General features: G+C 36.3%; 7 protein-coding genes across 7 annotated transcripts; 2 read left to right on the plus strand and 5 right to left on the minus strand.

Moving 5' to 3' along the window:
- The first annotated feature begins 1,763 nt into the window (after positions 1 to 1,763).
- Positions 1,764 to 4,775, plus strand: LOC141652502 (actin-depolymerizing factor-like). Its single transcript, XM_074460008.1, has 3 exons — positions 1,764 to 2,035; positions 3,458 to 3,723; positions 4,410 to 4,775. The coding sequence occupies exons 1-3, from the start codon at positions 2,021 to 2,023 to the stop codon at positions 4,558 to 4,560; spliced, it is 432 nt and encodes a 143-aa protein (XP_074316109.1). The 5' UTR covers positions 1,764 to 2,020; the 3' UTR covers positions 4,561 to 4,775.
- Positions 4,776 to 6,507: 1,732 nt separating this feature from the next.
- On the minus strand, positions 6,508 to 7,832 carry LOC141652499 (ethylene-response factor C3-like). The gene has a single exon (XM_074460006.1). The coding sequence runs from the start codon at positions 7,596 to 7,598 to the stop codon at positions 6,798 to 6,800; it is 801 nt and encodes a 266-aa protein (XP_074316107.1). The 5' UTR covers positions 7,599 to 7,832; the 3' UTR covers positions 6,508 to 6,797.
- A 16,851-nt stretch (positions 7,833 to 24,683) lies between these two features.
- LOC141653874 (ethylene-responsive transcription factor ERF098-like) lies at positions 24,684 to 25,076 on the plus strand. Its single transcript, XM_074461741.1, has one exon. The coding sequence runs from the start codon at positions 24,684 to 24,686 to the stop codon at positions 25,074 to 25,076; it is 393 nt and encodes a 130-aa protein (XP_074317842.1).
- A 976-nt stretch (positions 25,077 to 26,052) lies between these two features.
- On the minus strand, positions 26,053 to 27,289 carry LOC141653875 (hyoscyamine 6-dioxygenase-like). Its single transcript, XM_074461742.1, has 2 exons — positions 27,026 to 27,289; positions 26,053 to 26,274 (listed from the first exon to the last, which is right to left on the minus strand). Exons 1-2 carry the CDS (start codon positions 27,287 to 27,289, stop codon positions 26,053 to 26,055), a joined length of 486 nt encoding a protein of 161 aa, XP_074317843.1.
- A 6,067-nt stretch (positions 27,290 to 33,356) lies between these two features.
- On the minus strand, positions 33,357 to 40,453 carry LOC141653876 (uncharacterized). The gene is made up of 6 exons (XM_074461743.1): positions 39,234 to 40,453; positions 38,924 to 39,132; positions 38,696 to 38,822; positions 38,478 to 38,607; positions 38,213 to 38,370; positions 33,357 to 33,371 (listed from the first exon to the last, which is right to left on the minus strand). Exons 1-6 carry the CDS (start codon positions 39,327 to 39,329, stop codon positions 33,357 to 33,359), a joined length of 735 nt encoding a protein of 244 aa, XP_074317844.1. The 5' UTR covers positions 39,330 to 40,453.
- A 7,834-nt stretch (positions 40,454 to 48,287) lies between these two features.
- On the minus strand, positions 48,288 to 48,989 carry LOC141653877 (uncharacterized). The gene has a single exon (XM_074461744.1). It carries the CDS (start codon positions 48,987 to 48,989, stop codon positions 48,288 to 48,290), a length of 702 nt encoding a protein of 233 aa, XP_074317845.1.
- A 6,882-nt stretch (positions 48,990 to 55,871) lies between these two features.
- Positions 55,872 to 59,918, minus strand: LOC141653879 (flavanone 3-dioxygenase 2-like). Its single transcript, XM_074461745.1, has 5 exons — positions 59,840 to 59,918; positions 59,085 to 59,185; positions 57,892 to 58,145; positions 56,435 to 56,753; positions 55,872 to 56,126 (listed from the first exon to the last, which is right to left on the minus strand). The coding sequence occupies exons 1-5, from the start codon at positions 59,916 to 59,918 to the stop codon at positions 55,872 to 55,874; spliced, it is 1,008 nt and encodes a 335-aa protein (XP_074317846.1).
- Between the last annotated feature and the right edge of the window lie 6,662 nt (positions 59,919 to 66,580).

Here is a 66,580-nt window from a genome sequence, read left to right on the forward strand (position 1 = left end):
TTATTTAATTTAATAATGGAACAATTATTTTGGGATAAATTTTGACGGAAAAAAAAAAAGGAAACGATAAAATTGGGATGGAGGGATCATTTAGCCACAAATACTCGTGTAAGGTGATTTTACGCAAATTTATCGTGAATCGAGATTTTTCAGTAACCACTTTAACTAACTAATAAATTTGTATTTAAATCCGTTTTACACTTATATCAATATCAAACCGTCTCATACAAAACTAACCCCCATTTAGTTTGTTATGTCTACCATGCATGATGCATGGCAATTGACAGTAAGTGGCATGAGGCCAACATTGGCAAGTATTGCCTTCCGCATCATAGCAAGTAAACCCAGCCCAAAAGTTGAATTGGGCTATTATTAAAGTTATAATAGCGGGCTATCACAAGCCTATACTTATTAGAATAAATGGGCCAGTATGTATATTGTCCTCTATGATATTGAATTCATCACGTGAAGTGAAATTCATATACCGTTAAGCCGACATTAAGGTCATGTGCTTTTGGAATGAGATTGGTTGAATTGAACTGATCTGAAAGTATTTGAATTAAACTGAACTTATATGCATTACAAAATTGAACTAAAACTGAATTAAATCGACCTAAACTGAAATTAAGTCCAAAAGAAGACGGTTTAAGTTGGAAAATAAAATATATGCCATTTTATTTTTCACAAAAACTTTCACTCAAGCTATGATCAACTTTACACTCTTTTAAAACCAATTCATTTAACTGTGAATTCAGTTTATAACTATAAATACCACCCTTATACAACCAAAGTTTACTTCCTTTTACTCTATATATTCTACTTCAAAAAAGTAGTTTAATAAATTTATATTCTTATCCAGGAGGTACGAGTTTTTCTCCCTTTTAGTCTGTATAATTTTCTTATAACTCAAATTAAACAGTGCTTTGAAACTATGAAAGTGATAAAAAGATAAGCTTACTCTCATATAAACCGACTTCAAAGCGTCTTGCTTGTGACGGGCTAATTCCGTCACAAACTGAAGACCTCTCACAAAAAGGGAGAGGGGACAAGATGGGGCACCCCCATGTGCTTCCTCACTCACCTCTCATGGGTATTTTGTGAGAGAAAATGATATCCGTCACAAGCTTGTGATGGATATCGCCGTCTTCAATGAGATTTTGTGAACAGACTTAAACGTAAATTCAACAATAATTAACTACCCTTTTGCTAGTTTCACATCAACTCAATTACTTTTAGATTACGACAGGCCGAAGCGACATTTTTGCTAGTTTACGATGATATTTTTAGATTCCTGACTCTTAAACAAGTGGTCAGGGGTTCGATTCCTGACTCTTGCAAATGAAAAAGCCAAACTTGGGAGGGGTCAACCCATTAAATTGCCTTCAGTACCCCGAAGGAGATTGTCCCAGCTGTCGGTAGGGGATACTCCTGGTCAACACAAAAAAAAAATGATATTTTTAGATTAAGCTGTTTATTTGAGTCTGTTTTATTTACATATACTAATAGAAAGTTTAATAGACTGGCTCATACAATAGCTCATGCTATGCCATGGTCTATAGGTAGGCATTTTTGGACGGATGATTTACCACTGTCTTTTGTTGATGTTGCGTCTCAGGATTTATTAAGTAATATATGATTAACCGTTGAGGTTGTTTCAAAAAAGAAAAAAAATTACTTTTGTGAAAATTGATTAAATTTTCTTATTAAAAAAAATATTTTTATTTTTTTAAGTCAAATCTTGAGGCCCACAATTGAAAGTCAATAGAGACAAACTACCCAATATTCTTGCTTCTCCAACTTTGCCACCCCCTAGATAGTAGATACCAAGTAAACACCACCACCACCCCCCAAAGAGAACAAAGGAACCAACCTTTTTCTACTCAATTTTTGAGAGCACACCACCCAAAATTCCCAAATTCTTTTCTTATCTTTCCTTTTCCCCTTCCAATCCTCCAATCCTTCCAAAACCCCATTAAAATTCTTAAATCCCATCTTAAAAATCCAAGTTTGTTCATCATCCATGTCTTTCAAAAGGGTATACTTCTTTTTTCTCTTTTATTTATTTATCTATTTATGCTATTTTTCCTTTGCTATTAGTTCAAGTTTCATACTTTTTCAGTTGATGTCCGTCCCGATCATTTGTTTATTATTTTTTAAATTTTTTGCATTTTAATCAAAGGTAAACAAATGATTGAGACGGGGTGAGTATGATCATTATTAATACCCTAATCATCATGATTTTGTCTTGGTTTTAACTTGGTAGATATGAGATTTAGTTAATTGTTGGTATGGAGTAGCTCTCTATGTCAGAAAGATTATATCTTTGTTTTTATATTCGCTACCCAATCATTTGTTTAGCTTTGAATAAAATACATCTGACAAAGTATAAAAGAATGTAAACAAATGACTGAGACAGAGCGAATAAGTTTTTGGTGTTCTCTTAACACCTTATGGAAGTTCAGAAGCCAAATTGACCTTATTGATTAACTGTAGTAATCTTTTTGAAGACCGTCATCCCGTGTACAACGGCCTTAGTACCTTCTACACCTGCGGATTTAGTGATAACAATATGATGAGTGCACAAGTATAGAAAGGCTGTTGTACAACGGCCTTAGTACCTTCTACACCTGCTGGCTGCTGATTGAGTGATAACAATGTAATGGGTGCACAAGTATAGAAAGGCTGTTGTACTGTGCGTAGCCGTTTTAGTGGATAATTTGTGGAAAAGAGTGTACCTTACATTGTCATTTACATCGTCTCCATTTAGAGATTGACTGTGAAGGTAGTATTATAATCCTAAAGTTTGTTGATCGTCTCCATTTAGAGTCGTGCATTGTGAAGACTAGGTATGCAGTAAGTTGTGTAATACTGTAATGTACACATGGGTCTTAGACCCTTAGTGCTATGAGCCAATTGCTGAGTAAAGGCTATTGTTTTATTTTGAAGGCTCGCCTCTATTTTTATAGGATAGTCGGGTATCCTTGGCTTCTATGAGCAAGTAATGGAATCGTCACTGCACTATGGCAGGTGACTGTAAATATCAATCTATGATCTATCCCTTGCTTTAAAAGGCTACTGTTTATCTTTAAAACTCGCCTTTACAATGTTAGTGCATCATGGCCGGTGGTGGGTGACTATTAACATTGTTCTATCCCTCGCTTCTATGAGCAAGTAATTGAATTGTTCAGTGTTTTGTCTCGTTGTTATCTGTTATCTGGTTTGAGGGTTGAGGTTTGAGGATTTGACAGAATTCTTGAATGAGTCGCAATCCTACTAGTTTTTAGCCTCGTCTTATTTGTATGTTACTAGAGTAAGTGTTAATTTCTGAAACATACAACTAATAAGTGTTGAATTTAAGTGTAATGAGTAATTCGTGGGTTAATGGAGCTGCCTTACAGAATGGGTTAAGCCAGTCTGATCAAGTTTCTCTTCCTTTTGTTTTTCCAACCAAATGCAGTCGAATTCTTTGTCGGGAATATACATTTCGGATCACAGCAAAGATGCTTTTCTTGAGCTAAAGAGGAAGAAAGGTCATCGCTACGTGGTATTTAAGATTGATGAGAAGAAAAAGGAGGTTGTGGTTGAGAAGACTGGCACTCCAGGCGAGAGCTATGATGATTTTGTTGCAGCATTGCCAGGAAACGACTGTCGGTTTGCAGTCTATGACTATGATTTTGTGACCTATGACAATTGTCAAAAGAGCAAAATATTTTTCATTGCATGGTTAGCTCCCTTTTGCAACTCCTCTTTTCTTGCTTCTGGTAATGGTTTTGTTTCAGATGTAACATGGTCTCATGTAAGACAAGTTTTCCGCGTACAAATTGTTGAAATCCACAAAACCGTCAAGTTCAGTCAATTTAATCTAAGCAAGTCATTGTGTGGTGTTGAATATAGATTATAACCCAAAAGATTTTGTTGAATACGAGTTTTGGGTTTTATGTAAAATTCTCTTCTGATTGTCTGACCTAACTAATTCTTGACTCGGTTTTTGTAAGTTGTAAAGAATAAATCTTTACACTTTTTAAGCAGTGAGAAATTTTACAAGGAGTAGTTAATCTCCGACTGTTCTTCTAGCGGTCTAGGATTATTAGTATGCAAATATGTTCGAGACAAACTATTTGGCACTTGAACATCATAAATCTGTGATCCTGTTATCATATCGTGTTTATCTTTTCTCTATTATGGTTAAATGGTTATAACCAAAATTCTTTCGTGAGAGTTAGAGACGGTTCTACACAAATTACGAAGTCGGATGGTCTTACAAAATTTCCTGGTGCATTGTGTCTGCTGAAAAAACGATGAATAATTTACTGCGACTTACTGGTTTCAGTAAGATGAGAGAATGGGACTGTGTGAGACTGTGAGGTTCCAAATCCGAACATTAATGACAATCTGTGTCGATTTTGCAGGTCACCATCCACCTCACGTATTCGTTCAAAGATGCTATACGCCACATCAAAAGAGAACTTCAAGCACGACTTAGATGGAGTTCACTATGAGATTCAGGCTACTGACCCTTCTGAAATGGATCTTGAAGTTATAAAAGATCGCGCACATTAAGTAATTTTATTTATCTAAAATTACTGTTTTATTGGATGAAATCGATTGAAACGGTTTACTAAAAATACACAGAGCTCTTTTAGCTGGATTAGGTCTTGGCTTGTTGAGCTTAAACCCTGCCTGTATGTCTCCTCCTATTGCCGTACTGTGACAAATATATTCCTTACTATTACGCAAATGCGTATATTTGCGACTTTTACCCCGTGTTATTCCTAATTACTGCTTTGTTGTCAAATTGGCAGCAACTTTTCTCGATTTAACTTTACTAAGTCGTAATAGTCTGCCTCAAAGTGTGAAATATTGTATCTACGTGAGCTGGAAAATAACCAAGCGTAATGCAAAATGTGTCGTCTCTGAATGAGACGATAAAGGTTCTGAAGGTTACTCACTTGCTATCGCCAATTTTAAGGCTGCATCAGCCGTACGTAGTCGCGTTCATATAGCGCAAATGCCTAATACACGGGGGCGACTTCTTTCCTCCAATTTCCGGAGGGTAACCTTTACCGATTTGTCCGGAGATTGACCTTAACTAGATGTCTCGAGTTTTTATCGCTGTAAAACCGTGTTAAAACTCGGGACGTAAAATTTTGCCACATTTATAATCCTACTCTACATCACCTGATTCACCTCAGGTCCTCAGTTCTAAATTAATTTGAGTAGGGGAAGGAACATGAGTTTACGTCATGGTCTCTAATGGGCCTAAAATTAAATGCTTTTGGGCTTATTCAGTTCTTTGTAGTTAATGAAACCATTCAAAAATGGCCCATTAAACTCCACAACATGTACCGAAGCGGTTTTAGTCTAGTGGTTAAATAAAGGGGTATAACGGACAACTGGTCCGAGGTACGAACCCCCCACCTGATATTGTACTGGCCTCGTGGCTCATTCTCACTATCATTATCACCATTATTTGATCGCTTTGTTCCTTAATTCGGCCTATTAAACTTGCAGGCGTGATTTAAAAAAAAAAAACTCGAATTTCTTTGAACTTTTACTTAACAAAAACACTATAAAAAGAAAAGGTAATCCAATTTAGGCCCTGTTTTTTGGGACTTAAAGTCACTTAATTTAAGTTCACTTCAGATTCTATAAGTTCAGTTCAGTTCAGTTCAGATCCTATAAGTTCAGTTCAGTTCAGATTAGATTTTATAAGTTCAGTTCAGATCATATAAGTTCAGTTCAGATCCTATAAGTTCAGTTCAGATCATATACTTCACTTAATTTAAGTTCAGTTCAGATCCTATAAGTTGATTCGATTCGATTCGAGATCCTATAAGTTGATTCGAGATCCTATAAATGATTCGATTTGATTCTATAAGTTGATTGATTCAGATCTTATAAGTTGATTCGATTCGATTCGAGATCCTATAAATTGATTGATTCAGATCGATTAGTTTGATCAAAAAAACAGAAATTTTATTTGATAAAATTTGTGAGTTACAAGATAGTGTACTTCTATAGTTCTATACTTCTATGCATAGTTATATATGTGGACTGTGTTTGAACTCACTATATCGTTAAATAGTTATCGTCATGATTGATTTTGGCCTTCTGGTTTTTCTTCAATCGACTTTAACAGATAAACTAGTTAGCATCATTCATTAGAAAAGGATTGACCCGCCTATATGTCCTCAAATTTATTAATGTGGGCTACATTCTCAAAGATTTTTATAGTAATCTTTGTCTTTGTTATAGAGGACATTAAAATTCCTACAAAGAGGTAGTCTTTTTGGTGTAGGATACTTTCCTTAAAAACAAAACATCCAAGCCATGTGTTTATTAATTATCATATGTGTAATACGAGTATTTTAATAAAACGTAAACAATTAGCTGAATACGAGGAAATACGAGCGAGTATTTGCATTTGCTCTTCAAAGACAAGTATTAAACAACAAGATTTCACCAAATTTGGCTAATGCAAGAGTGTCTATTCCTACACCGCGAAAATAATACTATAACATAGCGAATTTTCAAAATATATAAATAAATCCGCACTGATTAATACTCCTTACAACTATATTTTCGCCACCGACAAACATCCATATTTACAAATTTAAAAGAAAAAAACAATACCAAGGGGACAAAATAATCACACTCTAGCCTTAAACGGGACCCAAAAAATGGGAGGTAAAAAAAAAAGGTATTCAAGTGTTTGTCGTAATATCACAACAAAATTTACTTTCACTAGTTACTAATTTACCACTACTCTGTTTTTCCCCTGTTTTTTTTTTTATTTATTAAGAACAACTCAATAATTGCTCTAAGAAATCAGCTCCCAAATCTTCAAACACCACCATACTTGCATTTGTTGTAGAATTATTACAAGATTTAGTATCAATTTTCTCTCTTCTTCCTCGTTTTCGACCGTTGTTGTCCTCCATTGATTTCCTTCTTAACAAATGCTTCCTTTTCAATGCTATAACAGGGGAAGTAGTAGATGAAAATTCATGATCAATTTCTCCATTTTGAGGGTTCATCTTGTTTAATGATTCTTTCACTATATCCACAGGGAAATTGAGAACTGCCATGTTCCCTCTCATTGCGAAGGCGGCTTGATCATATGCTAAAGCTGCTTCCTCAGCACTGTCAAAGGTACCTAGCCATACTCGGACTCCATTTCTAGTAGAGTCTCGAATTTCTGCGGCGTAGGTCCCCCAGGGGCGTTTCCTTACGCCCCTGTAGCTCTTCCTCTCCTGCTGTTCAGGAGAGGAAGAGTTGGTAGACACAGGGGACCAGGGTTCAGGTTTTGGCTGAACCCTGGTACCCTGTGCTGTTTCCTTTTCCTGCTCTGATAATATGTGAAAAAGAGCTATTTCATCTGAATCATCAAAGTTAAATGGGAGCTGGGAAAGGGAAACAGAGTTATACTGGGACCAGAACTCCTCCCAAGGGAACGATTTTGGTGACTCCCCAGAGGATTCAGACTCTGAGGAAGTCGACTGTGGGGGCAGATAGTGGTGGTGGTGGTGGTTGTAGTTTTGAAATGAGTTGAAGGAGAATATTGAGGAAGTTGTTGATGAAGAGGATGTAGTATCCATTTTGAAGTTTGTGTTTGAGTTGAGATAATTGAGTTACAAATTGGAAAATAGATGCATATCTACCTAATTTATACCCTTTTTTCAAAAGTTATGGAATAATACCACTTGCATTAACAAAAAACAACACTTCAAAAGATGCAACTTGTTACAAAGAGTGCAAGACTATTATTATTAGAAGAATACAAAGGTTATAGTGCTTAGATTGATAGTGATATAAATGGTGAAAATGACATGTTTTAAGATTTTGGACCAAGGAGGATGTTTTTGCATTATTTAGTAATACTATATTGGTTTGATGGGATTTAGTAACTATATTTTATGTGATCCTTTTGGTCATTGTTGTTGATGTTTTAGGAGACTTGACTTTCTTCTTAGACAATTGTTAGGCTTAGAATGAAGATGAATTTAAACACGTGAGTCAAATACTTGGTCCGGCGGCGTGGTCAAGGTGAAAATTGCATGGTTGGTGATAATTTTCTCTTAATTTTGTTGATTTTGTTCAAAATTTCATGCAAAAAATTTGGACTAAATGACTAGATTCATTGTGTTGGTAACTCATTTGCCTTATGTGTCTTAGGTTCTATTGCTTTTTTTAACTTTTTTAGAAAGTGTTAATTATTAGTAGTACGGTTTATCAGAAGTCAAAAATCATAACCACAAAGAAAATATAGAAAGACAGTATGATATTCAGGTTAAGTTACTTTCTGTAAAAAGTAAATTATCCGTTTTTCTATAACATGTTACAGATTTTTTTATATATTTTGTACTCTCAATACTCGTTTAGTTATTCCTGATTGAGTTAATATTAACTTTTAGTTAGTGGAGAAGTATATCAAAAGACAAAATGTCGATAACATATGAGTTCTAACACAAATTAACTCTCGTTTAAGACTGAAATATCTATGCTAAACTTAAAACGATGTGACAACAATTGTATATCTAGGGACCGACAAAAAAATTTGTCCCAACTATATAAATGAATTGCTATTTAACCCATTTAATTTAAAACCGGTTATATTTATTTTAAGATAGACCAGCTCGAGATCTAAACATGCAAGATAAATTAATCTCTACCAAGCAAAATAGATAGCAATACATCACAAGAAGCTACGCACGAGTGATGACCTTGTTAGTTTCTAGAAGAGATTTTTGGTTAGATGCTAATATGATGTTCACGTGAGAGTGGTAATAATCAATAAAATCCCTATCGAGCATATAATAATATTGTACTATATATATAATTAAGCTATTTCCTTGGACCTTCCTCAGACTGTGATTTCCTAGTCCATTGCATTTAGACATTACTCCTCTTTAAGTGCGCATAAAATAGTTGAAATAGACTTATTTTAACAATTATTCTATTAATATTCACTTTTCTACTAACATTTATCCAATTTTCTATGGGATTTCTTGTAGGCAAAATCTTGATTTTATTGTTACTAGGTTCGAGCATTAGGGTAGAACACTATTCATAAAAGTGGTTCCGAAATTGAACATCATACCATGAAAGCCTAAAGCTTAGATTCAATTTGAGTATGGGGATAAATGCCCTGTTATTTTGGACTTAAAGTCACTTAATTTAAAGTTTACTTTAGATCCTATAAGTTCAGTTCGGTTCAGTTCAGTTCAGATCCTATAATTTCAGTTCAGTTCAGATCCTTTAAATTAAGTTCAGTTTAGTTTAGATCTTATAAATTCAGTTCAGTTCAGTTCAGAACCTAAGTTCAGTTTAGTTTAGATCCTATAAGTTCAGTTTAGTTCAGTTCATATCCTATAAGTTAAGTTCAGTTCAGATCAGATCAATTTTAGTCCAAAAAAACAAGACCAAAGTCGTTATAAGTAGTTCAATTCAATTGAAATACCTAGAACTAGTTTTAAACCCGTGCAAAATTGCACGGGTATGTATTTGGGCCGGTATTAATGTTTTTGGATGAATTTTTTTTATTTGCATTTCTATTGTAATTATATAGTTGGTCTAAATCAGCGATCTACATAACCTCTAATGTAACCCTAACTTCCCCACTATTGCCATTAAGCCACAACTCCACTCCTTCCAAACTGTTGTAACTGTTGCCATCACTTAATTAACTGCACATGCCATTATGTCAGCATAACTGATTCTCTGATTTCATGCAGTTTATGATTTGAAGTTTGACGGTTCAAATGTATTTAACATGACGATATTAATGTTGCCTATAAAACGTACTTGTCGAAGTAGAAATTACTCGGTAGCCTATAATTGTCATCTTCCGAGTTTCGAGTGCGCGATTGATAGTAAAGTTGCCATAATTTTTGCTCCAAATAAATAAATCCTCGGTGATGAACGGCTTTCTGTACAAATCTGAAAGGATTATTTAAAAAAAACATATGTTAACGTTTTACAATTGTGTCATTATCGTGTTATATTTTAAAAAATTGTTTTTTAGAACAATTGTGAAGCATTTGTCTTATAATTTTTTAAAATTGGTAAATTTAAATATTTCAATAAATTTATAAATTTATTTTGTTTTTTTAACTAAATAAAATATTTAATTTAGCTTTAAATGCTTGTTGGAGTGAAAATTTACTATGTAGCCTATCATTGTCAGTTTGTCACCTAGCATTTTCGGTGTGCGCGGCTGATAGAAAAGTTGCCGAGTTTTTTACTTTAAGTAAATACTCCGTCAGGATTATTTTATTTTTAAAAATATGTCGTACTATCTAGTTTTAAAAATTATGCATGTTATGTAATTTATTCGCATTATATGTAATTCATTCCCGTACTTAAATGTAATTTCTTCTCATAATTATGTAATATTATTATGTAATTTTTTTATTAATTATGTAATTCTTTCCGATTATTTGTAATTAATTTCATTTATTCCGATTTTTAATGCATTTCGCTTATATGCAATTAATTTCATTTATTCCAGTTGTATAAAATTATTTCATAGAAATTTTTTTAGGACGGAAAATGTCGCATGTTTGTCTTGCCGGACGATTAAAAGAACTAATTTCTTTGCACACCAACGGGTCCCACCATAACCTAAATTTCCAAAAAAAAAAAAAAAAAAAAAGTTGTACAAATGACGTGGCGCATCCTGCATTCAGTATTGTCTTCTGAATTAATAAAGATAAGATTATATTTTTCAAGCAAGTCGAATTCAATTTCTATTTTTTCAGTGACATTTGGTTCAATACTTCCATAAATTTACACTCTATAAACACCACAGAAGATTATAAGAGTGAACTCGATTTTATCTCAATCATTTGTTAATTTTATTTGTATTTGTTTAGTTTGCTTTCTTTTCTTCCACTAAAACTTGTGAGATACTTCGTACAATTTTTCAATAAATTATTAAGAGACCAGACTTTCGTACCACTTTATTTATATTTCATGACCCTTTTGTTGTTGGTCGTGACATAATAATTTCATATCTATTTACATAATAAATGTACCCATTTTATCTTTTGTCATAATTTGTACCTATTTTATTACCTTTAGTACCACTTTTTCTTAAAATTGTAAAATAGTCTTTCAATAAATTTAAGATGCCTTAAAATTAATAAATTCCTTAAAATTGATAAATTTCTGTCATCTATTTATATAAAGTAATATTTAATCTATTCTAAATTTAAGACAGATAGCTCATAAAACGGTCTTAGAGAAAACAACCTAAAAAAAATACTAGCAAAAGAAGAAAAACTGAAGAAGAAACATCGTGGAAGATCACTATCCCCTTATCCAACCCAAGGTGACAATATCATTTGACGTCATTTTAATTAATTTCTGTGGTCAATAAAGTAATAGTTTTCCTAAAGATTAATTAAGTAATAGGAGTATAAATTAGTCTAAGACAAACACTATCCGTCTTAGACATTAAAAGTGTCAAATGTACTAATGTAGTTATGTGGGCTGAATTAGACAAAAGTAGAATGAATTGAAAAAGATAAAAAATTTGTCTTACATATCCATGTAAGGTGAGACTTAATCCGTCTTATTCTTAAGACATATAATACCGTCTTAAATAAGAATCCCCCCTATACTAAAAGAATAAGAAAATTGACGCCTAAATGCTTTTAGCTAGAAATTGGGCCTAACTTTAGCTAGATATTTATTGGACCTAATACATGGCCTTTATGTGTCACAATATCTTATCAAACACCACAACTTTTATAATTGCACCAAATGTATTTTATTCATTATTATCTCATTAGTCAAATATATGTATCTTAAATGTTGTAAATATTATATTAAAACGTATGCAAATTTTACTCATGCTATTAAAATCAGTGTGTGCTTTTCACTTTTTTATTCTTTAAATTTTTTACTCCGTTTAAATTGTTGCTCCGTATATTGTAACAAAAATTACATAAATATTTATATGCTTCAAATGCGTAAAAATAAGCATAAATTTTTGTAATTAAACTAACAATCATATTTTTTTTAATCATAAATTTATTCGGAGTAAAAATGTAAAATTCGTTATATTTTAATTCTTAGAATTTTTACTCATTAATAATTGTAGATAATTAAAAATAAAATTCAAAGTTCATCTATATATTATTATTAGCTCTAATTGTTAAGCTCTTTACACATGACAATCTAAAATACCGTACATTCGCACGGGCTCAACACTAGTTAATAATAAGAAATTTTAAAATTAAATTTCAAATTGAGTTAAACATCAGTTGTATAATTGTTATTTTCTTTAATATTTTTATCTAAAAATCGCGCATTAACGCGAGATCTATACTAGTAGTTGATTAAGTAATTAATGAAATAATTATAGATTTGACCAAGGTTTAATGGCTTGTTAGTTGGCAGATGAGATCTATCTAATGATCGGCATATGCGTCCAAAACTAAGGCGACTGAATAACGACAAATATAGTTGGACCAATTATATTTAATTTAATTTATGACATATAATAAACAATGATAATTTATTGGGCCCTATACGTCAGCATATGTATCCCACCACCTTTTTTTGTTTATTTTATTGGAAACTCTTTTATCGCCATTTTGGGCCTTTGGACCCATTTATGTTTTATCTTATTTTTTAGAAATAATACTCCCTAATTGGTACGGCTATGGCATAATATACAATTTATGGACTATACAACCAGATGTATATGTTGTACGGTGTAGAACCTGAGCTTTGTGTCAAAGTATCCGAGCTTTATATTAAAGAATATGAGCTTTATTAGAAAGTATTGAGTTCATTCATTTACACATTAAAAACATGAAATTTAAATTAGTTCAGGAAAAATTACAAGTAAGCTCGAATTCTTATACTTGGATGTACCATGCTTATGGTACAACTGGATGTATAATCCTATTTGTTCATAATATAATCGCAGAATCTCATTTCAGACGGTATATGCGGACTTATGTAACCACATGGTACATTTTTAGTTTTTTTTTTCGACAATAATAAACTGATATAAATAAAGAATAATTGGTCTCCCTTGTGACGGGTCACTATTTGTGGCGGATATTTTGTGAGTTAAAATGGTAACAAAATGAGTTAGTGGAAAAAGGGGACCACATGAATAGTGTTGCAGAGAGTGAAAAAGTGGGTACTTTGTGAGGTAAAATGGTATCCGTCACTCCAGAGTGACGGATATGTCATGTCTACAATGAGATACTTTAAAAACCGAAGAAGCGATAAACGAAGTTGATGATACAATACGATATTTAGTTTAATACACCTTTACTCTAATTCTCATCTTTTAAGGTTCATTATCATCCAAGTTTAGTGACAATAAATATACCAAAATTATTGAAATCAGATGAATTTGTATTTATCTTTATTTTTAGAAATAATACTTCCTAATTGGTACGACATATGAAAAATGTAATTTTGATATACAATACACTAGTTTTTTTTTTTTTTTTTTTTTTTTGTTAAAATACAAAGAGATTGCTCAAGCTATGGACTGCGCTATAGCATGAGCAATCCTATTAAGACGACGTGGACAATGACTCAATGAGAAACAGTGACATAAACAAACAAGAGACATAATAGAACTTAAAACTGATGATGCGTCATGATTAACGTCGCCACACCCATTAAGATGGAGAACAAGGTTCAGGCAATCAGAAGTAGCATCGATGTGCCGATGTCCTTGAGCAATAGCCTCGTCACACGCATACTTAAGAGCCATAGCTTCAGCCTGAAAAGACGATTGAGCCCAAAAGGAGGATCGACCCATATGAATTATATCCCCACGATCATTCTGAAATAACCATCCAGCCGTCGCTTGAAGAGTAGGCTTCCATGAAGCATCACATTTAATACGGATATGAGTAGAGCAGATCTTTTGGCCAATAATACAGAGAGGAAAATGATTACGAAGAAGGTAAGAATCTTCCACAACATCAAGGCTAATTGGACTTGAATATTATTATTTGCATCTATGGTTATGACATTAAAGAGGCTGTAATAATCAATACACTAGTTAACTATGATTAGATTGAGCCAAATCCGTGATGTAGTTTTACGTCCAAATTCCAATACACGAGGCAATATATTTTTGAATTGGAGAGTCCGAGTTCAAATTAACTATAAGCAGAAGTGAATTTAGCTTCATATTACTTTTAGGAAAATGAATTAGCGTCACCCGGTGGCGCTCAATCTCGGCGCCACCCTTTCACTCACCTGCAATAAATGGGGACCCACAAAATAATGGATACATCCCATAGAATAAGTGGAGACTCCAATAATAAGAGGTGCATGTGAGAGAGTGGCGCCGAAATTGGGCACCACCCGATGACGCCATCATATCATTATCCTTACTTTTATTTGTTCATTTAAAAAGTTGTATTGAGACTTGAGCAACCATCAACTCTTTTCTTAACCTCCCAACGTACCGATAATAGTTAAAGAATCATTTCAAGCCACGGTTTAAACTAACAATTGCAATCCAATAACTAGTTTTCATACCTCAAAGCACCCCCTAAAGTGAAACCTGTAGGCTACGCAAAGTTGGGGGCTTAAAGCGTAGATAGTGCACATATCTCACCATATTTGAGTGAAAAGTCCACATGTTTGAGAATATGAGCCTACTAATTAGATAATTGGGAGTTCAAGATCATTGATAGCTCTAATATCGTGATAGAGAATTGTCTTAGTCTAAAAGCTTAAACGATTGGTTGAAACCCAAAAATTTGCTCTTTCATCTTAATACTAATTTGAAATTCAAAGGCATTTTAGCAGCTACATCCTTAGAATTTTTAAAACTGGAAATTAAAGTTGATAATATGTGTTATTAACTTAATTCTTAGTACCTATCAAAGTCCATGGAAAATTTCAAATATTATCAACAATGAGAATTTAAAACTTCATTTCTTTGAGAAACCTTCCTCATTTTTTTTTTTTTTCGAAAAAGTGATAATTAATATTAGTTCTGCAGGACTACTGAAGTTATTGATTTTATTGCCTCTGTTTGACACCCAAGTCCAACTCTTTTGAGGTGGTTTGAAAATTGATGACTTAAACTTAACTTAACTTCCATCTCTTCCGAGATTGTCCAGTAGCTTCAAAACTTTGGATGGGATCGCAACTTGGTATTCGGAGTTTAGTGGGGAATAGTGTTTCTATTCAAGTGTGGATTATGAATTGGATTTCAGTTTTTGTCAATTCTGATCAGCCTCTTATTCCAATCTCCTTTTTCATCAGTACGCTATGGCGAATTTGGTGTATTAGAAAAGCCCCCCAGATATTCATGCCCTTTAGGACATATAAATCTTTCCGCTTATTATAGCGACGTAACACCAGGCCAGAGGGCAGGTTCACGTTAATAGTTATTTGGTGTATTAGGTTGTGTCTAATCTTATATCCCACTACCTTAATCTCTCACACCTCATCCTTTTATGATATCTAAATACTTACTTTTAATGTTTAATGTTTATGTGTCAAATAAAAAGATAGTAAGACACAAAATAGAACATGGAAGTGAAACGAAAATCCAAACTCGAGATTAACAGACTAACAAGTATAATTTTATTACCTAAAATAAAGAACATATGTAGCCGACGATGCTATGTCTAGCCGACGATGCTATGTCCATAATATAGAGCGAATTAATTGGTCACTATCACTCTATTTATTAATGTGTTATATTTATTATTGTGAGTTGTGACTACTTCGTATTATATATCAACTCTTGTATGTAGTTTAGGTGATTAGGTCGACTAGTATACAGTGCTGTTTGAAGTACCAATCTGTAAATGATTGATGCACATCTCCTACACTATTTTTTTTTTTTTTTTGGATATTCAACAATACCTTAAGACTAAGTTTATACGGGTCTTAACATGAGTCTTAAACTCGGATTTAATAGTCTTAAGCTAAGACAAGTAATAAATAAATGAATAAAACTTTGTTGGGTTTTAACTTGAGTCTTGGAAATCAAGACCCGTTTTTAAGATCGATGAATATTATTTTATGAGGTGAAATGTGGGTCGTATATATTGTAGACTTGTAGTGGATATTTTTTTATTAGTCTTGATATTTTTTGCGTGTTTTAAGGGATAAAGTGGAAAATTATAAAAGTAAAAAATAAAATATCAAACCTTAAGATTTGTATTTGAGTATGGCCGGTAAGAGCGGGATAAATTTAGGCTTAGGATATAGCTTGATTCATAGGCTGACCTACTCGTTTCCATTCCTAACAGGGGCGAACTAGTAATGACATAAGGCAAACCACAAAAGATTTCGAAAATTTTAACTAAAAATTTCGAAATTTCCAATATTCAGTGAGAGCGAACGCCCTTGCTAACTCCCTAAATGCGCCACTGCTAACGTTAAGTACCCATATAAAAGTTAAAACTTCCATTAGCAATGCACTAATCAAACATTGATGTATCAGTTATTCAGTTGGGCTAGTTATAGTCATTGTACAGTAATAACTTTACTATATTTAACAAGGACATGACATTACAAATATAGTAAAGTTATGGGCCATCTTTCACACTCCAAAAAGGGAATTTGTATAGTAGTTCGTCGTATTCTTGTAAACAGAGCCCACCAATTTGGATTTACAATTATAGACAGTTCCAAATAAACCAGCTCAAGCCCAAATACGCAAGTCCTACATCATTATTACTAGAGTTGGCAAGTCAGACCCGATTCGAGTTCGAGCAAAGACAGAACACCGATAATATTGCAACGCGGTTTTGACCCGACCAAATGACAACCCGTAACCCGTAATCCTACACGGCGACACGACGACACGGCCTTATGATCAGTAACCCAAACCCGAACCAGGCCTGATCCGATATTGACTTAATTAAATTAGTGACCCGACAATTATTAATCTTAATATTGATCAAAATGAAAGTGATTTAGTATTGAAATTTAATTGTTTTTTTTTTGGGTACATAAAACTAAATTTAATTGTAAAATAACTCTCTATTGAAATAATGTGATAGACTATAGAGTAATCGGTCCCGACTCCCGATAACGACTCGGCCCGGCCCAATACATCATATGACCCGAAATGACCAAACCCAATAACAACTCGACTCAAAAGAATAGACTGACCAGATATAACCCGAACCAATTTGGCCCGACTCAAATCCAATCCGACTGATCTAAATCAAAGATCACAAAATCTCATTATAGACGGCAACTATCCGTATATAACTAAAGACGGGCCAAGTAACATACCACATTACGCATAAGACAAACAACAACTTGCGTGGTGGGGCCCCAAAATATCACCACTTTAAAGGTATTTGACCCGTCTCTTGCTATAGACGGATATATCCGTCTATAGCAAGACTTACTGATCAAAGATAACTAAATGATTGGAACTGAGAGAGCAGCAAATTGCTACGCAACTTGCAACTGTCCAAGTAGTACTGTGAAAAGAAATATGATTATGAATGCTGGTGTTTCATTGATGTCAAACGTAAACCAAGCTAGGTTAAATACTATACAATGTAATCTCCATATTATCTACTTACCTAAACTACCTCCTAAATATCCTCCTATTAGTTATCACATAATCTTCCATATCCTAAACTAATACAATTACATATCACAACAATATTCACAAGATAACCAAAAGATATGATCTTATTCTTGACACTCCCCCTCAAGTTGGAGCTCTAGGAACACCAAGACCCAACTTGTATTGTAGATGATCAAATGTCTCCCCTCCGAGTGCCTTTGTGAATAAGTCCGCGATCTGCTCTTTACTTCTCACGTGTGATGTCTTAATTTCCTTCGAAACAATGTGTTGTCGAATGAAATGACAATCGACCTCGATGTGCTTCGTTCTATCGTGGAACACGGGATTTTTTGCTATGTGAATTGCAGCTTGATTGTCGCAATACAAATCCATCTCATTGACATGAAACACTCCTAAAGAAGCAAGGAAAGATTTAACCCATATCAACTCACTCGTTGCGGCTGCCATGGCCCTATACTCTGCCTCCGCTGTGGATTTAGCTACCGTAACTTGTTTCTTTGCCCTCCACGATATGGGTGACTGCCCTAAGGAAACAAAATAGCCACTTATCGACCTCCGCGTCAATGGACAACTCGCATAGTCGGAATCGCAATAGCCCTTAAGTCGCATATCCGTTCCTTTCTTCATCGTTATCCCCTTGCTGGGATTTCGTTTTATATATCTTACGACTCTTAAGGCAGCTTCCCAATGCTCTTTCCTCGGCTCATTGACAAATTGCGAAAGTACATGCACCGTGTACACCAAATCCGGTCTCGTGATTGTCAGATACACCAATTTCCCAACTAGACGACGATATTTCATGATGTCTTTCAAAACATATCCTTTAGCTAAAGATAAATTGTGTCGTTGTCTAATGGGTGTGTATACCGTTTTCGCTCCCTTCATTCCTGTCTCTTCTATTATACTTAGTGCATACTTTCTTTGATTCAAAAACAATCCCTCCTTGCCATGAGCCACTTCAATTCCTAGAAAGTATTTTAACTTTCCCAAATCCTTAATTCCAAAACTCTTATTCAAAAAAGTTTTAAATTGTTTACATGCTTCTTTATCGTTACTCACCACTATCATGTCATCGACGTAAACGAGTACTCCAATGAATATGCCATCTCGATTTAAAGTAAATAGAGAATAGTCCGCCATAGATTGTGTGAACCCATAATTCTTTAACGAGTATGCTAATTTTGCAAACCAATTACGTGAAGCTTGTTTCAAACCGTAAATTGATTTAAGTAATTTGCATACCTTTCTTTCTTCTCCCTTTTCGAATCCTTGGGGAATTCTCATATATACTTCTTCTTCGAGATCTCCGTGTAAGAAGGCGTTGTTCACATCCAATTGCTCAATAAACCAACCCTTCGACACTGCCACGGCTAACATGCATCTTACACTCGTCATCTTCGCCACTGGTGCATAAGTTTCATGAAAATCAACTCCTTCTATTTGTGTGAAACCTTGTGCTACCAACCGAGCTTTATAACGTTCAACACTTCCGTCAGCTTTGTATTTGATTTTGTATACCCATTTGCATCCTATGGGTTTCTTTCCTTCTGGTAATGTCACAATCTTCCATGTTTCATTTTTCTCCAATGCCTCGACTTCCTTACTCATAGCTTCTCTCCACCTCTGATCTTTCGCTGCTTCTTGATAATTAATCGGCTCTTTTTCTTTATCAATGGCAGCTAGAAAAACTTTGTGAGACATAGAAAAACAATTATCTGTAACATAATTATCTAGAGGATAGCGAGTACCTGACCGGGAAGACTTTGATGGAGCGAAATGAGCATTAGAATTCGGGGTAATTATTCTTGTCGATTTACAATAATAGTCCTTCTTCCATGCGGGTTCAAATCGTTCTCTTGCTCCTCGACCCATCACCTGCTCCTCTGTTTGTGTGTTCGATGCTGGGGCTTCGTTCTCTCCTTCCTCACTGACACCCTCTGCATCTGATTCAGACCTCTCATCCTCACCGCACTCCCCACTTTCTGACTCAACACTCCCCCTCACAACAGGACCAGGTTCCGTGTTACTGTTGTGAGCATGTGGCTGGTTATTATGGCTATGTAATGTGGGTTCAAGTTGTGGTGAGGATTCTTCATAAAATTTCACGTCACGGGAAACAAAAACTCGTCTTTCTCGTAAATCATAAACCTTCCACCCTTTCTTGCTATGTGGGTACCCGATAAACACACACCGTATGCCTCGTTCACTGAATTTGTCACGGGTACGATCTTTATTATGCACATAACATAAACATCCTAAGACTCGTAAATTGTCGAGGTTAGGTCGTTTTTTATATATGACTTCATATGGGGTCTTTCCATTTAGCAAAAGAGTGGGTGTTCGGTTTATTAAATACGCAGCAGTGGTAACACATTCTCCCCAAAATTGCAAGGGTAGATTTCCCTCAAAACGCAAGGCCCTTGCCTTTTCTAGTATGTGTCGATGTTTTCTCTCGACCCTTCCATTTTGTTGGGGTGTACCTACGTTACTAGTGCGAAATAATATGCCATTTTCCTCATAATAATTTCGCATCGACCCAGCTAATAACTCCGTCCCATTATCACTTTGTATTATTTTCACACTTGCTTCGAATTGAGTTTTCACCATTTGACAAAAAATTTTCATGTATTCCCCGGCTTCACTCTTGTCTTTCATTAAATAGACCCATACTCCCCGACTATGGTCATCGACTATGGTAAGAAAATAGTGAGCGCGAGTCAAACTGGGTTCTTTGTAAGGTCCCCAAAGGTCACAGTGAATAAGGCCAAATAAAACATCACATCTACTATTATTAATTTTGAAAGAGGTTCGGGATTGTTTTGCCCGGCAACAAGAATCACACAAATCATCAGAATTCCAAAACAAAGTTTGTCCAACTAAATTCGAAAAATGCGAAAAAATATTCTTCGAAGGATGTCCTACCCTTCGATGCCATAACCTGCTTTCTTTATCTGCCGTGGTGCTTCCAGCAATCTCCTCCTTTCCCGGCTGATAATAATACACCCCTCTTCTATGCTCACCTCGTCCAATCATCGTCTTCGTATTCCGGTCCTGCATTTCACAATAATCCGGATAAAAAGTTATTAGACAGTTGTTTTCATGAATTAGTTGTTGGACTGAAATGAGATCACAGGTGAGTGAGGGCACAAACAACACATCTTTCAACACAAAATTTTTACTCAATCGAACTTCGCCATGGACTGTGGCCTCGACACGCCTACCATCAGGTAGACTGACCGTGGAATACTCCTCTTCCCAAACGTTTTTCAAGCATTCTCGTCGTCCTGTCATATGGTGGGATGCTCCACTATCGATTAACCATTCAAAGTTTTTAGTTAATTTCATACCTTGAATCTTATCATTGCCATCAGGACTGGTTTTTACCAAAATCTTCAACCTGTCGATTTCTTCCGCCGTGAATGGAACATTTGAGTTCCCCTGTTCCTCTGTTTTAGCATTCCCTGTCACGGCATTGGCTTGGTGATGTCCACGGCCCCTTCCTCTGCCACGACTACCATTGCCACGGCCTCTCCTGCCTCGTCCACGTTCTCGTGCCTTGACCTCTTCATAGCCATGCTTATCATAACAGTTGTCTTCCGTATGATAATACTTCCCGCAGTACGTGCATCGTGGTGGTGGCGGTCTGTCAGGTTCTTCTTCATCATCTCTAAAATTCTTTCCTCTTTCTTTTCCACCATTGTTCCTCATAGCCATTGCAGCGTCAAATCGTTCCTCTTTCACCTGGGTAAGAGACGCATGACGCTCTTCCCTTAATACTAAAGCATAGGCTCGATTTAACTGAGCAATTGGCTCTTCCATGAGCAAATTTGTTCTGATTTGGCCATATAATTTTGCATCAAGCCCCATCAGAAATTGGTGCACCTTTTCTTCTTCCTTTTCCTTTGCTATGGATGCGCTGCTTGCTCCGCAATTCTGAGTCCTTTATTTTTCTTTGTATTTGGCTAATTCGTCCCAAATGATTTTTAGTCTAGTATAATACTCGACTACCGTCTCCTTGCCTTGCTTGCATTCATTTAACTCGCCTTTGAGTTGGTGAACCACGGGAGCATTCCCGGTAGAGTATCGTCCCCTCAACTCTTCCCAAATTTCGTTAATTGGTTGAGTAAATGTGATACTCGGATGTAGTTTTGGATCTATCACATTTCGAAGCCATGCTCGCAACATTGCGTTGCATTGACGCCATGCTACCGCTTCTAAATCATCCTCGTCTCCATTTGCTTGATGGTTTCTTTCTTGTCCCCTCAATGAAACCCAACTTATTCTTCGCATCCAATCCGTTCTTTCTGACCTCGGCCCCACATATCGTAGTTTGTTCCGTCAAAAATTATTTGAGTGACGTTCAAACTTGGGCTGTCGGATGGATGAAGATACAACGGAGACGCCATGGGAATTGTCTTTGGACCACTCCCTCCTCCTTTCAATTTATCACCAGACATTCTGAAAAACGATTGTGTTTAATTTTTCGGAATAGTTTTGTGGATCTTTTTGGCTCGAGATACCATGTGAAAAGAAATATGATTATGAATGCTGGTGTTTCATTGATGTCAAACGTAAACCAAGCTAGGTTAAATACTATACAATGTAATCTCCATATTATCTACTTACCTAAACTACCTCCTAAATATCCTCCTATTAGTTATCACATAATCTTCCATATCCTAAACTAATACAATTACATATCACAACAATATTCACAAGATAACCAAAAGATATGATCTTATTCTTGACAAGTACCAATGTTGTGCACTTGTGCATGGAGAAATAATAACGTGAATGCCGTAGCTAGTAGGGAGTAATATATAAACGAATATTGTTTTTGGGTTCCAATTAAGATAGAAAACTTGTGTAATTGAATTTTAATCGAATTTTACAATAAGGTTGTAACTCATAATTGTGACGTCACTAACTACGTAGCTGGTTTACATGTTGACTTATTCTCTTTTATTTGTTTTTGTAGGTTACATTATTAGATAAGTATATAGTCCAACTATTTGGCCTTAGCTTGCTAGCTATTTTGTATTTATTGGAGTAGGGAAATGTATTTAATTTGGCTAATATTATTAACCAATATTTCGTAAACATGACGGGCCTGTTGCTTAAGCAAATTTATATTTTTGATGGAACTTTCTAATACAGTCTCTAATAAATTAGTTGTAAATTAGTTGGTTTTCGAGAGACGGACATAGAATAGTTATTGAGAGCTGTAATACAATTTAAATTAAAACTGGTACAAAGAGTATTAAATTATGTACATACTCTTATTACGCATGACTAGTGTACTAATAAAAATAGATACAATTTTCGATGAAATTGGTCAATTGTTAAGAATTCTATACCAGATGGAAGTGTCATACTCCTTACGTCTAAGTGAATAGTTTACATTTGCTTTCTTTGGTGAGGAAGAAATAAAGTAAATGTAAACTATTAACTGAGACGGAGAGATTATATATATTAATATACGATCAGGAATAAAAAGGCGACAAATGACACATAAAAGGGAAAAAAATAATTTTTTCTCAATAATCTATTAAGAGATGGTATCTCCAAAGTCATTGTACTAATCAATAGACAATAGCTAGCCCATTTCTTTGATCACATTTTATTATTCGGTTAGCCGGTTAATTTACGTAAAATCGTTGTACAACTTAGTCATTATTATCAGGGTAAATAACATAGAATGAATTTTATGTTATCGTACGTCCAATGATCTTATTTGAATTCTTAGGATAATAATCCTCAAATATATATATTTGCTGAATAAAGAGTATTCATAGTATTATTTCAAAAAAAAAAAAAGATTATTCATATTATTTTTCAAAACCGTTGACCACATTAATAAAATAAAGAAGTTGAATTCATCAAAAATATTTAAATTTGACCATCGAAATATTCGAAACTTGCAAAACCTTAAGAAGAAGAAGCAGAGGAGGATCCATGCACGTGAAGCAACCATGGTGTCATGCATGCATGTGGTGACGTGGCCATCTTATATGGCCCTACTCTTCTCTTTCTCAATAAGTCAAAAGGTCAAACTTTATTATTAAAGAATTAACAAGTAAAATACAAGGGCAAACTTGTCAATTTAGATCTATGACCAGCAACATTGTAGTAAACTATGATTCGGTCATATATGAGGTATCCGTCCCGTTTGATTTTACAATTAATGTATGTCCCAACTAAATGATCATGATGGTCTAATCATTTAAAGTTTGAGCTTATTTAATAAAGAACGAATAATAAATCTCGCACCGTAAATTGTAATCCTTTGCCAAACTTAACCACATATATAATGTTGTTGTTGTTGATGATGAAAACGCGAGCGAGATAAATGTGACCTAGTAATATTAGTATATTACTAATATATGAGTAAAGACTTTCTCTATTTTGATCATTATTTCCTATTAGATTTTTTAGTTGTCTTCAATAAAACCGTCTAAATGAGTGAAATAGAGTTGAAGGAGTGTTCTCTAATAACTAAATATTATGTCCTCTCTTCGTCCCAATTTATTTGTTTACCTTCTATATTTTTTATAAGAAATATTTTAATTAAAGGTAAATAAATGATTAAAATCGAGTGAGAATTAGTTTTGCTGTTAATTGATAAATGAACACTCCATAATTTCAACACCCTACATCTCGATCATTTGTTTACCTTTACTTTTGGCACAAAAATCAAGGAAAGACGAGGAGGCAGTTTATTAGATGACAAGTGGACCAAATCGAGTGTGAAAGATCAAACTGTCTATCAAATACAATTCTTAAATAGAAAGGTAAACAATTGAACAATTGACTGAGATATTTCGAAATAAATAGATGAACAAATAATCGTTACGGAGGGAGAATATTTTAGTTATAGATTTCTCGTTCTCCAAGGTGTTGAATGTAAATTCCACCTTTAGACATCTTTAAATAGCATCCGTCACCTTGGACCGTCTTCATTATTTTCAAGCCAGCCATGACAAGCAACATTGACCGCACCATATAATTTAATAGTATCTCCCTCCATATAAATACACCTCTCTATCTTCCACATAATATGCACACTCCCAATTTTATCCTAAGCTTAATAAACATATAAAAGAACAATATAAATTATATATCAATGGAAGGTAGTGACAATAACATTAGACAAAAACAATCAAATTCAAAGTATAGAGGCGTCCGACGACGGCCATGGGGAAAGTACGCAGCTGAAATTCGCGATCCAAAGAGAAATGGAGCTCGATTATGGCTAGGGACATTTGATACAGCTGAAGAGGCAGCTCGAGCATATGATCGAGCTGCCTTCAGCATAAGAGGTCACCTAGCCATATTAAATTTTCCTAATGAACAACAATATCAAATGGGTGATAGTTCAAGTAGAGAAAATGGAACATCTTCTAGAGAACAAGAAGATCAAAGGGAAGTAATTGAGTTTGAGTATGTGGATGATAATGTGTTAGAAGAGCTTCTTGATGTACAACATGATATGGGATCATATAATAATCACTTTTGAATTAAATTAATTAATTACCTTGTTTCTAGCATGTATTTTCACTTAATAAATTGTATGGACTATGAAGTATCACGTTTATTTGTTTTTTCTCCTACATCATGTTTTGTTGATCTTATTATAATGCCAAGATATTTGAATTGAGTTCCTTGGAAAATCTATCCCATCTTATAATAGGGGCGCTCACCCCTTCGGACATGGTGAAATTCATAATTTTTTCGAGTTTACATTATACCAATATTCGTTCGTCCCTTTAAAAGTTTCAGCCCCAAGTTATAACTTTTGGCTCCGTTGTTGTTGTTGTTGTTGTTGTTATTATTATTATAATTATTATTATTATTAAACTTTTTTATTAACTTTTTTGTTTTGCAAGAAAATATACCTTATTTATTCATCCATTAAGGGAGAAAACAAAAGAGGTGAGTCTTACAAGAATATCCACTAAACATAAAAAATATGAAGAGTTAAGACTCTGTTTAGCACGACACTTCAGATAGCTTATTTGGCCAAAATTTCAGTTACCTGATTTTTTTTGCGAGTGCTTGACAAATAACTTATTTGGTCAAATAAGCTACCTAAATGAAATGCTACCTAGAGTAGCGTTTGAAATTTAAGGTACCTGAAATAAATTATCTTACATTTATTACCCTTCAATCTATAATGGAGTATTAAATAACTATCATATACTTTTACGCTATTTTACCAAAACCAGCTACTTTTTCAACTAATTTGTCAAACATTTTTTTATACTCCGTAATCAACTATCTTATCGGCTTCTACTTTTCAGTTACTTTTTTAAATTTCAGTAAGTTTTTCATTTTTCAATTAGCTTTTCACTTAGTTTTAACAAACAAGCCTTAAACTATTAATATTATTAGTTTTACGAAAGACTGGTCTCAATAATTTATTAAAAGACCGTCTCTCTCAAGTTTTAGTGAAGCTCTAAATGCTTAATACTCATAATAATACACATGACATTTTACTCTTTCACACCCGTGAAAGCAGCTACAACGGCTTTGATTAGATCTCCAAATTGAACCGGCTCACAAATTGGAGGATTTCCAGAGCTCAAAAGGGCCTTAGCCGGTCCTACTGTCCGATCTTTCTTCGGTTCATTGAAAAAGCCGAGAGTTGTCCGATCTTTGGTTGCGTTTGTTACTACTCTATGCTTCGCACTCTTAAGCTTTCCATTGCTGACAACCTGAAATGTCGAAAATAAAATGTGGTCTCCTAGTCGGTTTAATGGTATTCAATAAAATTTAAACAATACAAAGATAATGTCGGGATTCAACTTCATTCAGCTCACATACGTCTCCATAACAATAAAAATAAAATACTTATTTGAATGTCAAACAAGAAAACAATTACTAGTTATAAACTCTAACATATTGACTCTAGAAAGTCAAACGAAAAAGTCTTTGTGAAATGAAGGTATATGTAAGGCTATGTTTGGCAAGGCATTTTAGGTACCTGATTTGACCAAGCAATCTGATTTGACTAATATTTCAGGTAGTTGTTTTACCTAGTGTTGTTTGGTAAAGTCATTTCAGGTACCTGAAATGACTTTTCAGGTACCTGAAATGACTTTTCAGGTACCTGAAATGACTTTTCAGGTACCTGAAATGAAAAGCTACTCTAGGTAGCATTTTAAAGTTTCAGGTAGCTGAAATGTTCTACTTTACATATTTACCCTTTATTTAAATTAATTTATTATAATTATTAGTGTCCTTTTATATCATTTTACAAAAAAATCGATTCTTTTCGAGTTAGTTTTTACCAAACACTTTACAATTAATCACCACGTACCTTATCGGTTTTCAATTTTAATTAGCTTTTTAGACCTTTTTAATTTCAATCACCTTATAAGGTTTAGTCGACCTTTTCGGTTTAGTCTTTTCGATCAGTTTTACCAAACAGAGCCTAACATCACAAATTCTCACTTTAGACAGTACCTGAAGTAGGCTTCCAACAATGACGACAAATGCATTCGGATTGGGCTCAATAAGAGTCCAATTGCCATCGTTATTAAAAAATTGAAGTCCCTCGACCTGGTCTTGATGAAGTATAGTCATAAGGCCAGGATCATTATGTTCCCCAGCTCCCCATGTTAAGGTTGGATCCGGGCAAGCTGGGTAATGGTTAACCGATAAATTACCCTCTTCACAAAGTCCTTTGTCGAAATATCCTTGTTCGAGACCTAGTCCTTCGCTAATCATATTGAAAATCCTTGATGCTAGTAATCTTTGATTTGCAATGTAGTTTCCAACAATGTCCCTGAAAATTGTTTTGTTTTGTTACGAGTATATTAAGACAAATATATCCAGATATATCCTTCTTAAGAGATACTTATTGATGAGTGTAAGATTTACAAATTGTCTTATAATAAAATCATGAATAGAAAATAAAATTTCAATTTTATTTCCTACATTTTCGGATTTACAATTATAATATTGATACAACTACATGCTCATCAGGTCCCTGACTACATTTATTTGTATTTGATTAAAACGTTACTGCCAAATAATAAAATTCAAAGTGAAATTTCGATAAGATTATGAAACAATACCGGTACCGGAGAGGCTTGGAGGGCCATTGTTGCAAGGAGTCTTCCATAGGAGATGTACAAAAATGTTTAATAACATCTCTCCAATAATGAAATGCTTCTTTATCATATGAAAGACTACTTGTGATATTAGGCCGTGTAGGCCTCCTCCGTATTCCGTCTTCCTTGTATTTACCATTTCATAGTTTTCCGTCAATGGTATTTACCAATTCTTTGTATTAGCCAATTCATTGTATTTGGCTAAGTAGGTTCTTTGTATCCAATTATTGTATTCCGTTCTCATTGTACTATATATTGCTGAAAAGCTGATGAAATAAGACAACACAATTACATATTTTCCTATACCTAGTTTATCATGGTATCAGATACAAAATTACTCACCAAATAACATTGGTCTGATATCCTGCGCATCATTTTTTTTCTTTCCTCACGATGACGCAGGACTCCGAATCTTCCGCTTCCGCTAATAAAATTGATCCCTTGTCTCCCTCTTCGTCTCATGATCGTCTTAACGGTATGTCTCCCGATTGGATAATTGACACGGGAGCGTCACATCATGTGACCGGTGATAAACGCTGGCTGACCGAGTCTTTTACAATTCCGCCTCGCGCGGTCAGCCTTCCAAATGGGCTCTCGGTTGTCGCGAATTTGGCCGGAACCGTTTACTTGACTGATTCGTTACTTATTCGAAATGTTTTATTTGTCCCTAGCCTCACTTGCAACCTTATTTCTGTTTCCCAATTAGTCGCTGCTACTAATTACGTCGTCAATTTTACTAATACTTCTTGTTCCATTCAGGACCGTTCTTTGACGACGAGGATTGGAGCCGGTGAGTTACGGGATGGGCTTTACTATTTGCGAGCAGTGGCTGGTCCGGTGGTGAATAGGGTGAGCAGTGCAGACTCTTTCAGTTTATGGCATAGACGGCTAGGACATCCGTCTAATAAAGTTGTCAAGTTAATCCCTCCTGTTTGTCATTTACAAATTCCTAGCCTTGAACATTTTTGTGACGTTTGTCAGTTTGCTAAACAAAGCCGGAATAGTTTTTCTTTGAATAATAATAAGGCCGCTACAATTTTCGATTTAATTCATTGTGATTTATGGGGTCCTTATCGTACTCGCTCGTCTTGTGGTGCCAAATATTTTCTTACCATTGTCGATGATTGCTCCAGGGCTGTATGGGTTTATTTATTGACCGATAAAACTGAAGTTACGGAAATGTTTAAGGGGTTTTTGGCCATGGTAGAGAATCAATTTTCACGCAAGGTTAAAATTATTCAGTCAGACAATGGCACCGAATTTGAGCCTATGGCCGGGTATTTTTTCAAGCAAGGTATTCTTTTTCAAAAATCTTGTGTCGGCACTCCCCAACAAAATGGGCGTGTCGAACGCAAGCATCGTCATATTTTAAATGTGGCTCGTGCTTTAATGTTTCAAGGTAATCTCCCGATTTCTTTTTGGGGCGAGTGTATTTTGACCGCAGCGCATTTAATTAATCGAACTCCCTCTTCCTTGTTACACAATAAGACACCTTATGAAATTTTATTTGGTTCCGTTCCGTCTTACGATAATCTACGAGTGTTTGGTTGTCTTTGTTTTGTACATAATCAAAATGCTCGTGGTGACAAATTTTCTAAACGGAGTCGGAAATGTGTTTTTGTCGGATATCCGCTTAATAAGAAGGGGTGGAAAGTGTATGATCTTGCTACGGGGGATTACCTCGTTTCACGGGATGTCAAATTTTACGAAACTACATTTCCCTATTCTGATGATCTTTCTACGGTCCAACAGCCCATTACTTTTGGTGACGTGCCTGCCGAGTCTTCTAGCCCTTCAGCACTGGGCTCTAACGTTGAGAATGAGCCTAATGCTAAGAATGGGCCTGGGGTCTTAGATGAGGGGGAGGGTGTATCTAATGAGAGTGGGCCTGGTGAAAATAATGAGAGTGGGCTTGGTACAAATGGACAACCGGTCCAAGCTGAGGGAGTTGTTATCGAGCTTGGGCGTGGAAAACGAGTTAAAAGGCCTCCTCCGTATTTAAATGATTATGTTCTCGAGACCACCACCGCCTCCGCTACGCCGCAACCCGACTCACCCGACTCCACATCCTCAGGTACTCCTTATGCTATTGCTAATTACCTTAATTGTCATAATTTTTCCTCTCGACACAGACATTTTTTGGCAGCAATTACTGCGGGTATTGAGCCCCCTAATTTTCGTGTTGCTATCAATGATCCTAAATGGTGTCAAGCAATGCAAGAAGAAATCACGGCCCTTGAAAATAATGGGACTTGGGAACTTACCGATCTACCTCCGAATAAGAAAGCTCTTGGCTGTCGCTGGGTTTACAAGATTAAATATAAATCCGACGGTAGTATTGAGAGGTTTAAAGCTCGGTTGGTTATTTTCGGAAATCATCAGGTTGAAGGAATTGATTACAGTGAAACTTTTGCACCCGTCGTCAAGATGGTAACTGTTCGGACTTTGCTCGCGGTTTCCGCTATCAAAAATTTGGAGCTTCATCAAATGGACGTGCATAATGCCTTCTTACACGGAGATTTGTCCGAAGAAGTTTATATGAAGTTACCCCCGGGTTTCAGTAGAGGTAAAGAGGGTAAGGTGTGCCGTCTACGGAAGTCTTTATACGGGCTTCGTCAAGCTCCGCGTTGTTGGTTTGCCAAATTGGGCGCTGCCTTGCGTGACTACGGTTTTATTCAATCTCATTCCGATTATTCTCTTTTCAGCTATTCTCGCAACGAGGTTTGTCTCCATCTTTTAGTTTACGTCGATGATCTCGTTATTCTTTGGAAATAATTCGCGTGCCATTCAATCCTTTAAAGAATATCTTGGGACTCGCTTTCATATGAAAGATTTGGGAAAGCTGAAATATTTTCTGGGTATCGAAGTGGCTCGTAACTCCGAGGGAATTTATTTGTGTCAACGCAAATATGCCCTTGATATTATTTCCGAGACTGGTCTTTTGGGTGCTAAACCCGCCATTACTCCCATTGAACAACATCACCAACTTGGCCTTGCTTCGGGTGATTTTCTTGAGAATGCCGAACAATATCGCCGTCTTGTGGGGCGTTTGGTTTACTTGGCAGTTACTCGTCCTGATCTTTCTTATGCAGTTCATATCTTGTCTCAGTTTTTGCACAAACCACGCAAAGAGCATATGGATGCAGCTCTTAGGGTGGTGCGTTACCTCAAAGGTAGACCGGGTCAAGGAATCTTGCTACGATCTGATAGCTCCCTTGCTATTTCGGGATGGTGCGATTCGGATTATGCGGGTTGCCCCTTGACGAGGCGATCGGTTTCGGGCTGGATCGTGTTTGTGGGTGACTCTCCCGTTTCATGGAAAACAAAGAAACACCAGACGGTGTCTCTTTCTTCTGCTGAGGCCGAATATCGGTCCATGACTGCAGTTTTGTGCGAATTGAAATGGTTGGTGGGTTTATTTGACAGTCTCGGTATTCCTGTTCCGCGTCCCTTGAATGTTTATAGTGACAGTAAGTCAGCAATTAATCTTGCTCAAAATCCTGTCTTTCATGAACGGACGAAGCATATCGAGGTTGATTGCCATTTTATTCGTGACGCTATTTCTGATGGTTTGATTACAACGATTCATGTGCCTACGCAATCCCAGCTCGCTGACATTTTTACAAAATCCTTGGCATCGTCTCAATTTGATTTCCTCCTTCGCAAACTGGGCATTCTTGATCTCCATGCTCCAGTTTGAGGGGGGGTATTAGGCCGTGTAGGCCTCCTCCGTATTCCGTCTTCCTTGTATTTACCATTTCATAGTTTTCCGTCAATGGTATTTACCAATTCTTTGTATTAGCCAATTCATTGTATTTGGCTAAGTAGGTTCTTTGTATCCAATTATTGTATTCCGTTCTCATTGTACTATATATTGCTGAAAAGCTGATGAAATAAGACAACACAATTACATATTTTCCTATACCTAGTTTATCATGTGAATAACATGAATTTTTGGTTGAGATCCCTTGTGTAAAATCTTGCTTTCTCTTCAGATGGAAGGTCTAAAAATTCCTTCACAACTACTCTTGTATCATTGATTAAACTCAATGGTACTCCGTGGTTAATTACCTTTTTTTTTATTAAGGGGGCGTTCAAAAAGTTCGAATGAATTGGAATAAAATGAGATATCAACCATTAAACATTTATAGTAAGCACAATTTATTTTTAAAATGAAATTATGAAAAATGAGTAGTAGTTTAACAAATTAAAAATGACAAATTTCACTATTTTCACATCGTATGATTAGTATACGGAGTACTTGGACAAATATATTGTTAAACATGACATGAATCGAAAATAAAAATTAAATACTCCCTTCATTTTTCATACAACAATTCTCCTATAGGACCGTCTTATAGCTTAAGACTGGTCCAAAAGGAAAAAAGCCCAAAAAAACAATTAAATTTAGTTATATTTTAATTTTATTTTAGCGACTTGACATTTTATGATGAAAACTAACCAATCTAAAAATACAATTTATCAATATAAAATTTTAGGTTATCAAACTAAAATAATTTTTTACAAGTTTATTAACTAATTTATTTGGGTTTCTAGATATTGGGTTAGTCTTATGGATACAGTGGTCTTACACAACAATTTGTGTTTTTCATATTATAAGTGAACTAAAATATTAAATACAGGATAATTACGCATTTTTATTCATTTGATTGGTATAAAAAATTTATCGTCTTATTTCCAAGATCCATGCATACATTAAGTTTTAATTTTTGTAAAATCTTTCTTAACTCATACTCCGTATGCAATATGCCAATATAGAGTACATGCTCAAACGACATATGAAAAATAACGTAGTGAGTACACAGGAATTACAAGCGAGTAACTAAATAAACAATTGATCGACGAGGAAGTAAAATTTTGAAAAAAAAAAGGGAAATAATAATAATAATAATAATAATAATAATAATAATAATAATGAACCTGAAAGACACCATAATTTTGAGCAGCCTCAAGAATTTGTTGAATTATTTTTGTACGATCATCAAGGCTCTCCATATTTGCAAGATCTATTATTGGTGTAGTTTTTGAAGTAGGGACAACACAGTAATTACCAGGTCTTTTACCAGGTGGAAACACATATTTGGGTGGTAAATTTTTACCATTTGCCCATGCAGAAACAAATGTTTCCATAATGTGATTCACAAGATGGGTAAATAAAAAAGTAATTTTATTAGTTAAAAGTTTGGTCTATGTTTATCTTTGTTAAATGTTTATTTACTACATAGTCACATAGACTTTATATAATGATGTATTTAAAGAGTCTATCCATCAACTTGAGAGAGTCTCATATAAAATATTTGTATGCATAAAATCGTTAAATAATTTACTATAAGTAGTTGTTTTACAAGTATTAATGTACCTGAAATGACCTAAACTGAATGAAGCTGAAATGAATTAAATTAAGAGTTAATTTATAAAAAAATGAACTAAATTAAATTTAATAGAGTTGAATTGAACTAACATGAGTTGAAATAAAATAGGATAGCTCATAGCCTGCAAGCTGAAGGTGGCCGGAGCGGATAAGCCTATTGCGTCTATCACTTGCATTATCCAGGATATTAAGTCTATTGCGTCTTGTTTTCACTGTTGCTCTCTTAGCTTCTGTCCTAGGGGAGTGAATAGGATAGCTCATAATCTTGCTCAGGAAGCTCTGTTGTAAGCTATGCTATTTGTTGCTGTCAAAAAAAAAAAAAAAAAAAAAAAAACATGAGTTGAAATTAAGTTCAAAATGACAAAGCCTAATTAACTTATCTAAAGCGTCTTGTACAAGTATTATCCACCAACTTAATATTCCATTTTATTTTATTTTATTTTTAAAGTTTAGGTTAGATTTTAAATATTAAGTTTAAAAGATTTTATTTTATTTGGGATTGTGATTACTTAGAATGAAATATGTGAATATCTATCCAAATTTAAAACTTAAAGAGATTTGACATCTATTAGGATTTCATAGTTTTTTTTGGTGAAATTAATTATGATTTCATAGTGAAATAGAATTTATCATACTTACACCTTCGTGAAAGTTTAATTTGTGTTAATATTAAACAACCGTGTTACAGACGACAATATTACCAATAAGGGTTGACCCTAATGGTAAAGAGTTCACTTTATGACCATTAAGTCAGGAGATCGATTCTCATTGAGTTATCATATAGCCCTACTGGTAGGCAATTTGTAAATACCACTTTAAGTTTTCAAAGAGGCCAATAATCTGCCTTAACGTTGGACTGAATAAGGCCTACCCTTGAACCTACACTTTGATGTACCAAAAAAAAACAAATGATATATTCGTTTTAATGGTAAAACGTATCCAAATACTACCATTTATTATCAAGAATATGACAATATTTCTTGTTATTCGCTATCGATAAAATGTATATTGTCGTCTTAAATAAAAATTCGTGTTTAAATATACGAGTAACTAGCTAGTGCTCATTTTAAGAAATCAATCACCAAAACAAGAATGAGTCCAATAAGATCACATAATCCGTTGAGATTTGGCATTAGTCCATTTAAGGAGACATATAAAATAGCACCGGTAAGAATTGAGATTGAATTTAGATCCGTTTTACAAAAATGCGGTTTTGCACAAGATTAATTGATTTGGAAAGTGCTGAATGGGTCTTTAGGTTCACTCCATAGCAAAATGTTGGTATGGACCTTTTCTATTAGATGAAGAGTAAAAGGGTCCAAGGAAGACGTTTACTCTTTGTGAGAGCACCCGCAAGAAATATATAATTTTTTATTATTAACGGTGGACATTCTAATTTGCACCAAAGAAAGTAACTGCGATTACATTACTTAACCTCAAAACCCATTATGTTATAGTCAATATTCATCATTACGGATTGTTACGTGAATATGAGACGCGAATGCATAAACTTGGAGATTCGAAAGTAAACAACGAAATGAATATTGAACAAATCCCGGGCACCAATAAGAAAAGTTTACAACAACTAGGGTCTCATAGCCCTTCTAGCAAGGTTATGAGCTCTCTTATTGAGACTTCTAGGCAAATAACTGACACGTAAGCAGTAAAAGAAAGGAGTGAGAAGGGAAAGATCATCCAAGAATTCACGGGAATTAAAACTAGTTATATACATTAAATATCAACTACTATAGAACCCGTGCTACAACACGTTAATTTAGTAGGGTGAGTTTCCAGAGAAGTGTCGTATTAATATTATGGGTTTTTCTAAAATGTGCCTTAAGGGCACATGTTAGTAATCTTATTATGGTAAAATTGACAACATATTCTCATGAGATATTCAAGTATAAACTTATTGTTTCCATAATTAGTGAGAATATATTGTTAATATTATCATATTAAGGTTATTAACATGTGCCCTTAGGGCACATTTTAGAAAAACCCTAATATTATTTAAATAAATTGAATGTGAATTTAATTTAATGTTAAGATGTACTTGATATAACTAACATGAAAGAATACTAAAGTTTACTAACTTGAAAGAAATTATATTTATTATTGCCTAAAATAATATTGTGTATTTATTATTGCCTAAAATATTATCTTTTGCAATAATATTTCAGATAGTGACCAACGACAAACTCAAAAGTGTGAAACATAGGGTGGTGACGAACGCTACAAGAGCGAGGACAACCGTGGCTTTTTTCATGGAGCCAAGAAAGGACCGCCTAATTCAACCGGCTAAAGCGTTTGTTAGCCCGGACAACCCACCAATCTATAGGCCGATTCATTTTGCAGAGGTTCTTTCTGGGATTCGGACCGCTTTCATGGGGGAGATGGATTGTGCCATGGAAGCGTTTATGGAGTCATTAAAACAATAAAGTCAATTAGTTATCCCATTATTGACATTGATATTTAATGTAATAACTAGTTTTAATTCCCGTGAATTCTGGATGATCTTTCCCTTCTCACTCCTTTCTTTCACTGCTTACAGTTTCTTTTTTGTGTTACAGAAATGTCCCAACATTTTACTTATATTTTAAAACATAATAATTTAACCATATATTAACCAATCCATTAACTTATTGACCATATATTTGCATAAGTAATTATATAAAATTATAAAAAAATTATTTAAGAACAATTTGAAGCATGGAAAAAAAATTGAAAAAATATTTTACTGTTGTTCAAAATCCCAAAATGCATAAATGATATGTTTAATAAATTGTTTGTTTTCGCAAATCCACGGTTTAAAAAATCAAAAGTATTTCTCTCATAACTATTTCCACAAATTTAAAATCTATCTTATTTGTTATTTCTTTTCAAAAAAAAATTATATATTTGTTTTATAATTAATTTTCCATTGACAAACTAAAGAAATTATCATTTTTCGAGCTTTTTGGTTGTGAGTTTTTTTTATATATGATATCACAAAATAGACTTTAAAGATTTATGAAACTATTTTACAAATATCATTTATCAATATTTGGTAGAAATTTGTTTAATTGAGATTTCGGGATATTTATGTGACAAAAATATAAAGGTTGGATTATTATTGTTTAAGTTAAAAGGTCGGGTTATTTTTGGAAGACTTATCAAAGGTTGAGTTATTTTTGTTAAATTCGCCTATTATTTATGGTACTAATCCTATGATTTCTTCTATACCAAAACAAGTTGTAATCGGAACATTTCACTAAGTTTGAGTTAAATACCTCATTAAGTTTCTCTAAATTTACATATTTCTCAATTACAATGGCATACCTTCTCTCAAGTAACACTCCAAAAAATATAATTCCGGACTCTTATGTCCAACCTCCGGAGAAAAGACCAGGTAAAATAATACGAGATTAATTTTTTTATTTTAAGTTTGAGTTTTGCAATTTGAGTATAATATATTTTTTTTTCATTAGAAAACAAACTTTTAAATGTTTGAATTGTATTAGAATTGCATAGATTACAAAGAGTACAAGACTTTGTTTATATACTAATTACAATTGAGAGGCAATCTACCCTAATAGCTTAAGCTAGCCGTAATACATAACTTATAATACAAGCATGATATCAACTAAGAATATTTACATGATATTGTAGGATAATTTTGACCTAAATAATATTAACATATATGGTTAGAAATATTTACGATATTATTCTCAATATGCCCCCGCAAGATAGACCACTACAAAAAGAATTAAAACAGGCGACTGAAATTGGCGACTGAAATCAGTCGCCAAAATCAATTTGGCGCCTGAAATCAGTCGCCAAAGGTCAGTCGCGGACCTTAGTCGCCTTTTCTAGCTTTGGCGACTAAAATCGGTCGCCAAATTTGGCGACTGCCAAATCAGTCGCCAAATGCCAAAAATGGCGACTGATAGGGTAGTCGCCAAATTGGCGACTGATTAAAGGTAGTCGCCAATTTGGCGACTGAATAGCAGTCGCCAAATGCCATTTTAGTCGCCTTTTTTGGGTGACGTAGCCAGTTTGGCTGAGCCAATTTGGCGACTGATCTGTGATTTGGCGACTGCTGTTCAGTCGCCAAATTGGCGACTACCTTCAATCAGTCGCCAATTTGGCGACTGACTTGCAGTCGCCAAATCACAAATCAGTCGCCAAAGCTACTGTAAGTTTTGGTGGTTTTTTTCGTTTTCATTGCTAGCCAAATATTTACAACCTGCATACAAACCGATGTTCCACAACACCATACATCCCAAATTTCAACACACACAACACCATACATTTCAACCCAACACCTCCCAATTTCTCAAACTTCATTTCATATATTGAAAATGAAAGTTTTACAAGCTAAGCTATTCTAAATGTTCAAGTCTAAAGTGTTCAAGTTTTACAAGCTTACATGCTAAAATCATCATACTTGGAAGCCAACACCGGCTCCACTCCCCCCTTGTGGACCATGCGGATCATTTGGATCGTAGTTGGGTCCAGGTCCGGGGTTACAACCTTGCCACCAAGTCTCAAACATTGCCATTCTTTCCTTCATTTGGCGCAATTCTTCATCACGTTTGGCATCACGTTCATCACGCTCTCTTATTTGACCTTGAAGTTGACTAATAATTCCCGGTTGATACGTGTTGCTGGGAATTGTTGAAGTCGATCTCCTACGCGTTTTCTCATAGAAAGCCGGTGTTGAACTTCCGGTACCATACACGTGCCCTTTCTTGAAGCCATCCACCAACTTAAACCATATGTCATTATCCAGGAGTTTCGGATTGGCGGCTTTTTCTTGTTCAAATGCTTCCTACAATATTAAACAAATGGTTGTAAGTTAATATGGTAACCACCTTATATACGACATTTTAAAAGAGAGTAAATTAACAAAAATTAAGTGTTACGGAAACTTACATATAATTGCTTGTCTTTTGGCTTAGTCCAAGTTCTAACCCCTTTGTGGTCAACCCTGGAATGCGTGTCCGTAAACAGTTCGGTACCGTCGCAATAATTTGTGACTTCTTCTTTCCTCTCTCGAATGAAAAAAAAAACATACATGTTAGAAAATCAACAAAAAATCTAACATAAAATAAACATGTTGTATTGAAAACAAAAAAAAAAGTGTGAAATAATAGACAAACTTACCCCCAACATACGATTCCAGAACGATCGTGAACCCGCGTAATGAGTAGGCTCGTTCACGGCGTCTTCCTTTCCTCCTCTTTTGTTGAGGGATGCTTGCTTAGACTTCTTCTGAAAAGCGGGAGTTTTGGTATGCTTTATTAAGCCTTCATACTTGTCACCTGCAATTACACATATGAAATCATAACTAATAAGTTACTGATATTATTTATAATATAAGAGAGTATATACTAATTAATACAAATAACAAAACAAGTTAATTAAATACCTTTCATGTGGTCTGGTTCCTTTGGGCGCCTAACTACCTTCCAAATCACGTCCCGATATCGTCGAGTACCGACTTCCTCGTACCTGATACGGACATTCCGTTCTTGAGACGGTGACCAAGCATATGCTTGCTACAAAAAAAAGCGACAAAATTTCATATTAGTATTTATAAAAGTATAACCTTGGTTATTAAAACAAAGAAATACGGAAAATATATACCCGAAAGTTATTGAACCACGCATCTCTTTGTGCAGGAGAAGCTTGTGTCCACGATGTAGGAATTGGACCCACGAAATTAGTCTTCGTGCTTTTCGTGACACCTCGTACCACGGAATCGTCCATAAACCTGCATTTATTTTGAACATGTAAAATTACAAACAATTATTATTTAAAAAATAAAAAATAAAAAAACAACAAAATAGTAGACTAATAAAGAATAAAACTTACCATAATCCCGCCGGCTCAAGAATCATCTTATGATCCGAAGTGTACCGTATCGGCACCCGTGGTGTCTCGTCGGTAGCGTCAGTCTCCTCACCGTCACCGTCTGTCTGCATCAGATCCTCCTGCACAAACTCCTCCTCATGCTCCGGACGCGTACTCTGTCCTCCTCCTGAGCCGCCTCCACGCTTCCTACCTCGACCTGCTCCAGCCATCTGCAGTAATACAAATAAAAATTAACACAAATAATGATAAATGAAAATTATACAGACTTCTAAATTTTAATAATTTACTCTTGAGGAATACAAAATTATACCAATTTAATCATCTTCATCTTCAAACCCCTCGTCCTCATCCTCATCCTCTTCCTCATCGTCATCATCATCATCATCATCATCATAATCATCTTCATCTCCAAACCCCTCGTCCTTCCTCCTTTTCTCCTCCTCCCTTCTCCTCCTCACCTCATCTTCCCCCCTCCTCTCCTTCTCTTCTTCCCTTCTCTCCTCCTCCTCCTCCGCCTCATCCTCCCCCGGCAGTCTCTCTTCCACATCATAAAATTCTTCCTCTTCCATGTCTTCACCATCTTTATTCTCATGTTCATAGTTGATTTCATCGGGTGGAGACAAAAGCGTTTCATTTGAAACGTTTTCTTCTTGGAAAAAAGTTGTATCAACTTGTGACCGTGCCTTTGTCTTAAAGATTGCACACCACGCATTTTGATTTCTATCATTTGTTGTGGTTGGATAAGTAGCAAAATACACTTGATGAGCCTGATGTGCAAGTATAAATGGATCATACTTAGAGTATGTTCTAGTACGATTCACTTCTACAAGCTTGTATTGTTCATGTACTCTCATTCCAGCCACAGAATTATCCTTCCAGTCAACCTTGAATAAGACAGTTTTATAAGCTCGGTCACGTCCACTATAACTAATTTCAAAGATATCTTCAACTATACCATAGTATTCGTTGTCATCAAGAGAAGAAATAGTAACCCCCCAATTGCACCTAGCCTTACCTTTACCGTGGTTGAATGTTTGAAAATTAAACCCATTAACCGAGTATCGATTCCACGTTCTTACCATTTTTAAAGGACCAAAAGCCAAACTTCTTATCAAATCATCTTGAATATTCAACTCAATTACATGTTTCTGAAACCATGATGGAAATTGGTCCTCATGTTTGTCCCAAACATCATCCTTACTTATATTAGGATTCCTCTGAATGAAATCATTAACAAACTGTGTTTCGTATGGCTCCAAGAGGTCACAATTAGATAGCACGTAAAGGTGGGCACGATTATACTCTTTATCATCCAAATATCGTGTTTGCCCCTTTGATGAACACCCTTCATCATCTTGAGTTTGAAAAAATTCGGGTAAACTTCCGTCTACTTCATCCGGTTTCTCAACATTCAAGTTTTTTGCTTTGGTTTCTATATGTTTTTCAAAGTAAAGAGAACAAAAGTTTGCAATCTCTTCCGTTAAATAAGCATTGCATATAGAACCTTCCACCCTAGCTTTATTACCAATTTTTTTCTTCAAATGATTAAGAAACCTATAAAAGTTAATGATGAGTTTTATTAATAATAAAGTTAACATATAATAAATAGATTAGTTATTATTATTAATTTTAATTTAAAAGTAGCTAGATTATCTTAATTACCTTTCAAATGGATACATCCACCTATATTGAACGGGTCCCCCAACTTTGGCTTCATATGGCAAATGAACCGGTAGATGCTCCATGGAGTTAAAAAATGCAGGAGGAAAGATCATTTCAAGCTTACACAATATCTGTGGTATTTGCTCTTCCAGACGAATCATGTCATCAACACATATTGAAGAGGCACATAAATCTCGGAAGAATTGACTAATCTCAACAACTGCATTCCAAACGTTTGTTGGCACGAGGTGTTTCAAAGCAACGGGTAATAATCGCTCCATGAATACATGACAATCATGACTTTTCAAGCCTTGCAACTTGACTTCTTAAGATCAACACACATCGACTAAAATCTGATGCATACCCATCGGAAACTTCAAATTTTGTAACCACTCACACAATACTTTTCTCTTAGCTTTGTCGAGAGTGAAAATGGATGTTGGCTTAGACCCGTCGCCGCAAATGTGTAATTTGGGACGATGACAAAATTTCTGCAAATCTTTTCTAGAAGCAATGCTATCACATTTTTCACCTTCTACATCCATGATCATGTCAATTAGTTGCTCAAAGAAATTCTTTTCTATGTGCATTACATCCAAATTATGTCTTATCAACATTGTCTTCCAATAAGGAAGGTCCCAAAGAATGCTTCTTTTAAACCAACCGTTTTTCTGCTTTTTCAATTCTTTAAATTCTTCCTCGGTACCATCAATAGGGGATGGTAAATCACATACCGTCTTCCATATCTCATCCCCAAGCACTCGTTTCGGAGGGGCATCAAGCACCTCTTTACCTTTTGTGAAAGCTTTCTTGTTCTTCCTATGTGGATTTCCCTCTCGTAAGAAGCATCTATGACAATCAAACCAGCTTATTTTCTTGCTATTGGGAAGCCAAAATGCTTTACTTTCCTCCATGCAACAAGGACATGCTTTTTGTCCTTGTGTAGTCCACTGAGATAGCATACCATAGGCGGGAAAATCATTTATTGTCCACAAAAGGGAAGCTTTAAGTTGAAAATTTTGTTTTTTAGACACATCATAAGTTTCCACCCCAACTTCCCACAAATATTTCAACTCCTCCACCAATGGTTGTAAATAAACATCCAAATTACGTTTCGGGCTTTTTGGTCCGGGAACAATAAGTGACAAGAAGATAAATGGTCTTTTCATACATAACCAAGGTGGTAAGTTGTATGGTGTGACCATAACGGGCCAACAAGAATACTTCCTCCCAAAATTACCGAAAGGATCAAATCCATCCGTACACAAGCCAAGTCGTACATTGCGGGGTTCCTTGGCAAAATCGGGATACATCCGATCAAATCGTTTCCATTCTTCCCCATCACTAGGATGACTCATCTTCCCCGAGCACGTGGGTTTTCTTTGTGTCATCTCATTTGTTCGGCAATGTTTTTGGTGGCATAGATTCTTTGAAGTCTTGGTGCGAGAGGAAAGTAAAACAATTGGTTACATGCTATTGGTTTCTTACTCTTTTTGGCCCTCTTACTACCGTTGCCTTTTTCAACACCAAAACTGTATCTCCTTCACTTGTCTCATATCTATCCGCCCCACAATCTTTACATTTGTCAAGCAAAGCATCATCTTTCCAAAATAGCATACATCCTTCAGGACATGCATCAATCTTTTCATGCGTAATCAAGACCTTTAACTACTTTTTTGGTAGTATAGAAACTTCGGGTCATGATATTATCATCGGGAAAAGATTCCTCAAGGAACGAGGCAATGCCATCAACAGCAACAAATGGCATATTGAACTCACATTTCAAGGTAATTAGCCTAGAAGCGGCTTGTAACAATGTCATTCTGCTTCCTTCATACAAGGGTTTTTCTGAGGCTTTTAACATGTCAAGAAAGGCTTTTGCTTGTGGGTGTGGCGGTTGTTCTTCAGAAATAGTTGTATGGTCATCACTATTAAAAATAGTGGAATCCATAGCATCAACAACCATCTCTCTATATGGGTTCTCATCATTTTGTATTTGTTGGGTGTGAGTTTGTTCATGAATTGGAGAATATGCTTCTCCATGTGAAATCCAATTGTAATAATTTGGCTTAAACCCGTTTATAATGAGATGTTCTTCTACTACAATGTCAAGCTGGTATTTCAGGTTTTTGCATTTGGCACAAGGGCACCTAAGTTTTTTGTCTACCAAGTCATATTCATCTTGTTGTTTAGCAAATTCAATAAACTCGCTAACACCCTTTATAAATCTAGCGGTAGGACGTCTTTTCTTATTGGAATGGTCTAATCTTCCTTCATACATCCATGAACGTTCCAATCTCTTCATTTTAATCTAAAGAAGACCCCAAAGAAATTTAAACATTTTTAAAAAATAACAATAATATTAAATACAAAATTTAAACATTATACTCCACATTATACAATAAACATATGAAAACAATATATAAATATTGTCAATAAGTAATCCATCTTCGAATGGGGTCCTTATCACTCCAACCTAAACCCGTCAATATACGTTTCAAGTCACTAGCAAACACACTTGTAATTTATTAATGAGGAAAAAATTGGCGGCAATTCCCTTGAGTTCTCCAAATACACATATACATGTATTCGGAGAACATTAAAGGGATCGCCACCAAACTCATTCCTCATTAATAAATCACAAGTACGTGTTTACTACCTAAATGACTTGAAACGTACAAAGACAGTCCCAAAATGGGGACTATTCAAGAATTACTCCTAATGAGTAATTCTTGAACGGTACTAAGTCAACATCAAATCAAACAACAACACAATCAAGTACTAAATTAATTAAGTCAATCAATAGCCCAATTCAACCACATAGTAAAGGCTTCTATCCTAAAGTCCGTAACATAATTTGAACTAAAATTAGTAAATTTAAAAGATAACTGGTAAGAGGAGGTTACCTAATCAAGTAAAAGCAAAAATGAAAAGAAAACAAGAAGCAACAACGACTCACGCGACGGTGGTGCCTAGCAACATGCGGTGACAACCCCGAAAAGAGAAAAGAAAAACAAAAATAACAAGGTTATTCTACCTCAATTCATCAATAACATGAATTATCAAACTAAATTTATCAAAATCAAGTCCTAAAGAAGGTTCTACTTAGCTAATAGATAATTTCTCTTAATCCAAAAGACGGTTCCACTTAGCTATTTCCATTAATGCAAAAGACGGTTTCACTTAGCTTAATATTAATAATAATAAGGCGGTTTAATTAGTAGTAATAATAATAATAATAATAATAATAATAATAATAACAATAATAATAATACTACTAATAATAATAATACTAATACTAATAATAATAACAATAATAATAATAATACTAATACTAATAATAATAATAATACTAATATTAATACTAATACTAATACTAATACTAATACTAATAATAATAATAATGAGACGGACCACCGCCACCCTTCCCCCACCGCCACCCTTCCCCCACCGCCACCCACGGCCGACCAAACCCCCACCCATAACCCTAAACCTAAACACAAACCCCCTTAATCATTCCCTTTTAATTCAAACACAAATTAAACTAAATCTAACTACAAATTAATCTAACATACTAACTACAAATAAATCTAACAAACTAACCACAAATTAATCAAACTAACTACAAATTAATCTAACAAATTAAACTAATTAAACTGAAATTAAACAAAAAAAAACTAACCTAATTAAAGAGAGTGATGGAGGCAATGAGAATGGTGGTCACGGTGGTGGAAGTGGTGGTGGTTTGTTTTTGTGGTTGTTGTCGTCGCCAATCGCCCGCTGCTTCCCCTTCTTTTTTTTTTTTTTTGTTTCGAAAGAGTAAAGCAGGAGAGAGGAGTTCCGGTTTTCTATAAAAAAAATTGGCGACTGATTAGCCATTTGGCGACTGAATTTCAGTCGCCAAATTTGGCGACTACACATACATCAGTCGCCAAATTTTAAAAGTCGGTCGCCAAATTGATTCCCTTTTTAAAAATTGACAGCCTGGTTTCTGCTAAAAACATTGGCGACTGATATTAATTTTGGCGACTGAATTTCAGTCGCCAAATTGGCGACTACACATAAATCAGTCGCCAAATTTAAAATCTCGGTCGCCAAGTTTGATTCCCTTTTTAAAAAAGACAGTCGTCAAATTGGCGACTGATTTCAGTCGCCAATTTGAAAATCAGTCGCCAATTTGGCGACTAAATATATCAGTCGCCAAATTTCGGTCGCCTGTTTTAGTTTTTCTTGTAGTGGACGTCGGTACGGAAAGTCCAATCTTGGAGAGAGAATGGTGGTGCGCCGGTAGAAACGAGATGGTGGATAGGTGGCTTAGAAACGGTGAAGGCCAGGGCAGTTTTTAAGGATGATGAGCTGGTTCGATCCCAACACTGCGACGTGGTGATGCAATATTGATAGGTGATCCAACAAACTGGTGCGACAATGTAGACGGGTGGGTCGTCGGAATGGGGTAGTATACGGGTTGTCATGTGCTTGAGTGATGGGTGATCATCAAACTGGTGCGGCGATGTAGACAGGTGGGTCGCCGGGGTTGAGTTGTTGTGAGGTTGAAACAAGGGTGGTAATTGATGAACAAATATAAAGCGAGCATGGGGTTTAATGGCGATCGTACCACCAGGTCTCACAACCACAATGCTCCAAAGCTTGTAGGTGGGTCCGCGTTCTGTAATTTGCGGGGTTGGAACGCGGGTGTTAATCATCCTTGGTCTTAGGAATTTCCATAGGGTTTGTCTAGCATGATGAAAGACTGAAATTTGTAAGCCAGGGAGGAGCTAGATTTGGGTTTGCCATAATGGCAAGATGTTGCTGCATGGAGTATCATTTTTTTTTGTGTGTATGTGTGTGGAGAAAATAGGGTTTCATAGAATGAGGGGTTAAAAGTCTAAATGGAGATTTATGCATGAAAGAAAAGAAAAGGAGTGGAGCTGTGGAGGAAACAAGGGATACGTGAACAATACTTTTTTTTATAGAAGTAGGGCAGGTAAGAGTTTGGTGAGTTTGTATGGGTTTTGCCAATGATAAAGAATATGAGATAAGGGGTTTTAGACATAAAACTAACGAATTCTGGTTTTGATGACGAATTGGGGATTTTGGATATAAGCCAAATTCGGGTTTTGATGACAAATTCGGGCTTTTGGATATAAGCCAAATTCAAGTTTTGACGGTTGTGGCCATAATATTGGTGTATCACAGGTTTGGTTTAAGGGTTGTGGTGTGGGATGGATTCCTTCTTTGATATTTACCAAGATAAAAAATCATGAATAAGGCTAGTTTTTACGTCAAAGTAGGGAAAAAAAAATATTGTGTGGGTTAGAATAAGCAAAGCTCAAGACGGGTGTTTTTGGTTTTTGGTTGTGATGTTGGTTTGTACCAAGAGGTTGGTAGTTTTGTGACAATAGATGGTGAATGTGAGTTTTTTTTTTTTTTTTTTTTTTTTTTTTTTTTCAAACGGTTGTGAGAAAAAAAGGTATTGGCCATAGTTTTCGGAGTGGTGGCTAAAAGGGTGGTAGCCAAAATATAGATGAGGGGTTTGATGCAATTCTAGGGTTGGTGGCAGCGGAAGAGAGGGAGGTTGTAGGTAGGGACAAGCCAAGTGAACTAGAGTTTTTGGGTGGGTGGTTTGGCCTAAGGATCTACTCTGAGGTGTTACCCTCTATCAAGAGCACGAGGCTCTGATACCATGATAGAATTATGAGAAAGGTTTGAATTGTATTAGAATTGCATAGATTACAAAGAGTACAAGACTTTGTTTATATACTAATTACAATTGAGAGGCAATCTACCCTAATAGCTTAAGCTAGCCGTAATACATAACTTATAATACAAGCATGATATCAACTAAGAATATTTACATGATATTGTAGGATAATTTTGACCTAAATAATATTAACATATATGGTTAGAAATATTTACGATATTATTCTCAATAAAAACATGTGAAAACAAAATGTTCTTGGCATGTAAGAAGTTATGCCTTTGGATTTTTCGGTGAGTCTTACTTAAAACGGTAATATATGCTTTTAATAATAAAACGAATTCAAACTACCATTGAATGAATTTACTTTATTTATTTGGATTCGTTTTACTAATTAAAAGAATACAGAGCATTATCGTCTTAAACATAATCTATGTGAATTTGGGAAGCGAGACTCGTTCCATGGTAGCTATGCTATTAATAGATTCTACAACAATAGTCCCTCATACTCGGCTCTTGTTAGGAACTAACTACCTGTAATAACGAACTTGCAATCATTGAATCCAGATCCGTGATTTTTTTTTTGTAGGTCCGACGAGGAAATGTAATGTCCCAATTGTTGACCTAAGTGATGAAAAGGGCTCACTCAAAGACATTGTTAATGCTAGCAAAGATTTAGGATTATTTCAGGTGAGTAATTCATTGGCGATAGCTCATATGTAACAGTGGAAGACGGAAAATTTCGGTCCTTGTAAGACCTATTACATAAGTGTGTGACCACATAGGTTAACTGATAAGCCAGTAATATTTAATTTCGTTAATTATTAATCAAGGTTAACGTCTAACTACATTTCTGGACGCTCTGACAACATGAATGAATACTAATATTGGTGTTCAACCAATCTAACAGTGAGGCCTGTTAAGCCCAATTACAAAATGAAGATTTGAGAGATGTATACATTTCTTCTTAAAAGCCCAATTACAAAATGCTGCAAATTATTTCAAAAGCCCAATTGAAAATGTCGTAAGTTTTAGTTAAAATTTCCGATTTTATTTCGAGTTTAACTTATGACATTACTTGTTTACCTTCGCTGAAAATTTTCGCCACTCCTAACCTCAAATCATGGCTAGCTCTCCAAATAAGACATACGATAATACATGACAAGATTTAAATTGCTAATATTTTTTTTGTTGTTTTTAGTATTGAAACTACAAGGACAACTTAAAATTTTAAATACAGATAGATTTCGGATTCAGATCATAGAATAACACTTCAACCACTTAAATCATGTTATAGTTAAAAATTTAAAACATGAAACTTTGAGATATTTTTGTTTCAAGTAGGTGGTCAACCATGGAGTTCCACTAGAGCTAATGAATATGGCAATAAAAGTGTTTGAGGAAGTATTCAAATTGCCTCAAGAGGAAAAGGCAAAAATTAATAGGGAAGATGACACAAATAAAGTGTGTAGATTGTATTCAAGTATTTTCCAATTTGACAAGGAAAAGTATGACAATTGGAGAGATGTTTTAAGGACTACTTGTAATTCTTTGGAGGAATGTCTCAAGTTTTGGCCTCAAAATCCTCAAAGATTCAAGTATGGAGTACTCTTAATAATTTCGATTATATCATATTTCCTCTATTCCAGTTATTTATTTACTTATTTTGTTTTATGATATTTTATTTGCTTATTTACCATTATATTTTGAAAATATATTTTATGGGTGATTTGATCTTCTACGTGCATTAGGGTCAAGCCGGTCAACGTGTCATTCAGTAATATATACACATAATACATCTTCTTCGTTTAGCTAGTTTTTATGTCAAAATCAAGTGTAAGTAGATAATCAGGATACAAGTAATATATAAATGGAGAAAATTAGTGTTTTTGTTTGGAAAAAAATAATTTCTTATTCATTACCTATTTTGATTCATAAATAGGGAGGATAAAAATCAAAAAAAAAAAAAAACAATTTGTTTTTTTGAGTTAAAGCCCAAAGGCTCTAATATATTAAACGAGAATCAAAATTAACAGCATTGTTTGCAATCGGAAGTAGCACATCCGACCACTCTACTCGACCAACTACACTATCTAACGAATGAGCTAACGAATGAGCAACCTTATTGTTGTCACGCCTAGTATACGACCATAGAACCGACGAAAATGAATTACATAAGAAAAAGATATCGTCCAAAAGTAACGAAAACATGCTCCTGCCATTAGCTTTCTTCTTAAGGGCTTCGATCACAGCTAAACAATCGCTCTCCACCACGATCCTTGAGTGTCCACGTCTCACAGCTTCTCTAACACCTTCAAAAACGACACTTACTTCCGCGATGTGAGCTTCCCAAGCGAGGTTCTGCCCCATCGAAATACCCCATAGCACTTTACCCCTCTCGTCACGACAAACCACTCCCACACTCACCCCAACCCCCTCCTTCACACCGGCATCCACATTAATTTTGACAAAATCTGCCGGAGGTACCTCCCATCCCGACGCAACCTCACCAGCCGTGTTCTCCATACCCCTGCCCCCACACCGTGCCACCAAAAACCCACCCCCTTCCATTTCATCCACCACATCTTCCACCCTCTTAAAAACCGCATGCGGGTCAACCTCCCTAACATCGAAAATCACTTTGTTACGGTGCTTCCACAATGCCCAGCAACTCACCATAAAAACGACAAGCTCTCTACACCCCATCTCCCTCCACCTCCCTTCGACCCAGTCACGCACCCCAGCCCTCACCCATATTCAAACCCAGACTCTCCCAAACCCGGTTAGCAATAGCACAATCACAAAAAAGATGCAAACTCGTTTCATTAAAAGAATTACATAAAGAGCAAAAGTCAGATTCACTTTGTACTCGATTTGTTATATTCGCTCTTGTCGCCAATGCCTTGCTGCACAGTTTTTAGAAGAAGAGCTTCACTCGGGGCCAAACCGGGACTTTCCAAAGCCTGTTCTACAACCACCTCTCCCTCTCCCAATTCGACACCCCTCCTAGCTCCAAAGCGTCCCTATTCCCCGTCAATCTCCTATAGGCCGACCTAACCGTAAACTCACCATCCTTATCCGCCACCCAGTACCACTTATCCACCGGTTTAGTCACACTCAGACGGATGTTCTTGACACGGCTTATTTCGAAAGGTAAGAGCAGCAACGAAAGCACGACATCATTCCAGCCGCTCCCCTGGGCCTCCATGAGCTCTGCCACCATCATGTTCTCATATCCGGGCACTTGTGGTGATAAAATACGCCCCGTTTGGGTCTCTGGCAGCCACGCATCACCCCAAACTCTAGTTGATAGCCCATCCAATTCGGCGTCGCCAACCACCCCGCAACATGTCCCGTGCTTCTAAAATTCCTCGCCAAGTGTAACTCGGGTTATAGCCTAATTCCGCAGACATAATGGATCCCGTGGAATAATACTTTGCACGCATAAGCCTCGCCCAAAGATCCTCGGTCTCAGTTAATAAGCGCCACACCTGCTTGAAGAGGCGGAAATCACGAAAACCCATTCCTCCTAAGCTCTTCGACTGATACAGCTTTTTTTTGTTTGCAAACATAATGTCAAATTCTTTTTTTCCCCCTTTTTCTACCATTCATAAATTATATAACTAGGTTGTGTAATTTTTGAGTTTTATTTATGAGTTTTATAATGTAATATATATCATATACGTGTTCCTTTTTCCCGTTTTCTACGCATATTATTTTTCATTTTCTATACAACCAAATAAACAATAAATTAATTTTATAGATAACTGATCAAGTTATAACTGATCAAGTTAAGGATTCAATTCTTGACTATTGCGAAAAACTAAACTTATGTGGAGTCTATAATTAAGTTGTCTTATGGAATAACTCCTTATACCAAAAAGAGAGTAAATGATTGAAGCAGAAAGTATTCTCCATTATCACGTATCGTCTAATTTTATATAATAACATAAAAGAGGGTCCACCTATCATTATCGACCCTAAAATATGAATGTTAATTTCAGGGATATTGTTGGAGCATTTGTTATAGCATTGAAGGAACTTGGGTCAAGAATTTTGGCTTGTATATCCAAAGGGCTTGGTTTGGACCAGGACTACCTTGGCACTCAACTAAGTAAAGATAGCACATTGATAGTGAACCACTACCCGCCTTGTCCCGACCCAAATTTGACGCTTGGGATACCCAAGCATACGGATCCTAGCCTTATAACAATTATTCAATCATGCCATGTTCCGGGACTTCAAGTCATTAAGAATGGTGAATGGTTTAGTGTTGAAACTCCTCCTAATTCTTTTATTGTCTTCATGGGCAATCAAATGGTGGTAAAAAATTTCGATTTATTTCATCCTGATTGTATAAGACGGTTTTACAATATCATTATTATTAGAATCATAAAATATTGGACTTGGTATTGAACATTTGTGTACTATTTTTAATTTGCAAAGATAAAAAAAAAAAAAAAAAACCGGCCGCTGAATAAATAAAAAAGCAAAAGATATATAAATAAGAAAAATACGTTTTTATTTTATTTTATGCCAGGTGGTAAGCAATGGAGAGCTAAAAGGCCGTGGAGCATAGGGTAGTGAATGCTACCGAGGCTCGAACAAGCATCGTATTCAACCTCATTCCGTCCGGGGATTGCACGGTCGGGCCCGCGAAGGCTGTTCTTAGTGAAGAAAAAAGAGAACTTTATAAGACTTTCAAGTATAAAGAATTTTTTGCAGCTTACTCGGGTCCTAAACCCGAGGGAGTTGATCATGAGGATGTTGTTCAAACTCTCAAGATTAGTAGTACCTAAATTATGGTTATATATTTTTACTTACTACATTTCAATTATTTATTTACCGTTATTAACTTCTCAAAGGAATGAAAAAAGAAAATAATTACTCCCAGGGGCGGCCAATGAATTCCAGTGGCCATGTTCGAAGTATTCATTGGAGGCCTTTAATTAGAACCACTAAATATTAATCCCTCTACTCGTTTGAGTGGCCCTTCTTCATTTGCATGTACTAAAACATGGCTAAATTTGAGAAAGATCTCGAAATTGTAACACAAAATCCGTAAATTTTCAGTGTAATTTTCACTATTAGATTTGAGATAGCGACGCTAAAACAAAGTCAGTCAGAGTAAATTTATCAACTATATTAATCAAAGAAACTGAGAGAAAATAATGGAATTATGCATCACTCGAAAAAACTAAGAAATAAAAATAGAAATATTTATAAAAACTGATATTGTAAAACCAAAAATAAAAATGAAATATTTATAAAAAGTCGTATAGAATAAATAATAAAAATTTATTGTAATAGAAGAGGTAGTAAAATTGAAACAAATTCATATAAATACAAATGGAGTAAAAAAAGGGAGGGGGAGTTAATAGCCGAGACTTTAGGATAGATTGGATTTGATACAATGCACAAACAATTTGCAGAATGAATATAAAGATAGGCTCTTAGTGTGTTGTTTTGGGCCCAGTAATAAATAACTAAAGCTAAGCTCTTATTTAGTGTGTTGTTTTGGGCCAGTAATGATAAATTGATTATGGTTCTTTTTCTTCTACCTATTAACGGGTTGGACTTCAAAATTTGTGGCCCTATCTCTTATGGGTCCCGGTGCGGAGAGCTGAATTGCTCTACCTATGGGTTGCCTCTGATTACTCCCTCACATCTTATTATTCTACCCATTTACTTTATACACGGTCTCCTAGGCAATACTTTGACTATCGTTGTAATCATTTATATGTATTTTTTGGGAATGAAAATAATTTTTTTTAAAAGAGTTTTTTTATAACAAAGTTAATCATGTAAATATCATCTTATGAAATACTTTGTACTATTTATACTTTATTAATGGTCAAAATTTCTAAAAGTTGTCATCTAAAAAAACAAATGACTAGAACAATAAGATCGGGAGGGAGTAGTTGAGACAGATGAAGTAGTTATTTTTGTATCTTGTATTGAATAATTTCGAACGGCTATTTATGTAGTGAATGTTACAAATTCTAAGTCGTATAATCTCCATTTTGACTGAGATTATGACCAAGGTAATTGAGTACCACCGAGCCTCTAGTAGTCGTCGGAATTGGGTTTCGCGGGGAGAACGTCGACACGTCGATCTTCTGTAGCTAGTGAGTAAGTTTCAAACTGAGGACCTTCCAAAGTTTAATTTTGAAAGTAGTGACGAATTTGGAAAATGAAAATCTCGCGATTTTTAGTTAAATGTTTCGAATATTTTTCAAGTTTATCTTATAACATTACTTGTTTTCTCTTACCAGAATTTTCCGTCCACCCTACCAGCAAATCCTGACTCGGCCACTATTTGAAAGCAATAGAAAACTGAACATTATTAAGTTTTTGTCATCTCAAAATAGAGATCATTATTGGTAAAGCAATACAAGAGCTATACAACTGTACAACCAACACAAAATAAGCATCAAACAGAATAAGCATCAAATAAAAAGACACAAATTCTCATTGAAGACATGACATATCCGTCACAAGCTGAAGACGGATACCATTTTACCTCACAATGTACCCACTTTTTCTCTCTCTGTAACACTATTCATGTGGTCCCCTTTCTCCACTAACCCATTTTGTTACCATTTTATCTCACAAAATATCCGTCACAAATGGTAACCCGTCACAAGGGAGACCAATTGATAAAAAGAATGGTGCATGGCAAGAATTTGGGTGGTCCATTATGTACTATAATTCTATAAACTATATTTACCAAAAAGGAATAATATTATATTTCTATACTCATTTATAAACCTTATTTGAAGGTAAATGTCTAAGGTGATTAAATTGGAAATAAGAGAAATTAATGGACTTACAAAGTCAAGAATACAAGAGCAAAATGGGTGAACACTCCCTTAGCTTCTTCCCTCTTCTTCCTCTTCTCTTCGGTCTTCCCTCGTCCCCTCTCTTCTCTCTCTTTTTTTGGTTGTCTTTCGGTTGGTTTTGCTTAAGGTCTGAGTAGGGTGCTTTATATAGGCACAAAATCTCATGGGTTTTATAGGCACAAAATCTCATGGGTTTTATAGAATTATAAGCACACTACTAACTACTAATGAATTGTGCGCATGACTTGAGGACTAACGATGAAACGGGATACCTGCCGGAGATGGTATAAGACGACCATCTCCGGCCGGTAATTTAAAGACGGGGCTGTTGCAAAGCGGAAGAGTTTTGAGAGGATCGGTTTTTAGGCTGATACCATGTAAGATAATATAATACGATATAATGACTTGATTAATATTGATGAAATAGGATACAATATATAGTAGAGTGTCTTGGAGATCACTCTAACAATCTTCCTAAATATCTTATAGAATATTATGATATCTCATAATATTCACCTAATCAATATATTATTCTAATATATCTCTAATATATTACCCTATTTATATTATTTTACCCAATCATTGAGTTATGAGTTATGACGTTGTAATCTTTATTGTTGTATAGTGATAACTAACTTTTAATTTCTCTCAATTAAACTAAATATGATTATCTAATTAATTATAAGACTTTACTTATTATTTTCCTTTTATTAAAAAATACCCAAATTTTATGGCTATTAAGTGTATTACATCATACCTCACCCTGAGACTAGTCTAATGCAACTTTTATGGCTATTAAGTGCATTCCTCTCGGTGACCATGAGCCTCATGTTTCTCCTCACGGGGTTCAACCTATAATGCTCCATGATGCACAAGGCTTTAGTGTAGCTCAATCTATAGCTATGTAATCCGGTTTCGGCCTCCATTTCTCTAAAAAAATGAGAATATATTTGACTAATTCTTATCTAAATACGAATATTGCAGTCTTTTTTTTAGAGAAATAAAATTAGGCTGATAACTTATAGTAGGACCAATATATCTCATCCTCTTGAATGAGGGAGCGAGTAAAAGCCAATGACTTTTAATCCACCTCGAAGAAGGACATGAATGTTCCAAATTGGTCAGAAAGTCAATACTTTATATATTAGCCTCACGAAAAAAAGATTCACTTCCGTGAAAGAACAAAGTTCGGCCCTAATATCGACGATTAAAGAATATTGTCGTCCTATTATTACTGTTGATGATGGCACTATTCCGTCACAAATTTGTGACTTCTTACAAAAATTAACTGGGAGAGCAATTGGAAGGGCAAGTGGGAGAAGGGTTGTAAGATGTCACAAGCTTGTAATGGTCTCACGTAAGACTATTTTTTTTTTTTTTTAATTAACCAGGAATATCAATTTTATTCAATCAATAATATGTATTGGGAAGATTAGTTCAGATGAAACCTACTGTTACCTACCAATCTACCATAAACTTAACACACAACCATTTATAGAATTATTCCTTTTTGGTAAATATAGTTTATAGAATTCTTGCCATGCACCATTCTTTTTATTTGATGCTCACCCAAATTCTTGCCATGCACCATTCTTTTTATTTGATGCTTATTCTGTTTGTTGGTTGTACAGTTGTATAGCTGTTGTATTGCTTTACCAATAATGATCTCTATTTTGAGATGACAAAAACTCAATAGTGTTCAGTTTTCTATTGCTTTCAAATAGTGGCCGAGTCAGGATTTGCTGGTAGGGTGGACGAAAAATTCCAGTAAGAGAAAACAAGTACATAAGATAAACTTGAAAAATATTCGAAACATTTAACTAAAAATCGCGAAATTTTCAATTTCCAAATCCGTCACTACTTTCAAGATTAAACTTTGGAAGGTCCTTAGTTTGAAACTTACTCACTAGCTACAGAAGATCGACGTCCCGACGTTCTGCCCGCGAAACCCAATTCCGACGACTACTAGAGGCTCGGTTGTACTCAATTACCTTGGTCATAATCTCAGTCAAAATGGAGATTATACGACTTAGAATTTGTAACATTCACTACATAAATGGCCGTTCAAAATTCATTTGTCTCAACTACTCCCTCCAGATCTTATTGTTCTACCCATTTGCCTTTTTAGATGACAACTTTTAGAAACTTTGACCATTAATAAAGTATAAATAGTATTTCATAAGATGATATTTACATGATTAACTTTGTTATAAAAAACTCTTTTAAAATTTTTTATTTTCATTCCCAAAAAATACATATAAATGATTAAAACGATAATCAAAGTATCGCCTAGGAGACCGTCTATAAAGCAAATGGATAGAACAATAAGATGTGAAGGGAGTAATTATTTTCCTTTTTCATTCCTTGTGAGAAGTTAATAACGGTAAATAAATAATTAGTATGTAGAAAGTAAAAATATACTCCCTCCAATTCTATGTATTCTTCCCCTTGTTTGTGGGCACGGAAATTAAGGAGAATAATAAAATAAGAGTAAAAAGTTGGGTGGGGTTTGGTAATTGGAGAGAGGGATGAATAATTATGAGTTAAATAAGAAATGGTGGGGTCAAAATATTAAGAAAAGTAATAAAATATGAGTAAAAGAGTTGGGTGGGGTTTGGTGATAGGAGAGAGAAATGAATAAAATAAGAGTAAAAGTTTCCAAAATAAGAAAGGGGAAGAAAACCTGAATAATCCGTTTTAGGAAATAGGGAAGAATATATAGAATAGGAGGGAGTATAACCATAATTTAGGTTCTAATCTTGAGAGTTTGAACAACATCCTCATGATCAACTCCTTCGGGTTTAGGACCCGAGTAAGCTGCAAAAAATTCTTTATACGTGAAAGTCTTATAAACTTCTCTTTTTTCTTCACTAAGAAGAGCCTTCGCGGGCCCGACCGTGCAATCCTCGGACGGAATGAGGTTGAATACGATGCTTGTTCGAGCCTCGGTAGCATTCACTACCCTATGCTCCACGGCCTTTAGCTCTCCATTGCTTACCACCTGGCATAAAATAAAATAAAAAAGTATTTTTCTTATAGGTTTTTCTAACGTGTGCTCTTAGGATACACATTAATAACCTAAATATGGTAAGATTTGTATGAGATTCTCACCTATATATTTTTTGCTTTTTTATTTATTCAGCGGCCGTTTTTTTTTTTTTTTTTTTTTTTTTTTTTTTTTTTTATCTTTGCAAATTAAAAATAGTACACAAATGTTCAATACCAAGTCCAATATTTTATGATTCTAATAATAATGATATTGTAAAACCGTCTTATACAATTAGGATGAAATAAATCGAAATTTTTTACCACCATTTGATTGCCCATGAAGACAATAAAAGAATTAGGAGGAGTTTCAACACTAAACCATTCACCATTCTTAATGACTTGAAGTCCCGGAACATGGCATGATTGAATAATTGTTATAAGGCTAGGATCCGTATGCTTGGGTATCCCAAGCGTCAAATTCGGGTCGGGACAAGGCGGGTAGTGATTCACTATCAATGTGCTATCTTTACTTTGTTGAGTGCCAAGGTAGTCCTGGTCCAAACCAAGCCCTTTGGATATACAAGCCAAAATTCTTGACCCAAGTTCCTTCAATGCTATAACAAATGCTCCAACAATATCCCTGAAATTAACATTCATATTTTAGAGCATCCGCAAAGGTGAAGCTCTCCATAATTTCTCTTTCCTTTTTTTATTCGTCCACCTCATTTTCGACTAACTTTTCCATTTACCCTTCTCATTTCATAACTACATCAATGCAACAACGGGGTTCCCCAATTCACACACAAAATTTTGGGAAACTCCCCAAAAATAACAAAAATTGCTTTACTTTTTTGTTGGGGACCTTCCCTAAAAATAGTGGAACCCCAACAAATGGGGAGGTTGGTGCAACAATGGGGTTACTCATTTGAGGAAAGAGAAGGCAAAAGGGGAGCTTATTTCCCTCATTTGCGGATGCTCTTAGGGTTGATAATGATAGGTGGACCCTCTTTTATGTTATTATATAAAATTAGACGATACGTGATAATGCAGAATACTTTCTGCTTCAATCATTTACTCTTTTTTTGGTATAAAGAGTTATTCCATAAGACAACTTAATTATAGACTCCACATAAGTTTAGTTTTTCGCAATAGTCAAGAATCGAATCCTTAACTTGATCAGTTATTTACAAAATTAATTTATTGTTTATTTGGTTGTATAGAAAATGAAAAATAACATGCGTAGAAAAAGAAACACGTATCTAATATATATTACATTATAAAACTCATAAATAAAACTCAAAAATTACACAACCTAGTTATATAATTCATGGATGGTAGAAAAAGGGGAAAAAAAGAATTTGACATTATGTTTGCAAACAAAAATAAATTTGTTTTAAAATTTTGATGTTTTTTTTTTTTTTGCTTTTTATCCTCCCTATTTATGAATCAAAATAGGTAATGAATAAGAAATTATTTTTTCCCAACAAAAACACTATTTTTCTCCATTTATATACTACTTATATCCTGATTATCTGCTTACACTTAATTTTGACATAAAAACTAGCTAAACGAAGAAGATGCATTATGTGTAGATATTACTGAATGCCACGTTGACCGGCATGACCCTAATGAACGTGGAAGATCAAATCACCCATAAAATGTATTTTCAAAATATAATGGTAAATAAGTGAATAAAATATCATAAAACATAATAAGTAAATAAATAACTGAAATAGAGGAAGTATGATATATTCGAAATTATTAAGAGTACTCCATACTTGAATCTTTGAGGATTTTGAGGCCAAAACTTGAGACATTCCTCCAAAGAATTACAAGTAGTCCTTAAAACATCTCTCCAATTGTGATACTTTTCCTTGTCAAATTGGAAAGTACTTGAATACAATCTACACACTTTATTTGTATCATCTCCCCTCTTAATTTTTGCCTTTTCCTCTTGAGGCAATTTGAATACTTCCTCAAACACTTTTATTGCCATATTCATTAGCTCTAGTGGAACTCCATGGTTGACCACCTACTTGAAACAAAAAATATCTCAAAGTTTCATGTTTTAAATTTTTAACTATAACATGATTTAAGTGGTTGAAGTGTTATTCTATGATCTGAATCTGAATCCGAAATCTATCTGTATTTAAAATTTTAAGTTGTCCTTGTAGTTTCAATACTAAAAACAACACAAAAATATTAGCAATTTAAATCTTGTCATGTATTATCGTATGTCTTATTTGGAGGGCTAGCCATGATTTGAGGTTAGGAGGGGCGAAAATTTTCAGCGGGGTAAACAAGTAATGTCATAAGTTAAACTCGAAAAAAAAAAAAATCAAAAATTTTAACTAAAACTTACGACATTTTCAATTGGGCTTTTAAGAAATCATTTGCAGCATTTTATAATTGGGCTTTTAAGAAGGAATATATACATAACTCTCAAATATTCATTTTGTAATTGGGTTTCACAGGCCTCACTGTTAGATTGGTTGAACACCAATATTTAGTATTCATTCACATGTTGTCCGACCGTCCAGAAGAAGTATAGGTAGACCGTAGAGCTGGCCATTACCACGGACAGACTAGACCCGGCACTGGCCCGTTTTTATGCAACTTGGCCTGGCCCGCAGTTGCCCCCTGCCTGGCCCTCCAGCCCGGTCCGACCTTGGCTTGCTTTGGGCCCTGGCCCGGGTCAAACATATCACGGCCCGTCACCAGACAAGCCCGCCCCTCCCCCTGGCCTAGCCCGGGTCTAACTAGGAGAGCCCGGTCCGCCCCCTGGCCAGCCCAGCCTGACCCGAGTACAGGTTTAGGTAGACGTCAACCTTGATTAACAAATAATGAAATTAAATATTATTGACTTTGCGGTTAACCTTTGTGGTCATACACTTATATAATAGGTCTCACAAGGACCGAAATTTTCCGTCTTCCACTGTTACTTATGAGCTATCGCCAATGAATTACTCACCTGAAATAATCCTAAATCTTTGCTAGCATTAACAATGTCTTTGAGTGAGCCCTTTTCATCACTTAGGTCAACAATTGGGACATTACATTTCCTCGTCGGACCTACAAAAGAAAATCATGGATCCGGATTCAATGATTGCAAGTTCGTTATTACAGGTAGTTAGTTCCTAACAAGAGCCGAGTATGAGGGACTATTGTTGTAGAATCTATTAATAGCATAGCTACCATGGAAGTTGGAACGAGTCTCGCTTCCCAAATTCACATAGATTATGTTTAAGACGATAATGATCTGTATTCCTTTAATTAGTAAAACGAATCCAAATAAATAAAGTAAATTCATTCAGTGGTAGTATTGAATTCGTTTTATTATTAAAAGCATATATTACCGTTTTAAGTAAGACTCACAGAAAAATCCAAAGGCATAACTTCTTCAATTAGTCTTGCTATAGACGGGTATATCCGTCTATAGCTATAGACGGGTCAAATACAATGAAAGTGGTGATATTTTTGGCCCCACCACCCCACTTGTCTTTTGTTTTATTAGGAAAATGGTATTGTATTTGACCCGTCTTTCATTATAGACGGATAGTGACCGTCTATAATAAGATTTTGTGTAACTTCTTACATGCCAAGAACATTTTGTTTTCACATGTTTTTACCAACTAAATGTTTGTTTTCTAGTGAAAAAAATATATATTATACTCAAATTGCAAAACTCAAACTTAAAATAAAAAAATTAATCTCGTATTATTTTACCTGGTCTTTTTTCCGGAGGTTGGACATAAGAGTCCGGAATTATAGTTTTTGGAGTGTTACTTGAGAGAAGGTATGCCATTGTAATTGAGAAATATGTAAATTTAGAGAAACTTAATGAGGTATTTAACTCAAACTTAGTGAAATGTTCCGATTACAACTTGTTTTGGTATAGAAGAAATCATAGGATTAGTACCATAAATAATAGGCGAATTTAACAAAAATAACTCAACCTTTGATAAGTCTTCCAAAAATAACCCGACCTTTTAACTTAAACAATAATAATCCAACCTTTGTATTTTTGTCACATAAATATCCCGAAATTTGATAAATGATATTTGTAAAATCGTTTCATAAAAGCTGGAAAAATTATAATTTCTTTAGTTTGTCAATGGAAAATTAATTATAAAATAAATATATAATTTTTTTTGAAAAGAAATAACAAATAAGTTAGATTTTAAATTTGTGGAAATAGTTATGAGAGAAATACTTTTGATTTTTTAAACCGTGGATTTGCGAAAACTAACTGATGGGGCATATTCTGCACCGCTGACCAAGTCAACACATTGAGCAAGGTCAAAGATATCCACAGCAAAGTCAACGGCTTAGACAGTCTAGCCGATGCAACCCATCGGCTTTGTCACCTGGTGTCGGCTTTGGCAACCGGCCGCCCGGGGGCACATATCCGCGTACTCATATCCAAGACCCTCGGCCGGCCTGCCATGGGTCCATCGGCCGAGGGTAGAACGGTCTTTCCACCTGCTAGCCACTTGGCCACTTGGCCACTACGTGACAAAAGGTGGAAGTCTATAAATACTCCTCAACCTTCATTGAGGAAAGGATCCAAAAATTAACCTAAGAATCACTATTCACCTGGTAATATCTTCCTTATCTCTCTACAATACATATACTTAGGCCAAGCAACAACTTACCTCTCTAAGTTTACTGACTTGAGCGTCGGAGTGAGTACGCTCGGCCAAAGCCGAGCCCTCAATTTGTTCATCGTTTCAGGAGACCGCAAGGAGGATTCAAGCAAAGACGTCATTCTACAAGCCACGGGTGGTAACAATACTTGCTCTGGAATTACACCTGGAACAATTGGCGCCGTCTGTGGGGAAAGACACTAGAAGCTAGTCACATTCATTCCCAAACAAAAAATATAAACACAAAAAAAAAACCCACCCCAAAAGCTAAGAAGATGTCGAAACAACAAGAGGTATTCGTTACTGACGAAACCGAACTACAACAAGATGATATCTTCCAAAATTCTGGAGTTGCGCAGCCCTCCACCGGCGGAGTATTTCAACCGGAACTCGGGATGCCAAATATGCCAGATACACCGCTGCCCGCCGTCCAGGTCACCATCATGGGACATGTGGTTGATGCAGCAAAACTGAAGATGCTCCTGGACCTAATTGGGAGTACGCCGGCTCACACTGTCACACCGACAAGAGCGGCGGAAACCGTCCAGGAGACCAAGGCCCAAAATGTGACTCCAAGAAACTTGAACGGAGCATTAGGAGAAGCTGACCCTGTCAAGACAGCGGAGGAGCCCAAAGTGGTCGTGGTAGACCTAAGTCCTTCTCGCACTCGTGAGAGGACCGCGTCGCCGCGGCACAAACGAGGCACACCCCGGAGGAGCGAAAGAAGCCCAACTCGCCAGAGTTGGAGAAGAAGCCCGACTCACCAGAGTCGGAGGAGAAGTCCTTCTCGCTATGAGGAGAGAAGCCGGACTAGGAATACGAGGAGCCGATCGCCGCGTGTCGTTCGACATGTGGTCAAACAGCCCCTCAGTGCCTATGTCCTTAAAATCACCGTGCCAACCAAGCTGAAGTTGTCGGCGCTCACATACAAAGGGGATAGCGACCCCACCGACCACGCCGAAACCTTCGAGTCGTACATGTCGGTGTGGGAGCAACCCGACGAGGTCTGGTGCCGAATCTTCCCAACGACCTTGCATGGGATGGCTCAAAGTTGGTACAAGGGGCTGCCCGATGGCTCTCAGATATCTTCGTTACGCCGATCTAAGGGACGCCTTCTTAGCCCAGTACTCTTGCAATAAGAGGAAGGCCGTAGAGACATCGGATCTTCTGACTATCAGACAGGAGGGCGGCGAGTCTCTGCGAAGCTATGTGAAGAGGTTCGACGCCAAGGTTCAACAGATTCGGGAGATTAATCCCGAATTGGCAGCCTTCGCACTAATGAAAGGCCTCCCAAGGGGAGCCTTAAAAAACGAGCTCATCAAGTGCGGCGGCCTGACCTTGGACGCCGCCAGAAAGTTGGTTGATCAAGCCATTAAGGTGGAGGACTACCACAACACCTGGGTAGTCCCCAGCGAGGCCGAACACTCAGAAAAGAAGAGCCGCCGGGAGGACAACCCGGATGAAAAACGCCGTGACAATAATAGGTCACGGTCTGACCAGTCTGCCAGGAAACAGAACTCGGCGGGCGCCGGGGGGAGTTCGGCACCGTACTACCGAAAGCAGTACAATAATCACACCCCCCTGGTCGTACTGCGCCGAGGTCTTCGCCCGAGCAAAACGAAGGTCAAAAGTGGGAAAGGCCCCCTAGGGCGAGGAGTGACGGTGACACGAGCCAGTACTGTGAGTACCACGGCCACACCGGCCACTTAACAAACGACTGCCGGCATTTGAAAAATGCCAATGAAGATCTGATCCGAGTGGGGAGTCTCGGCAAATACGTAGCCGGGGGCCAAAAAACAGATGCCGACGGGTCAAATAAGAAATCCGTTTTTGAACGGGTAGGAGTAGTCAATGTCGTCATCGGGGACAACGAACGGTGGGTCCGCTCATGGGCACAAACAAAGACTGAATGAACTATATCAGGCCATCAACTTTGTGCCCAACACAAAGAACCCCCGCTTCCAACATCCTCGATATGACCATTGGGAAGAAAGACTACGAGGGAGTCATCGCTCCTCACAATGCGACCCCTTGTGGTCCACCCGGACGTAGCCAACCACTTGGTGAAGAGATGCCGATTGACACGGGCGCCTACACAAACATTATGTACAGAGAATGCTTCCTCGGCCTCGGTCCGAAGGTTGAAGACTTGAGCCCCTACACCAAACCGTTGTACGCTTTTTTCGGGGGCCTACCGGTACCCCGGGATCAATCAAGCTGCCAGTAATGTTCGGCGAGGGAAGTGCGGCCAAGAATGTTATGTCCGAGTTCGTGGTTATTGACGGCTCGTCTGCCTACAACGTTCTCATAGGCCGGGTCACTTTGAGCGAAGCCAACGCTGTGATGTCCATCCGGGCCCTCACATTGATGTATGTCTCGGACCGGGGGGAAGCGCATAAGCTCGTCTCGAAGAACGAGGAGGATCCCGGCGTATGCGAGGTTTACACTAACGGCCTTTCCACGACAAATAGCTCGAAGGCCGGCATCGTTATTATCAGCCCAAACGGAGACGTGTTTGAGCACGCCTTGAAGCTTACCTCATTGGCCCCAAACAATGAATCCGAGTACGAGGCGGTGATAACAGGAGTTGAGCTAGCTAAAGCCGCCGGGGCGGAGCATGTCATGGTGAAGACAGACTCACCCTTAGTGACCAGCCAGATCAGAGGAGAGTACGAGGCTCGGGACTATGGGACGATAAAGTATCTAGAGAGGGTGAGAGCTGGCGCTGCAAAATTAAAATCCTTCCAGATACAGTACACCCCCAGGTCCGGAAACGACCGAACCATCGGCATGGTCGAAGGAGCAGAGACTGAGGAGGTAGAGATTGACCCGGCCGCACCGTGAATCGTTTCGGTGTCAACCGGAACCAAAATTCGAGCCGACCTCCTAGACTCGCCGAGGAAAAATAAAGATGTTTTCGCCTACTCGGCGGCCGAGATGCGGCGTGAGCCGGGAGGTGATTGTTCACAAGCCGAACGTACTCTCCACCGCCGCCCCGATCAAGCAGAGAATGAGGAACTCCTCAGCCGAGAAGGATGAGGCCATCAAAGCCGAAGTAGATAAATTACTAGCGGCGGGCTTCATCATGCCTTGTACTTATCCTGAGTGGTTAGCCAATGTTGTAATAGTGAGGAAGTCATCGGGGGCATGGAGAATGTGTGTAGACTTTACCAACCTTAATAAAGCATGCCCCAAAGATTGTTATCCCTTGCCTCGGATAGATAGTTTAATTGACGCCACGGCAGGCTACACTATGCTGAGGCTGCTGGACGCCTTCTCGGGTTATCACCAGGTATTCATGGCCGAGGAAGACATGCCTAAATGTGCATTTATCACTGCTAACGGCACATACATGTACAAAATGATGCCGTTTGGTTTGAAGAACGCCGGTGCAACGTAGACAAGGCTGGTGGACGAAGTGTTCCAAAATAAAAAAGGACGAAACATTGAGGCTTACGTCGACGATGCTATCGTAAAAAGCAAGTCTGACAGCGAGCACTTGGCCGATTTACACGAGACATTTTGTTCACTAAGGAAATACAAGATGAAGCTCAACCCAATGAAATGCAACTGTCGTGGCGGGTAAATTCCTCGGCGTACTTGTCAGCGCCAGAGGAATTGATGCCAATCCAGACAAATTCCGAGCAATCTTAGACCTGCCGGAGCCGAGAAATCGAAAAGAGGTCATGATACTGACCGGGAGGATGGCGGCCCTAGCCCGCTTCATCTCTCGGTCCGCCGACAAGAGCACCCCTTTCTTCAAAGTATTGAAGGGGAATAAAGATTTCAGGTGGGGGGAGGAACGAGCACGCCTTTCGTGCAATCGAAAGCTCACCTTTTCGACATCGCCAACCCTGTCTAGGCCAATGCTGGGGGAGACGCTATATCTATACATAGCAGTTACCTCGGCCACGGTCAGTGCCGTGATGTAGACACCTCGTTTCTGCACCTCCCGCAAACCACCCAGTGATGATGGGGCCGCATGTTTGGTTCGCGGAACGATTTGTGACAGTTCGTAAGTTTATCGTCAAGTGTTTGCTCAAATATTAATGTCAACCTCTTAGTTGTCATCTACGTCCGGATACGGTCGTTTTGGCAGTAATTAGAGTACATTCGGAGTCCGGGTCAAAAACCGTCTCCATTTTTCGATAATGTTAAATCCGAGTCGAATGTTTGGAATGTTAGGATATTTCTATTCCATATTTCACAAAATTTTATCTTTTGGCAAATAATATCCCGTAATATTCAAAAGATAATCGAATTATTTCCGTCCTACCATAACTCAAACGCGGAAATCTTCTTGACAGGAGGAAACCTCCGGGAATAGACGCAAGCAGTGCCGCGCCTCTTCCAAGGGACGCGATGGGGTCGCGCCTCTTCCCAGGCCCTTCTTTGCATGATTTACGTATCTTTTTTATATCTTTCCGAGATTCACTTCCAAAGAGTCTCTGAAACTCTAAACCTTCACGTGATTAGTATAAATAGGAGCTTTCGTTCCTCATATTTCTCACGCGAGTGTCCGCCCTTCTCTTCTCCCTTTGCATTCTAGACTTCGTTCTTACTAATTGGCGCCTACGTGATTGGACTTCCGACCACGTAAGCTCGGATCTTTCCGGGTACCAGCCTCTCCGTTGCATGACCGACCAATTTGACCAACTACACTCAATCAATCTAAATTAATCAATCGTTTTCCTCTTACGAGGGCACTCTTTCATTGCATTCGCGTCGAGCATTCACTAGTCGATACTTAGTTCATCTCGTTCCGTCAACATGTAAGTCTGAGGGTGTATAATTCTCTTTATTTATTGTATTTTATTTATTCATCGTTGTAAGGTTTATGTCGAAAACATCTAATTAAAACCGATTTCTAAAACCGTCTTTAAAAACCTGTTTTGCGGATTTCCAGAGAGAGACGTCGAGAAAAGACGCAGCAAGCGCCTGCGCCTCTTCGAAGGAGCGCGCAGTTCTCTTTGCGCCTCTTCATGAGGCTGCCGCATTCTCGCTTCTTTTCTTCTTCCTCCGTCCTCTCGTAATTCGTGTTTGTCTATTTGTTTTGTTTTGTCTTTAATAATTCGTTCGCATGATAGCATAATATTCACATGTATATTATATTCATCATCAATTCACATGTTTTAATTGTCATAAATCCGACTTAAATCTCAAGTAATCAATATTTGCGGGTTTTCGTCATTAATATTCAATCCGAGTTTTAGAGATTCAATTTCGTCGTATTGAGTTTCTGGAATTTATATTTGGTATATTTGCATCCATATTCATTGTTAATTCGTCATATTCATCATGTCTAGGTTAATCAATTAATTAGTTTGTTTAGTTGTTTATTGACTCATTCATTAACATCGTCCCTTCATGTAATAATCCATTAAACCACTTTCATCCGAGTAATATCATCAATCGATCCATTAAAATTAACCAATTAACATTAACGATTTGCGATTCGCTTCACGGCCGAGAACTCACCCTTGAAAGACGCAAGAATCGGGCTGCGCCTCTTCCAAAGGGCGCGATCTCCGCGCTTTGTTCTGTTGAGTTCGTCCCGAACTCTGTTTCTACCTTGACGTAGTTTAATTAGTTTACGTAATTAATTAACTATTATCCGTAATATCGCTAATTTCTGTTCGTTTGTTTCATTCATTTTATTCCTTTCATTCTTTTATTCCTTCTTATCAAATTATCCGTTTTAAAGGTATTTCCGACATAAATCGCCCATTCCAATGTAATTAATGTAATTTTCATTATTGTAATTTATAGTTATTGTATTTCTTTTATCATTTGTATGTTTTCACATGTAAATCAACATTAA

The sequence above is a fragment of the Silene latifolia genome, chromosome 4, assembly GCF_048544455.1.
Source record: "Silene latifolia isolate original U9 population chromosome 4, ASM4854445v1, whole genome shotgun sequence".
Taxonomy (NCBI): Eukaryota; Viridiplantae; Streptophyta; class Magnoliopsida; order Caryophyllales; family Caryophyllaceae; genus Silene; species Silene latifolia.

Excerpts from the sequence above, each read along its gene's own strand:
- LOC141652502 (XM_074460008.1), top strand. Across the intron at positions 3,724-4,409 it reads AAAATATTTTTCATTGCATG|GTCACCATCCACCTCACGTA; the intron begins GTTAGCTCCCTT and ends TCGATTTTGCAG.
- LOC141652499 (XM_074460006.1), bottom strand. The coding sequence starts at position 7,598 with ATGGATACTACATCCTCTTCATCAACAACTTCCTCAATATTCTCCTTC.
- LOC141653874 (XM_074461741.1), top strand. The coding sequence starts at position 24,684 with ATGGAAGGTAGTGACAATAACATTAGACAAAAACAATCAAATTCAAAG.
- LOC141653875 (XM_074461742.1), bottom strand. The coding sequence starts at position 27,289 with ATGATTAGCGAAGGACTAGGTCTCGAACAAGGATATTTCGACAAAGGA. Across the intron at positions 26,275-27,025 it reads TTGTTGGAAGCCTACTTCAG|GTTGTCAGCAATGGAAAGCT; the intron begins GTACTGTCTAAA and ends TCGACATTTCAG.
- LOC141653876 (XM_074461743.1), bottom strand. The coding sequence starts at position 39,329 with ATGAAGATGATTATGATGATGATGATGATGATGATGACGATGAGGAAG. Across the intron at positions 38,608-38,695 it reads CGTGGTTCAATAACTTTCGG|CAAGCATATGCTTGGTCACC; the intron begins GTATATATTTTC and ends TTTTTTTTGTAG. Across the intron at positions 38,371-38,477 it reads GGAACCAGACCACATGAAAG|GTGACAAGTATGAAGGCTTA; the intron begins GTATTTAATTAA and ends GTGTAATTGCAG.
- LOC141653877 (XM_074461744.1), bottom strand. The coding sequence starts at position 48,989 with ATGGGGTGTAGAGAGCTTGTCGTTTTTATGGTGAGTTGCTGGGCATTG.
- LOC141653879 (XM_074461745.1), bottom strand. The coding sequence starts at position 59,918 with ATGGCATACCTTCTCTCAAGTAACACTCCAAAAACTATAATTCCGGAC. Across the intron at positions 59,186-59,839 it reads ACCTCCGGAAAAAAGACCAG|GTCCGACGAGGAAATGTAAT; the intron begins GTAAAATAATAC and ends TTTCTTTTGTAG. Across the intron at positions 58,146-59,084 it reads AAGATTTAGGATTATTTCAG|GTGGTCAACCATGGAGTTCC; the intron begins GTGAGTAATTCA and ends TGTTTCAAGTAG.